We start from the raw sequence: 60,948 nt of genomic DNA, 5'->3' as shown, positions 1-60,948 counted from the left end.
TGTGCTGTGTGTGTGTGCACAGGGCTGGGTGTGCACAGGGCTGCGCGGGGCGGGTGCCCAGTGTCGGAGTGTGCACAGGGCTGGGGGTGTGCCGGTGTTGGGGTGTGTGCTGTGTATGTGCACAGGGCTGGGTGTGCACAGGGCTGCGCGGGGCGGGTGCCCAGTGTCGGTGTGTGCACAGGGCTGGGGGTGTGCCGGTGTTGGGGTGTGTGCTGTGTGTGTGCACAGGGCTGGGTGTGCACAGGGCTGCGCGGGGGGGTGCCCAGTGTCGGAGTGTGCACAGGGCTGGGGGTGTGCCGGTGTTGGGGTGTGTGCTGTGTGTGTGTGCACAGGGCTGGGTGTGCACAGGGCTGCGCGGGGGGGGGCCCAGTGTCGGAGTGTGCACAGGGCTGGGGGTGTGCCGGTGTTGGGGTGTGTGCTGTGTGTGTGTGCACAGGGCTGGGTGTGCACAGGGCTGCGCGGGGGGGTGCCCAGTGTCGGAGTGTGCACAGGGCTGGGGGTGTGCCGGTGTTGGGGTGTGTGCTGTGTGTGTGTGCACAGGGCTGGGTGTGCACAGGGCTGCGCGGGGGGGTGCCCAGTGTCGGAGTGTGCACAGGGCTGGGTGTGCGGGGGGGTGTGCCGGGGGTGGGGCGCGGGGCGGGGCGCGGGCTGAGCCGAGGCGGGGAGCGGGGCCGGGGCGCTCGGCAGCCAGTCGCAGGCACCGGCGGGGACCGAGCGGCGGCGGCGCGGGAGGCGGAGGTTGGGCTGCTCCGCGCCGGTTGCAGGCCGGGGTTGCTGCGGGCGGCGGGTCCCTCCCGGGGCCCCGGCACACGGTGAGCGCGCGCGGGGGGGGGCGATCGAGTGACCCCCAAGGACGAGAGGGCGATTCCTCCCCGGCATCGCAGGGGTAGGGGCCGGGACCGGGGCGGCCGGGGCTCGGCTCGGGGCGATGTGGAATGGGGGTGGCCGGGGCAGGGCAGGACAGGTGGGCGGCGGGGGCTCGGGTGCACCCACAGCCCGTTCTTGGTATTTCCTGCACGTTCAAGACAGTCATTGCAAAGGGGGGGGCGTGTGTGAGGGTGAATGTGCACGCGAGTGTGCGTGTGTGTGCACAAGTGTGTGTGTGTGAGTGGAGCGGTGTGTGCACGAGCAAACGTCTCAATGAGCCGGTATGTGCATGTAAGACTAAGAGAGGCTTGAGGGTCAGCAGCCGAGGGGGGAGAGAGGAGAGGGTGAGAAAACCAACACATAGCCACACACACACACACACACATACGCTCAGTGTCACACAGACACGCTCACAGCCACTAACACACACGGTCAGTCACACACACACAGAGACACAGTCACAGATGCACACACACAGAGTCAGAGTCACAGAGAGATGCTCAGAGCCACAACCACACACACACGCACACACACGCACAGAGGCATAGTCACACACAGAGAATCACAGACGCTCACACACACACACAGCTGGGCACCTCAGGACTGTGGGGAGCCGAGGGGACCTTCAGCACAGAGCCAGCCTGGAGCCTTGGATGGACTCAGAGCTCTGACCTGACCCCCATCCTCCATCCTGGGGTGGGGGCCAGGGCTGCCCTTGGGGCAAGTGTCCTCCGGCCTGTCCCTTTGCCGAGGGATGTGGGTCTGGGTGCTCCGCGCGCTCCCAGCTGGCCAGTTCGAGGAGCTCGGGATCGTCTCCCACGGCCCGTGGTTTTGGACCTCACCAGTGGCAGTGCTGAGCTGAGCGGGGTCCGTGTTAGCTCCAGCCCTGGGGTCCCCCTTGAGTAACGCAGGGGAGGGGAGCAGGGAATAGGGCTGGCCAGGCACCACTGTCCACACACCTTGGGAAAGTGTGTGACCCTGTGTGTGTGGGAGAGTGACATTGTGTGTGGGAGGGGTAACATGATGCTCTCTGTGTATGTGTGGGATACTGTGTGTGGGGAGGTGTGACATGGTGTGGGTGTGATGCTGTGTGGTGTCACTACTGCTTTGTGACTGGGGGTGTTATGCTGTGTGTGTGTTATGGGGGGTGTGCTCTGTGTGTATGTTATGGGGCAGGTGTGACTGGGGGTGTTATGCTGTGGTGTGTGTGTCACGGGGGTGCATTGTGTGAGGGGTTTACAGTGTGTGTTATGGGGCGGGTGTGACTGTGGGTGTTGAGCTGTGGTGTGTGGGTTACAGGGGATGCGCTGTGTGTGGGGTTTACGGTATGTGTGTGTTATGGGGTGGGTGTGACAGGGGTGTTACGTTGTGTGTGGGTTACAGGGGATGTGCTGTGTGTGGGGTTTACAGTGTGTGTGTGTGTTATGGGGTGGGTGTGACAGGGGTGTTACGTTGTGGTGTGTGGGTTACAGGGGATGCGCTGTGTGTGGGGTGTACGGTGTGTGTGTGTGTTATGGGGTAGGTGTGATTGAGGGGGTGTTATGTTGTGGGGTGTGGGTTACAGGGAATGCGCTGTGTGTGGGGTTTATGGTGTGTGTGTGTGTTATGGGGTGGGTGTGACAGGGGTGTTACGTTGTGGTGTGTGGGTTACGGGGGATGCACTGTGTGTGGGGTTTACGGTGTGTGTGTGTTATGTGCTGGGTGTGACTGGGGTGCTATGCTGTGGTGTGTGTGTCACGGGGGTGCGCTGTGTGGGGGGTTTACAGTGTGTGTGTGTGTTATGGGGTAGGTGTGACTGAGGGGGTGTTATGTTGTGGGGTGTGTGTTACAGGGAGTGCACTGTGTGTGTGGTTTACGGGGTGTGTGCGTGTGTGTTATGGGGTAGGTGTGACGGAGGTGTGCACACGGGGAGAGTGCTTGTGTGCCAGCACGTGCAGGTGCGCAGCACGGCATGGTGTCAGGCACAGGGTGTGTGTAAATGCCCCCCCCCGTCATGGTGGTTCGGTGCCCGGGGACACGCAGGGGCTCGCAGGGGCTCCTGGCTCTTCCCCAGGTGCTGCTGGGCCCTGACACTGGGGCAGGGAGAAGCTGGGGGCCCGGCGCCAGGCAGGAGGGGCCGCGGGCTGGGCCGGAGGGGGTATCAGTGGCGCTGCCCTGCGCACTGGGGGGAGCCTGCATGGCTCTTTGGTGGCTTCCTGCCGGGGCGTCGCTGTCACGACCATGGACCAGCTGTGCCACCGTGAGCGAGCGAGTGATGGTCCCTTGCGGCTCAGGCGGGTGGGGCCAGCCCCCTCCACGCTGCCCTTGGCGTGTGAGCCCCTGGGTGCCGGGTCCATTTGCTGTCGCTGTCCTGTCCCCCGCCACTCCCTGGTGTCTGGGTCCCGTCCCTGGCTCTGCTGTGTCCCAGTGGCTGTGCGTCCCGCTCTCTGGGCTCAGGCATGGGGGGGGCTCTGTGTCCCAGTTCCCCCCTGGTTTGGGCTGCTGCTGCTGTCTGGTTGTGCAGGGTTGCAGTGGGGACGGCTGCAGGCAGGGATGTGTCTGATTTCTTGCACCCGGAGGCTGGTCTGTTGAAGCTTTAGGGGCTGCTCCCCGAGCACCGCTGGGCTCGGATTTCCTGCTCCACTGGTTGGGGTGTGGACGCGGGTGGAGCATCCTGTGGCTCGGGGCCCCGCTGTTGCAGTCGATGCCAATGGGCCGTGGCCCAGGGGTGTGGCCCTGAGGTCTTGCACATCTGCCCCGATCTCCAGCCCAACACAGAGACGGGGCCAAAGGCGGGTGTGAGGGGCACCTGTGTGCATATCTCCAGGTGTGCCCCCCCGGCTCCCTGCTGGCTCCTGCTTCTCCCTTTGGGCCCCTGTCCTCACCTGGTTTCCCAGCAGCCCCTGGGGTTCTCACCAGAGCATCAGACGCGGCTTCTCGCGGCCCTACTGGCAGTGACTCCCCCATCCTCGGCATGGAGTCACCAGGCCAGGGCGCGGGGGCAGCAGGCGGCCCGGGGTGGGCTAGGCTGGGAGCTGGGGGCCTGAGGGAGCCAGAGGGTCTGTCTGTGTCCTGCAGCCTCCGTGAGGCATCTCCCCTGCATGTCACACAGTGGCACCCCCTGAACTCGGCTGGTTCCCAGGGCCGAGCCGCGGAATCAGGCCCAGGCACTGCCCTGGAAGGACCAGCCACTCCAGTTGAGCTCACAGGGAGCCTGGGGTCCCCACAGCACAGCGTGCTTTGTTCCTGGCCCTCTGAGACCTTGCCCCCCCCCCAAGGGGTCACCAGCATGCACGCCTGTTGCACGTCTGTCACACACTCTGCTTGCGCACAATGGTGCATCGAGCACGCCGTGTAACCAGCAGCGTGTCAGAGGGGACCATCAATCGGGCCTTGGGGGATTTGGCTGCAGCAGGCAGACTCTGCCCCCTACCTCTGACCTACCACGCCCCAACCAAGCATTCCCTCTGCTCCCCACTGTGTCCGCAGCATCCTCTCCCCACGATGCCCTGCCGCAGCTGGGGAGCTGGGCAGTTCACCGCGGCAAGTCCTGGGCTGACAGGGTGCCAGGTGCCAGAACCGAGTGGGCTGCTCACGTGTCGCAAGGCAGAGCTGGACCTGACCCGGCTGGGCTGGCAGTACTGCACAAGGCCCCGAAAGACAGTGCCAGCCACAGAGATGTGGACAAGGCCACGGCCAGTGCTGGCAGGACTGGCGTGCGGGCATGGCTGCCAGGCCAGTCTTCCTGCCCCTCTGCTCATTTGATGCCACTCACTGGCTGTAGCACAAGGAGGGACAGGGATGGGGGAAGTCCCATAGGGCAGCAGAGAGGAGCTGGGGCTTGGGAGGAGTCTGTGCAGTACAGGGGAGCTGAGGTTTGGGGGGGGGGGTCCTGAGGGGCACAGGGAATGGCTGGCATTTGGGGGGAATTGGTGGGGTATGAGGGGGTCTGTGGAGCACTGGGGGGCTGGGTCTTGTCCCGCACTGTTCACTGTCAGGACTCCGTTTCCTGCCCGTGGGCTGCCATCATTCTTCGACCCTACCCTGACTGCGGGGCAGCGTCTCGCAGGGCTGCGTCAGTGCCCATGCCCCCCCAGATGGGTTGCAGCCCAGCCTAGTGTCCCAGCGTGTTGTGTGCCCGGTGGGTCCCGGCGGCCGGCCGGGATGGCAGGCTGACCGTCCCCACTGCGCTGCACCCCGAGTCGCTGCCCATAGAGGGGATGGGCTGCGCTGGGCCCTGTCATGTCCCATCTGTCCTCGCCAAGGCGCCGGGAGGCAGCTGCCGTCTGACTGCTCCTGATGGGACGCTGCTGAGACAGGACCTGTCACAAAGATTGGGGCCGCACCCCTGCGTGCTGATCCCGTCGGAGAGGAGAGCGGCAGCCTGGGTGCGGTGCCAGGAGCGAACATATCCCCCCGTGGGGTAGAGGCACCTGCTGACCCCCAGCCTGGCGGGCCCTAGACTTGGAAGAGCCAGGCAAACGGGCGCTTCGTGGCTCTGTCTGGGGCAGGTCTGCCCCCGCCCCCCCGGATGGGGTCGCACATTGCGTTGAGGGTTGAACCCCTGGCACCAGTCTCCGTCTCGCTGCCACTGTGTTCGGGCAGAGCCTGGCTCGGCTGGGCAGGGCCATGGGGGGAGGTCCCCGTGGGTGGCTGTTGCTGATTTCTCTTCCTCTGCGCCCCCCAGCTGCGGGGTTCCTTGGGCGCCGGCTCGAGCACGGCTGGGGCTGAGGGAGGCACCGGCTGTGTTGGCGGGGAGGTCGGTTTTGGGGGACAGACAGCAGCCCCAAGGGGTCTGGTGCACCTGGCTCACCACGCACTGGGCAACACAGACACCAGAACGTGGAGACCCCAGGACTGCTGGGCTGCAGCCCCCCTCTGAGTGCTGGGGGCCCCTCGCAAGGTCAACCTCGCTTGCCACCACCCCATTCGCTCTCTGCAGAGGATGCCGGGCTGGAGGAGCCCAGAGGGGCAGGGCTGGGTTCCACCCTGGGCAGTCGGCTCCAGGCAAGGCCGGAGGCTCGGCTCCATGGAGCTCCAGTGAGACCCACCAGTGGAGGGCGGGTGCAGGGGGAGGGCGTCCATTGCAAGCAGGAGGCTAAGAGGGCTGGGTGAGTGTAAGGCAGACACGCGTGTGCATACACCATGTACCCACGCAGACACGTCCACTGCATGCACTCACCCACACAGACACACCCACCATGTGGACACGCCCACCACATGCATGCACACCCACACAAACATACCCATCATGTGCACACCCACACAGACATGCCCACCGCGTGCACGCACCCACAGACACACCCACCACATGCATGCACACACACGCAGACACACCCACCATGCATCCGATGAAGTGAGCTGTAGCTCACGAAAGCTTATGCTCAAATAAATTTGTTAGTCTCTAAGGTGCCACAAGTACTCCTTTTCTTTTGGCGAATACAGACTAAAACGGCTGCTACTCTGAAACACATGCACACACATGCAGACACACCCACTGTGTGCTCACACACACACATGCACATGTAAGGTGACTGTTGCCCCCTTACTAACATTCAGTGGGGATGTTTTGGTTGGCTAGCTCCCAGTACTAAAAGGGGAAGGGTCTATGGGAAATCAGGACCCTGAGACTGATTGTTCCCAGGAACAATGGGGAGAGGCCAATGCTCCAGGTCAGCCTGAATGACAGGGTGTGATGAAGTGGGACTGTTTTTAATGTTTTCTCTGAATATTGTGGGGGTGCCTCAGTTTCCCCTATTCAGTTCTTAAGTCTCTAGGTGGTGGGATAAGAGTGTATGATCGTTGCAGAGCCCTAGAGGGCAGGTGTGTGCAGGGGTCTGGACACAGAGAATGGCCAACACCCTGTTTCCTGGCACCTGATGGCCTGGGCCCTTCCCCCCTGCAAGGTGAGAGCTAAAGGGCTGGAGAACAAAGGAATCCTGTGACCTCCTGGCCCGGGAAAGGGACAAAGCCCAGAGGAGGAGGGACTGGAGAGAGTTTCAGTTTGGGCTGGTTGGGGACGAGGAGTGAAGTGCAGACGTGGTTGTCTGGCTCACTGCCCCCCAAAATGGACCCAGCTGAGGGGTCCTGTTCTCTGCACCTACAAGCTCTGTCCTAGACTGTGTTCCTGTCATCTAATAAACCTCTGTTTTCCTGGCTGGCTGAGAGTCACGTCTGACTGTGGAGTTGGGGGGCAGGACCCTCTGGTTTCCCCAGGACCCCGCCTGGGCAGACTCGCTGTGGGAGGCACACGTTGGGGCAGAGGATGCTGAATGCTCCGAGATCAGACCCAGGAAGGGGGAAGCCGGGGGAGCTGTGGGTCCTGCAGACAGGCTGCTCCCAGAGAGGAGACTTCCCCAGAGTCCTGCCTGGCTTGGTAGGGAGCAGCTCCAGAGCATCGCCCGGGGACTCCATGACACAGGGCGAGCAGGCTAATCAGGGAGTCAGGAGGCCAGGGAGGTCCCATCTGCTGTGTGAGCTGGAATTGCCTGGGTCAGACAGAGTGGGGCCAAGCTAAGGAGAAAGCAGGGGCCCGAGCTGAGCTAGGGGGGAGCAGAGCTGTGCCAGATCCAGAGAGCCGACTTGCCCTGGGAGCTGAGCTGCAGCAACCAGAGCCAGAGGGGCCAGAGATGCAGCCCAGGGAGCTGGAGGTAGAGCAGCAGCCGTGCTGAGGCAGAGTGGGGCTGGGGCTGGGCTGGGGCTGGGGCTGGAGCAGTCCGGAGCTGGGTGCAGTGAGCAGCTGGGGGAGCGAGGTGGACCCTGGGCAGTGGGCCCAGCACAGGGAGACGCTTCAGCCAAGAGGCTCTGCAGGCCAGGCTTGGATCATAACCCCGACAGGGCGGGGGCCACGCTGGGAAGAAGGGTCCTACCCCTTAGAGCCTGAGAGCATGTGGCCACCACCGGAGCAAGTGTCCAATCTGCAGCATCCCTGCAGCACAGCCAGGGCCGGAGAAGGCGGCCTGGGACCTACAGGGAACAGACTGTGAACTGCCCGGTCGTTCCAGAGACACTGGTTGTGATGTTCCCTGCCACAGAGCGGGGTGATGTGTTTCCTTTAATCTTTCCCATTTTTCCTTATTCTTTTTAAAATTAATTGTTGATTAAATAACTTGCATTTGCTTTAACTTGTATGTAATGGTCAGTGGATCAGAGAAGTGCCCAGCGCAGAGAGAGCCCCCCGTAGTGGGGATACCCTAGCCCCTGTCCTAGGTGACCACAGCAGGGTTGGGGGTCGAGCCCCCCAGGAATCCTGGGCCAGACAGGAGAGGGGAAGGGGAGTCCTCAGGGACAGGGAGGCCACTGGGTAAAGGAAGTGGGAGCGAGGACTCAGATCCTTTCACTAGCCCACTTCACCGGGGTCCTGCAGAAGCCAGGAAAGTTCCCCACAATAGCAGGACTAGTCCCCCGCTTACATAATTGGCATCACAAACAGGATCCTATCCACAGGGTCCGCCCCATTGGTTTACTCGTTGCGTTCTGGTAGCACTGTCCTGGTCCAGAATCCTACCATGGCTGGAATTGAAGAACTACGGGCCCAGTTTGCTGAACTTCAGCACGGACTGTCAGGCCAAGCGGAGGCATTACAACCAGCTAGAACAGAACAGAGACGCCCTAGCACTGGCTAAGGCGGTAATAGACCAACAGGCAGCAGGAGCTAAGAAACCCCCTTACACACACACAGCGTGAGCCAGCTCTGCTCAGAGGTGCAGAGATCGTGCTGGGCGGGTTTGCTCTCGACCCTTCTCTGTTTGCTGAGGTGACCTGTCACATCCCCCTGCATCAAGAGTGAGTTCGGGGCGCCCTGAGGGGCAGTTGCTGTTCTAGGCCTTGTGACAAACTTGTCAACACACTTGGATCCGGACTTGCAGCTTCCCTGCTATTCCTGTCCCTCCCCACAGCGCTCCGCTACCTCCAATCCCCATCAACACCCCCACCCCCCACAGCTATCGCAGCCCAGGGCTCCCCACCCAGCTCTGCCAGTGCCCCTCACACCCCACCTGCAGCCCCTGCACCCCACCAATGCACTTCATTGTTCTGCCTTGCCCTTGAGCCACGCTGGCTCTAGGATTACCACCTGGCCGGTATTTGCCCGGTCTGGCCGGTTTTTTTTTTATGGATTTGCCAGTTGCCTGAAAAAAAAATTTATCTGCCAGATTTTTTTCTGTGGATCTAAAGATTTGCGTTACGCTCACAATACATTGGGGCCGCGAACGGTGAAAGTTTCTGCGAACGGCGAAAGATGATGTGATGTTGCCGTTAAAAGTAAGAACTGGCTGGAAAGGGCAAAATCAAACGGCAGATACGAATTCAGGAACTAGACTCCGTGGATTTTCTTTGGGAGCATTTTGGAAATTTGTACGTATTCACGTCTCTAGTTAAAACACGGAGTCAGTGCAGGTTGGGAAAAGAGACTCTCCGTGCAGACAGACACAAACAAAGCTGCTTGGAGAAGCAACCGAGGTAAGAGAATGGCGTTATCGATCGTATCTGTGTATCTCCGTGTGTTCTCTCTCCCGAGACTCTAGAAGTGGCTGTTGAAGGGTGGGAGGCCTGAAGAGTTGCCTTGTGGTTGGGGTTGTGGTGGGCTCACCTGGGCGGGGATGCTGGTTTATTTGCATTTCAAAGGTGGTAACTCTAGCTAGCTCTGGTTCCTTTGGCTTCCCTCAGTGTGGGGGCTGCCACAGAGGGGTACAGACCCTGGCTGGTGCTGGCAGCCACCCCACCCCACACCCATAGCTTGGCTGGAGACACAGCTTCCTCTGTGCCAAGAACAGCATCTTGGTTTGCGTTTATTTCCCTGTGATTCTGCACTATCCCGTGATAAACAATGGTGGAGCGCAGGGGGAGTGAATGAGAGCACAGAGCCTCCGGGCCCACCTGTTGCCCACCATCACAGCCGCTGGGCACGGGGAGTCCTGGGGCTGGCCTAGTTGGAGAGGCCAGGGTGGGGGGCCCTGCTGTGTTCGAGCTGCCTTGTTCCTCTGGACCAACCCATCGTGAGCAGGACTGTCCCACCCAGGACTGTTCTCCCAGGATGGCTGGAGGACACACAAGCTTCCCCATCCCCCAGAAACCCAGTGAATGCTGAACGCCCCAGCACGCGGCTTGCAGGCCAGGGGGCCCCCAGGCCAGGGGGCCGTTGGAGCCTGACTCAGCTGCACCAGGGTCTCTCCCACACTGGCGTTGGGCTCCGCGCCCCCAGCTTCTGCTGTTCGTGGAGAGCCTCGCAATGTTTGGTCTCCCATAAACCCCAGTTCCCTGAGTCAGGGCATTTGTGAGACTCTTGGCTCCCAGTCTGGGAGATAAGCTGGAACGTGGGACCCCAGTCCCAGCATTTCAGGGTCTGGGGCAAAGGGGAGACTCAGCATTGCCCCTGGTTTCTGGGCATGGGGGGCTGGCAAGGCAGAGATTCATTAAAGTCAACCTTGGAATTTAAGGCTTGAACCTGGGAGACTGGCAGGTGCCCTGGAAATCAGGGCATGTCCAGAGTTGCTCAGAGCTGCTGCAGTGCAACAAGCTCAGGGGGTTCTTCATCCCAGCTCCCCCCTCTGGAGACCTGCAAGGGGCTGGGGGGAGCCCAGGAGTCAGTGTCCAGCGCCTGGCACATGGGACTGCTGGGATAATCCCCATGCCCCCAGTGCCAGGGTGAGTGCACTACCAGGGCTGGCCTCTGATGAGGTTCCGTGTAATGAAATGGGCTGGCTTGTGCATGTGCATGCCTGTGCATGCATGCGTGTGTGTGTGTGCACACATGCACACACGCCCACCCTGCTGCCCTCAGCTGGGTGGAACAGCCTCTGAGCTGTTCAGGGCTGCCCCAGCCTGCTGTTAGGGTGACCCTATTTTCCAAAAGGGAAAATGGGACACTTCACGGGGCCGGCCTGCGCCTCCCTGTGCGAGCCCCACCTCCCTGCTGCCTGCCTGCACATGGGGCCAGCCTGAAGCCCCCCTCTACACTCCCCCACTGGCCACACATGGCTGTCCCAGCCCAAGCCACTCTGCCTAGCCCTCCCTCCCACGCAGGGCAGATGTTGCCGCTTGCCTCCCTCCCCGGCACGTTCCCATGAGGGGTTTTTTGGCAAAACTGATGATCAGCTGGCAAGAGAAAATGGGACAAATGCCCAGCTTTGCCAAAAAAAGTCGGGACGCCCTGGACAGGGCTTAGAAAAGGGACTATCCCAGCCAAAACGGCACGTATGGTTACCCTACCCGCTGTGCTTTGCACCCGTTCGCAGGAGCCAGCCCCCTTCTCTGGTGAAGCAGCTGCTGTCACTCCCTGGCTCCTCTGGGCCCTGCACCCCAGCGCCAGGGGCTGGTTGCCTGGTGGCCAGGCTCTGTTGCCCGCCCGTGGCTGTGGGCACAGATGCTCGGGGGAACAGCAGTGGGCTGTCGTGTGTAGGGGTCACAGACCTGCAGGGCAGGGAGGCTGCATTCCTGGATATGTCCTCTCTGCTGTCTGTGTGTGGGGAGGGCCAGGCCAGGCCATGGGGCAGGATCGGGGAAGGGAGGCAGGCGGGTTCCCTGCTGCTGGAAGGGTCTCTCTGCTGCGGGAGTGACCAAGGCAGGGGGAAGGGGGGATCACACTGGCCCCCTGTGGGGCCTTGGTTTCCCCTTAGCTCCTGCTCTGGGTGAGCTCATGTGACAGCTGCTGTCCCCTCCCCAGGGACTCAGGAACGGCCCAGCACTTTACAGCTTTCCCCTCGGGCACCGCAGCCCTGCTGCAGAGACCGGGCACCACCTCGGGGCAGGAAGGGTGGCGGCTGCAGAGCTTGGGGGCAGGGAATGCTGTGGGCATGGGCTGTGTGCCATGGGGTAGCCCTGCTGGTCCCTGACTGAGAGAGACAAGGTGGGGGAGGTGATGGCTAACGAGCGAGAGGAGGCTGGGAGCTGCACAGAGCTGCTCTTCGGCTCTGGGCTATTCTCAGCAGAAGGGGTGGGCACTTCCCCAGGGCTCTGCTCTCTGCGGCCACGCACATGGACAGACACACGGGCGGACACGGACGGATGGACACTCTGTGAAGGACTCTGTCATCATCTGACTCGATCTGCGAAATGGAGCGGCTCTGGTTTGGATGCCTGGCAGCAGTCCAGCCCCCCGCAGGCTTGGAGCCGCTTGGCAGAGCTGGGTGAATGCCGGGATCAGGGTGGCATGATGATGGGCAGCACTTGCGGAGCTGCTAAGAAGGTGGCGGAGGGGTGCAGGAGGCAGATTCTGGGGTTAGACACAGGGGCGGGGGTTAGGCTGCGAGGCCTGGAGCTGTAGGCTAGTGACACTTGCCGCCGTGTTTCTGCTGAAAGCTGAATTTTTTTATGTTCTGTAACATCCGCCTGTGTCCTCTGATCAGCCTGAAAATCGGTGGAGCAGCTCAGGGGCTGCTGGGGAGCTTGTGGTGAAAATTTGGGGTTGTTTGGTCAAGGAATTCCTAAGATGCAGCCCCCATGAGTGAAAATCTCCAACTTGACTGTAATGCTTTGTTAGTAGATTCATAGCAGTTAAGGCCAGAAGGGAGCATTGGATCCCCTAGTCTGAGCTGCGTGTCACAGGCCGTCCTGTTCCATCCTGGTAGCCCTGCGCTGAGCCCAACCATTCGTGTTGGGCTAATGCATCGTCCGAAAGGCACGGTTTGGATTTGAAGAACTGAGGGGATGGAGATGCTACCTCTTCTGAACTTGGCTGGCTTCAGCTTCCAGTTGCTGGTTCTTGTTGGGCCCTTCTCCGCTAGCTTACAGAGCCCCGTTGGGGCTGGGCATCTTGTCCCCGGGGAGAGACTCGTGCACCACGTCATCAGCTCGCCTCTCTATCCCTTTTGTATTGAGCTCTGTTGGTCTCGCCCTGTCTGGCATTTTCTCCAGCCCGCAGCTCGTTATTGTGGCTCTTTTCTGCACCCTTTGCAATTATCCTTTAAAAATGTCCTGCTCCCCAGAACCGGACACAGGATCCTGCGGCGGCTTCACCAGTGCCGCGTAGAGAGAGAAAATCGCCTGCCTGCTCCTCCTCACCCCTCCCAGGTACAGGTGTCCTTGGGCCACATTTGCCCTTTTTGCCACTGCTTTGCTCTGGGGGCTCATGTTGAATTGTCTGTCCGCTGTGACCCCTAAATCCTCTTCGGAGACTCTGCTCTCCACGACACAGCCCCCCATGCTGTGGGTGTGGCCAGCAGCCCTGGGTCCTAGATTTACGAGTTTGCATTTGGCTGTATTAAAACCCATTTTGTTTAAATGGGGCCAGCCTATGAAGTGATCCAGACTATTCTGTGTGACTGCCCTGGCCTTCTCATTTACACTCTGTGAATGTCTGGGTTGTCTGCGCTTTGTATCAGCAGCAATTCTGTATTTCCTGCCAGATCACCGATGCAGGTGTTGACCAGTGCCAGAAACACCCCCATTCACTGGCGAGTCTCCTTTGACAACCACTTTCTGAGATCTGTCAGTTAGCCAAGTCTTCATCCATTTCAGATGCGCTCTATCGATCCTATGCCATGCTCATTGTGTGATCAGAATGCTGTGCGGTTCTCACCCACACCTCGGTGTGCATTACAGCTACACAAGTTGCCTTTATCGACCAGACTTGTCAGCTCATCAGAGATTGAGATCAGGTTTGTTTGACAAGACCTGATTTCCATAACACCATGCTGAATGGCAGTAAATAGGTTAAGAACATAACGTATGAACAGCCAAGCTGGGTCAGAGCAATGGTCCACCTAGCCCAGTCTCCTGTCGTCTGACAGCAGCCAGGGCCAGGTGCCCCAGAGGGAATGAATGGCACAGGCAAAGTGTTCTGTTTTTATTCTTTAGTAATTGAATCCTGTATCTGGATTCCAGGATTTTGCCTGCGATTGCTCGTACTGCCTGTCGGGGTACGTCTGCACGGCAATAAAACCCCTGCGGGCTGCTGGCCAGCCGGTGCCCACTGACTCAGGCTTGGGCTCTTCAACTGCAGTGTAGACGTTTCGGCTCAGGCTGCAGCCTGGGATCTCGGGATCCTGGGATCACGGTGGGAGGGTCCCAGAGCTCGGGCTGCCACTCAAGCCCAAAAGTCAGCAGTGCAATGGAACATCCCCGCTGCCCGAGTCCCACGAGCCCAAGTCCGCGGGCACGGGCCCACCGCGGGGGTTTTACTGCAGTGTAGACGAACCCGTAGTTACCCATTGCCGTTTCTGACTATTGGCCCCATATTCGCACACTTTTTCTGGCTGTTCCCCAGGGTTACGAGACGTATTAAAAATGAACAGCAGCACAGACAGAGTGTGACTCAGTGGGCAGGGTCTCCGTGAAACGTGTCCCCCAGTTTCTTGTGTCGGGCCAGAGTGAGGGATGTGTTTCGGGAGGGAGGGCTGGATAGCTGGGAGCACCCGGGACCTGCTGTCTCTCTGGGGGCTGGGAATACCATGGTGCAGCTGGCGTGTTTGTGCCACCCAGTAGGACACAGACCCACACCGCTCCTGGCCTCAGCTCTGCTGAGCAGGTGGCCTCAGACCGTGGGAGGGACGGCCGGGGGCAGTGCCAAGAGCGGGGGCTGGTCAGTAAATGGGGGGGGACAAGGGGCAGCTCTGCTGGGCGAGAGAGGGTTAAGCTTGCCTGGATTCCCACCCCTGTGTTTGGTGGGCACACAGCCAATGTTTGAATGGCTTGGCCCAGAGCCCACCATGGCCCAGTGCCTCCCTTTAACAGTGGCCAGCACCCACTGCTCCAGAGGATAGGGCAGGAATTCCCCGCCTCCCAAGCAATAGTGGGATGATTTACCCCAGGGCAGGCTCCTCTTGAGCACTGGGCTTCTGCCGGGGGCAGGCGGGCTCTCACCCTCCCTCCCCCGCACTGGGCGCTGGGGTTTTCAGTGCTGTCTATAGTGGTGCCTCAGGATGGCCTTGTTCTCCAGATTGACACCCAGGCCTCTGTGAGTCCTGCCGAGCATCAGCCTCAGGGAGATCTTGTGGCAGGGAGTCCCGCAGGTCAATCATGGGTTGGCTGGAAGTACATTTCCTTATCTCAATGGGCAATGGGGTGGGGACACAGTGGGTCCATGGTCTGGCCGGCTGCCGTGGGGTGGGGACACGCCGGGCTCGGGGTCGGGCTGGCTGCTGTGGGGTGGGGACACGCCGGGCCCGGGGTCCCTTGGTCCAGGCTCTCTGGCCTTTCCTGGGGTGACACTAACGCTCAACCTGCCACCTCTCCCCAGGCCCATTCTGACGTCCTTCCTGCTGCCGCTCGCTGACACCGGGGCCATGTGGGCCCTGCTGGCGCTCCTCTGCCTGATGCCACCGGGCTCCTCGGCCACTGGGGCCCTGGCTGAGATGCGACAGACCCCGCTGCCTGCCGGAGCCAGTGCCAGGGCCCAGCTCCCCTCCGCCGCCCAGGGAGCCCTGCCGAAAGCCCCTCTGATGGCGTCGGAGCTGCCGGCCAGGGGCGCGGACCCTCTGCTCTCCCTCAACCTGGGCCTGAACTTCAAGATCAAGGTGCGGAGCCAGGGCAGCTTCCGGCTGGCAGATCCCAGCACCGAGCCAGCCCTCGCAGACCTTCCCCCGGCCGACACGGCGGACCCAATCTCCTCCGCCAATTTCCTGACGCCGGCAAACCGCTTCCTGGCCGAGCTGCCGCCTGGCGAAGCCCTGGCCGGCTCCTCCTCCACGCCCGGCTCGGGGTGGCTCGTGACCGGCTCCGCAGACGAGCCGTCGCCAGATGCTTCCCACGGCCCCGGGAGCTGGGGCGAGACTGCTGGAGGCTGGGACGGCTCCCCGGTTCCCCAGTTTCGCAGCAGCCCTGGGGGCCACCCGCCGAGCACCACCCCCTTCGAGTCGCAGTTCCTGGAGCCAGTGCCCACGGCCCGGCTCTCCTTGTTCCGGCCTGTGCTGGGCTCCCAGCCCGATGTGATGCTGCCAGCTGCCAGACAGCCCACCCCTGCCAGCTCCCACCGAGGGCGCAGCAAGGGGCTGGAGTTCAAGATCAACATTGACCTGACGGCTGGGCTGGACCAGGAGGTGGGCGCGCCCCCCACCCACATCCTGCCTGCCAGGGGGGGCAAGGGCCAGGGCACCAGGTGGAAGTACCCGCTGCTCCCCAGCCTGAAAGCAGGGATCTCGGAGATCGCCAGCAAGCTGGGCACCTCCAGTGAGTACGGGGAGGGGCTTGTCTGTCTGCTCTGCTCCCCCCATGGCCCTGGCCTCCCGGCCGCTCTAGATGTGCACTCGCACAAGGAGCCCGGGGCACAGTGCTCGCTCCACACAGATTAATGTACCGGCAGTGTCGGGCCATTGTGATCATCTAGTCCGGCCTCCCGGGCACCGCAGGGCAGTGACCCACCCTAAAACCTTTCCTGGAGCGGAGCTTTGAGCAAACCATCGCACCTGGCTTTTAAACCAAGCTGGGGGTGAGGGTCTGCATGTCTGCGAGATTGTGTGTGTGTGCGTCTGTGAGACTGTGCCATGTGCGCATCGAGGGGGTGCATGTGAGCTGTGGGGGGGGGTCTGCATGTGTGCGAGGTTGTGCTGTGTGTGCATCGGGGGTGCATGTGAGGTATATGTGTGGGTCTGCATATGTGCAACATTGTGTGTGTATCGGGAGGTGTGTGTGAGGTGTGTGTGTCGGTCTGTGTGTGTGTTGTGTAGAGTGCGGACACGTGTGTGCACAGATATGATCCGTGCTTCTCGTGGGGGAACTGGCTGCAGCTGGCCCTTCCTCTGGGGGTCCAAGCGCAGAAGCCCCTGCCCTGGGGAGGGATTTAATTCCGTCTCTGTGGTGCGGAAGGGGCTGGATTAGCATCTGGGGGACTGACTCCAGAGCAGGCCCCCATGGCCCAGTCGGGCCCCGTCTGCGGGCAGGGCAGATCGTCCCTCATGGCCCGTCCAGCCCTCGAAGGAGCCCGTGGTGCCATCAGCACCAGTCATGGGGAGGTTGCGGTGCAGATGCCTGACCCAGACCCATCTCAAGAAGGGCAACCTCCCCAGAAAGCACACACTGAGCCCCCCTGCTGCATGGCCACCAGCAGCCCCTGCCCAGAGTCAGGGGCCTGGGTGCGAGTAAGGCTGCTAACTTTCTAATCACACAAAACGGAACACCCTAGCCCCGCCCTTTCCCCGAGGCCCCGCCCCTTCCCTGAGGCCCCACCCCCCTACTCACTACATTCTCCCTCCCTCAGTGGCTCGCTCTCCCCCACCCTCACTCACTTTCACTGGGCTGGGGTGCAGGAGGGGGCTCCAGGCTGGGGAGGGGGGCTGAGTGATTTGGAGTGTGGGGCTGCGGGTTGAGGTGCAGGATGGGCTGAGGGCTCTGGGGTGGAGCCAAGGTTTAGGGTGTGGGAGGGGCCTCTGGGCTGGGGTGGGGGTTGGGGTGCAGGGGGGGTGAGGGCTCTGGGCTGGGGATGTGGACGGTGGGGTGCAGGAGGGGCTCCAGGTTTGGGGATTGGGGTGCAGGGGGGGTGAGGGCTCTGGGCTGGGGGTGCGGGTTCTGGGGTGGGGCTGGGGATGAGGGGTTTGGAGTGCAGCAGGGGGGTCTCAGGGCTGGGGCAGGAGGTTGGGGCTTGGGGCTGGGGTGTGGGCTTACCTCAGGCAGCTCCCGGTCAGCAGTGCAGTGGGGCTAAGGCAGGCTGCCTGCCTGTCTGTCCTGGCTCCGGGCTGCGCCCAGGAAGCAGCCAGCAGTTCCAGCTCCTGACCTAGGCTGGGGGGCCAGGAGGGGGCAGGAGGCTCCACGGCCACAGGCACCACCTCCCGGCCAATGGGAGTGCAGAGCTGGTGCTTGGGGCGGGGCAGCACGCAGAGGATCCCTGTGGCCTCCCTGCCTAGGAGCTGGACCTGCGGCTGGCCATTACCGGGGCACAGCGCGCTGCCAGGACAGGTAGGGACTAGCCTGCTTTAGTGCCACAGCACCACTGACCGGACCTTTAGTGGCCTGGTTGGCAGTTCTGGCTGGAGCCGCCAGGGTCCCTTTTCGACCAAGTGTTCCAGTCGAAAACCAGAGGGCTGGGGTGGGGGTTGGACCTATGTGTGTATGGGGGGACTGGGGCCATTTTCGTCCTTTCCCTGCTGTACGGCCCCATCCTGGAGAAGGGCGTGGCCCCTGCGCGCGGGGCAAGTGGGAGATGCCATGGGCAGCGGCAGAGCCAGACAGGACCCACTCTGGGGCTCCTGAAGATCTCAGTGCCTGGCCTCTCTGCAAGGGGCACCACGTGGGGGGAGGTTTGTGGGCCATAGCCCCTCTCCCAGACATGGGTCACATATGTCTGGGCTGAATTAGAGCCAGGCCTGGCTGCAACAGACCCCGGAAACCCTCCCCTACCCGCTGGGCACCTGCTGCTGACGGCTCTGTCCCGAGCAGGCCCTGAGCACCCCTATGTGTGTGTGGGTGGGTCTCCAACTCTTGTCAGACTCGAGCCGTCCCCCTTTCCGTGCATGTGGGGGGTCCTTGGCCCCCTGTGCTGACCAGGCCTGGCCTTTACTGTCTCCCTGCAGGTTTCTTTGGCCCTACGCTTCCCCCAGACTGGCACCAAGAGAGGAGGGGACCACAGGAGAGGAACAGCACAGATGGCGTCTGGGACCAGCCCCAGGACACCAGCCCCTCCCTACCCCGTGCCACGGAGCCAGGTGAGCCACTGGGCTGACCCGCCTGTCCTGTGGGGCTGGGGCAGCCCCCAAACCAGGTCCTCCTTCTCCGAGTCCCTCCCACTGCCTGTCCCCAGCACACAGAGCCTGAGCAGACGCCAGGGCACCCAGAATCCCCGCCACATACGGAAGGACACCCACCACCCAGCCCTGTGCCCCCACCCACCGCGCAGAATGGGCCCCCTCGTACAGCCCACGATACTCTCACACTGAGGCACCCCACCATGATACACATCCCAGTGCACCCCGATACACACCCCCAATGCACCCCAGCCCTGATACACACTCCAATACTTACCCAGTGCATACCTGATACACAGCCCAGTGCACCCCCAATACATCCCGATACACACACCCTAATGCACCCCAGCCCTGATACACACCCCAATACGCACCCCAGTGAACTCCGAGACAATCCTGATATGCACACACACTAATGCACCCCATCTTGATATGCACCCCAGGGCACCCCCGACCCCCCCAACATACACTCCCCATGCACCCCTCTGATACCCCTAATGCTGCACTGATACACACTCCAGCAAACACACACACAGCACACAGACTGGCCAGCATGCTATACCCCCCGGTATACACCCCAGCACTCCCCCAGTGTGCCCCCGATACCTCAATGCCCTGATCCCCCAACACACACACTCCCATGCCCTGATACCCTGGTATACACTGGTGCACGTACGGCTCGAGTACTGGTAGCTGAGCCCCAGGGCGTCCCCCCTCACCCTCTGTGCCCCACATGCTGCCTTATTCACACAGCAGGAAACACGGGGACTGTCAGGTCCAAACAAGGACCCCCAGCCAGGGCCCGGCCTCCCGCCTGGCTGCAGGACTCCCCCTGGCTCTTTCTGGCCGTAGAGCGCCCAGGGCCTTGTCCTTTTGCCTGGGCCCACGGCTCACACCCTCCTGTGGCTCAGGCCCCTCCCGTGGCAAGGGGGCCTTTGCGTCCTCGCCCTAGTCCCCAGCCCTGGGGGCACGATGCTGAGAGCAGGGGATGCAAAGGGTTAACGCTGCCGGGGCTGGACTCTGCTGAGGGGCTGAGCTGGCCTGGAGCACCCAGCCAGGGTGCGGTGGCAAGTCCCTGAGCCGCAGCGGGGCATGTGCAGGGTCCTCGGCCATGCCTGGCTTTGCACAGAGCTCGGTGCTATCTCGGCATCTCCCTGACATGGGGGAGGGGAGCTCAGACCTTTGCCCAGGAGCTGGCTCGACAGGTCTGGGGGTGGGGGGCCTGCAGGGGGCCTACAGCCGGTGGGGTGTTGCACAAGGCCCAGGTGCACGTGGGGATGTTTTTACCTGCCTATGTAGCCTGGGTGGGGTTCCCAGCAGTGTAGGGAAGGGCCTGTGGGGCTGGCCCGGGGAGCGGGGGTTGGGACGAGGCACAGGGGGACTGGCTGGGGCACTGCTCCGGGCTGGGCTGGCACTTGGAACCGGGCGCCCGGACTGCCCTTGCTGGGCAGCCACCTGGTGCATCCTGTCCCAGGCCAGGGGTGCAGAGTCAGTGGCCCGGAGGGAGGAATGCAGCTGGGTCTGCAAACCTGCCTGGCCTTGGAGGGGCCCCACGCTGTGACCAAGGCCTCTGGATAAGCTGGCTCCTTTTGCCAGTTGCTGGAGAGGCTGGTCTGACAAGGCCAGGGAGAGAACCCCGGTGTCCTGGCCAGCCTCCCCGCCTGGGGGGCCATGCTGGGCCATTGCTGAATGCAGAGGGATCAGCCCCCTGGTGCTGCGTGAAACCCAGCACGTCTCAGAGCAGGGAGAGATTTTTGAGGGTTCAAGCCACCCTTGCACCCCCCGGGGTGGCTCCTGGCCGCACACCCCTCGCTGCCAGCCCTGGGGGAGCTTTCCATGACTGGATCTAGCAGCAGCAGGAAAGTCACTGGGGCCGGGCCGGGCCGGGCTGGCGGGAACCGTTCTGCCTCTGGAGGGTTATGCAATGAAGTGTGGTCAGAGCCCACAGAATATGCTCCCCTGCTACCCAGCTCCCCGTCCTGCTGCCCTCAGCCCCTCCTAACCCCACTGTCTCCTTCAGCCCACTCCCCCCATCCCCTCTCCTGTTCCCCACATTGCCTCCTCCTGGGGTGCCCCTGCTGTGCCCCAACCCCCTTTCTGCACTCCCCCCCAGCCCCATTAGCCTGTGGCCGGTGGGGCCAGGACAGTGTCTGGCGATAGCCTTCAGTGGGCTCTGGTTGGGCCCGGAGAAGCTGCGCCCCTGAAGGTCACTCGGCTCCATGCCCAGGGGCCGGGGCCGCCTGTCACATCCCATGGGGAGATGGAGCGAGAGCTGCCATCCCCTGCATGCCCAGGCTGACGGGTGCCAGGCAGCATTAGCCTCCATCCGGCAGGCTCCTTTCCGGGTGCAGGGGCATGCGGCGCCCCGGGCGCAGCGAGCAGACAAATGCTTGGTGGCAGCCCGTCAGCCCAGGTAAGAGCCGCCTGCATGGAGGTGACAGATGGATCTGGACAGGGGTGAGAGCTGGCGACAGGCCCGTCACCTCTGCAGTCTCACCGTGTCCCTGGCTCAGCCTGCTGGGAAGGGCAGCACAGCCGCTCAGAGACGACCTCCCGCTGGTCTGGCATGGCGTGGGCAACCGTGCTGCCGCTGCTCCTTCCATCATCCCCTGCCTGGCACTGCCACCCTCTGATTTCCAACCCCCGCTGTGGCTGCGTGGTCTCCAATCTCGGGTGGGAGCAGCGAGCGCCTCTTCCCCCACCGGTATCCCTGCTCCAGTGGGCTCGACTCAGCCAACCCTTTGCTAGCCGGCCTGGCCATTGGGAGCAGGTCCAGCACACCACTCGCCGTACCCTGCAGGAGCCCAGCCTGTCTCCATGCACCCATGGGCGATTCGGGATTGCTGCTCGCTGCAGGGAGCCACGTTCCACCCGCCTCTCCTGTGCTCTGTGATGTCAAAGGCCACTGCTGGGCAACCCTGGAACCCAGGGCCGGGTTTGGAATCCCACCGAGGAGTCGCTCGGAGCAGCTGGAGAGAGATGGACATCGCTGTCAAGCCCCACATACCCCCCACCATGGCCCTGTATGCCGAGAAGCACAGCGTCTTCCAGCTGATGCAAAGCATGGTGGAGGCACTGGTCATCCACCAGCCTGAGGACCCCGTCTCCTTCATGATAGACCACCTGAAGCAGGACAGCGACCACGTGCCCAGGGTGTTTGTGCTGGGCCCCCCGGCCGCTGGGAAAACCACCATTGCCATGTTGCTCTGCAAGCACCTCAACGCCTCGTACCTCAGCCAGCAGAAGCTGCTGTCCAACAAGACGCTGGTGCTGGCCAAGGAGGTGCAGAGGTACCAGCAGCAGCAGGAGCAGATCCCAGACGAGCTCTGGGTCGGCCTGCTCCAGGACCGCCTCTCGGACGTGGACTGCATCAGGGAGGGCTGGGTCTTGGATGGGTTCCCCCAGACCCGCGAGCAGGCCTTACTGCTGCAGACCTCCGGCATCATGCCGCGGCACGTGGTGGCGCTTTATGCGCCGGACACCGTGCTGGTGGAGAGGAACCTAGGCAAGCGCCTGGACCCCATCAGCACGGGGGTGTACCACACCACCTTTGACTGGCCGACCGACCCCACTGTGGAGCAGCGCCTGGTGCAGCCCGACGGCTGCTCGGAGCAGGCCACAGCCAGGCGGTTGCTGGAGTATCACCGCAACATCCAGAGCATCTTCCAGAGCTACCGGGGGAACTTCCGAACTGTCAACGCCGACCAGCCCTGCACCGATGTCTTCTCCCAGGTGCTGACGTTCGTGGAGAGCCAGCCCCGCTCGGCTGCCCCCTTCACCCCCCGGGTCCTGCTCTGCGGGCCCCCTGGCAGCGGGAAGAGCCTGCAGGCCGCCCTGCTGGCCCAGAAATACGGCCTGGTCAACGTGGGCTGCAGGCAGCTGCTGAAGGAGGCCGTGGCGGAGAAGTCGAAGATCGGGGAGCTCATCAAGCCATATTTTGAGAGCAGGTGCCCGGTGGCGGACAACCTGGTCCTGAAGGTGCTGCGGGAGCGGCTGGGCAAGCTGGACTGCGTGTCCTGCGGCTGGGTGCTGCATGACTTCCCGCGTGACGCGGACCAGGCCGAGCTGCTGAGTAACACCAGCTTCATCCCCAACCGGGTGGTCTTCCTCACCCTGCCCGTGGACGCCATCCTGGAGCGGGTCTCTCAGCGGGCCACAGACCCCGTCACTGGCGAGCGCTACCATCACCTGTACAAGCCGGCCCCGAGCCTGGAGCTGTGCCAGCGCCTTCGGCAGAACCCCCAGGACGCGGTGGAGCAGCTGGAGCTGCAGGTGGATCTGTACGGCCGGCACGCCGCGGACCTGGAGGAGTTCTACGAGGATGCCATCTACGTCAACGCCGACCAAGACCCTTACGCTGTCTTCGAGTCCATAGAGAGCTGCCTCACCCGGCCTCTGCCCCTCCGCACCGTCTAGCACCTGCCGGGCAGGGAAATACAGGTTGTTTTCAGAATGGGATTTGGGGTCATCTTCTTTAACAGTGCCAAGTGTTCTGGGGGGGCAAGTAAGCCCCGCTGGGCTCCCTTCACCCCCACTTCCCTGCCCAGCCCCCAGCCCAGCAAAATAACTGGGGTAAAATATTGAATGGCTCCCCAGTGGCATCAATGAGGAGCCAGCAGCGCCCAGCCAGATCTCCAAGCACTTGGCTTGGGACCCTCTGCCACCCAGTCCATCTTTCCTGGCCTCCTTCCCTCTTCCCCTTCCCCCCGCCCTCGATTTTGAAACCCCTGCAAGTTTGCAGAACCCCACCTCTCGGCTGCAAGAGCAGGGGGTCCCTGTTGCCTTGGGGGTCTCTGGAGAAGGTGCTGGACCCCAGGGCCGCTCTCTGGGGAAAGCTGCCCGATGTTCTTTTACAAGTCTTCTCCCAGATTGTCTGATGAGAGCTTCCCAGGCTGGGCTCTGCGGCTCCCTGGGGCACGAGGGGACCCTCCGGAGCTTTGAGAAGCTGGGTTGGAGGAATCTCTGCTCATCCCAGGCCTGGCATGGGGAGGGGCCCTTCCCCTCTGCAGGCGGAGGCAGGGGTCTCAGCAGAGTGGAGCTGTGCCCACCGGAGATGCTCGCGCGCTCCTCCGCGCTGGGTCTCGGCCCCATCCTGCTCTCCCGTCCCGCGTAGCTCATAGCCTCATGTTGGTGTTTGACTCTAAGGAGTCTTTCTCCTCAATCATGTTACAAAGGGCACATCTCTGCTGCCCCCCATCCTGCAGGCTGACCCCCTCAGATGCCCCTGGGGTGCCAAGTGTGGACTGGCTGCCAGCTCTGCACTGCCTTCACCTCCCCAAGGCAGCTGGTCCAGGCAGCTTTGCAGAAGGGCCTTTGATCTCCGAGCAATGGGGAGCCCGGCAGGAGAAACGTGGCTCAGCGAGCTGCATGGCAGGACCACCAGCTCCGGGTGGCAGCGCCAGGGCTGGGTGGAGAAACAGAGGGGCCATCATCTCTGGGGCCGTCGCCTGAGCACACCTGCGCAGAACCCCACTCGGCCAGTCCTGCCGCGGGTGCATCGAGGGCGGCGTTCTGTCTCCCTCTGTAACGGAGCCGTTCTCTGGCCCAGCACCCAGCCTGCTGCCACCCTGGCACACACCCAGCGTCCATCCAGCCCTATTGGTGCATATGTAATGGGGGCCTTGCCCCTGGAGCGCCCTCTGGCGGGGCAGTGCTGCAATTAAGTCCCTGCCTCAGTTTCCCCTAGTGGGCTTTTAAGAAGTCGTATGAGGCTTATGTATATTGAACAGTGCCCCTTCCGGGCTCCAGCTTATTTAACCAACACATCACCCAGATCAGCCTCCACTGCAGCCGCCTGGCTGGAGGGGGCAGGGGGTGAGCTGCCTCCAGGTCCCTCAGCAGCCAGGCCCTTTTGCCAGCAGTGGGGGAAGGGTCTCTCCTCTAGGGCAGATCGCCAGAGGTTGAACCGCGCCGGCCCTTCCTCCAAACGGCGTCTAATTCCTCGGCTCTGGGGCTGCAGCTTCTCCCGCCATCAGGACCAGATTCTGGAGAGCCTGAGCATTGGCAGCTCCTCCCTGCCCCAGCACCTGCCCCCTCGCTACATCTTCCCTGGGACGCCCCCTCCCCAGCCCCCTGAGGAGCCCTCCCCAGGAGCCTCTGTTCCGTAGGGGGACCCCCCTGGGAGGAGCTCCGTAGCCAACCCTCCCAAGGAGCTCCCCCCGCGTTTCCTCCCTGTGCCGGGGCCCGCATGGCGCTGCCCAGCCCCTGAGGCTGTCAGGTTGCCCGGCGGGATCTGGCTGGTCACTCTCTTTAGCAGATTTCAGAGTAGCAGCCGTGTTAGTCTGTATTCACAAAAAGAAAAGGAGGACTTGTGGCACCTTAGAGACTAACAAATTTATTTGAGCATAAGCTTTGCATCCGATGAAGTGAGCTGTGGCTCACGAAAGCTTATGCTCAAATAAATTTGTTAGTCTCTAAGGTGCCACAAGTTCTCCTCCTCTTTAGCAGAGTGTGTCGCAGGGTGGCTGAGGGCCGAGTGCCCCCGGGACACCAGAGCAGTAGGCTCCATGCAGGGGATGGGGCTGCCACGCGGCTGGGGCCAGTGGGTCCCCGATTGACGATAATACTGAGCCCAACCTGTGCTTCTCGTCCCTACATCTCAGCGCATTAGGAATGAGGATGGGACCATTCTCAGGGACAGAGGGCTGGGGAGGAGCAGGTCCCACCGACTCAGTGGCATGGCCAGGCATAGCCCTCCAGACCCCCGGTCCTGAGCTCTGCCCCTTGGGTCATGGCGCTGGCCGGGCACGGGCAGGACGATCCTGCGTATAGCAGGGCACACGGCCCTGACAGCAGCACGGCCCAGGGGCCAGGCAGCCGGCTCCATGGCAAATTCCTCTGCGGTGATGCAAACGTGCGGGTGGACTGAGAGATGCCAGAACTAATCCAGCGAAGAGGGGGCTGCAAAGGCACTTGGTGCTGATCCGAACCTGGCTAAAGCCCTGGATTAGACTCGAGAGGGATAAACAAGGCGGGGTGCAGGGCCGGGTCCAGATCCCCTGCGCTGCTGGAGCCCTGTCCCCGAGTGGGGCCATCAAGGAGGGGGAAGCGGGGCTGGGCTGAGCTCCGGGGGGCACCTCGGGCAGCCCCAGTTCAGGCTGCCCGGGGGGGGGAGGCTGTGTCGGCGTTGGGGTGAACGCTGATTGGCATCTGCCCTGCCGCTTCCTGCCAGGCCCCATGGAGCCTTTGTGCCCCGCTGGAGCCGGCCATTGTGTGAGCCGCTGTGTTTGGAGAAGCCCCTGGCTACGCAAACAGCCCGAGAGGCAGCCCATTGCGGCTGCCACCAAGGCTTCCGAGCCCGCCAGCCTCCCCTCCCCCACGCCAGCGCCCACGGGGCCGGCCAGCGGGCGCTGGGCTTGCTCCAAAGCAGTTGCAACGCAGAGGCTTTTCTCAGCCCCCATCGGACACAGAGGGGCCCCTAGGATGTGCCCATGGATCACGGCACCCTGCGTTTGCCTGGGTGGTCTCCTGCCCGTACCCAGAACCAGACTGGCGCTGCTTGTCCGCCCTGTCCGTCTCAGCCCCCGTGCCCTGGCCCTGCTCACTCCCTGGCCTCAAGCTCAGGTGGCCTCTCCCAGCAGGGAGAAGGGTGCACCCGGCTCTCCTCGCGGCAGGGATGAGGGGTGCATAGCAGTGCCCCCTCCTGCTTGGGGCAGGACCCGAGTCAGCTGTCACTGAGGAGCCCTGGCACGCTCTGCTCTTGGAGTGAGCATGGGGTTCCCTGGGGTCCCCCTCCAGCGCCATGTGCCACCCGTGCATGGTGGGCATCCGTCCCTGCCGTGCTGGCCCAGCGGCACGGGGGGCTCCGCACAGGGCATCTGCCTGAGCTGACAGTCGGCACCGCCTCACCCCTGAGGTCACAGGGGGCTTGGCCAGCCGGCTCCCCACAAGCAGCAGCAGCCCGGCACGTTCTGCCAGCAGCTCTGTGGCCCCAGGGCCCCCGGATTAGGGGCTGTTTGCTTTCATGTTTTATCTCCAGAACAGAGTCCCTGGCTGTCTGCTTTCCAGCCGCGGGCGCAGATAGCGCAGGGATGTGTGTGGCTGTGTGTTCTGCGGTCACGCGGGGGGAGCTCAGGGGATGTGCGCTTGTGCATGGCGGGTGTTTGCATGGCTGGACCTGAGTGCCTGAATACAGCAGTCACCACACCCTGATCTGGGGCCTTTTCACTCTAAGGCCTGTGTGTGTTTCAAAGCCCCCCCTTTGCCCTCCCCCCATGGGCACATAGTCAAGTGCAAAATGCACACGCACAAAGTTGTGTCTGCATGTGTGTTTCGTGAGTGTCTCAAGTGGGAGCGTCTCCTAGGTGATGGTATATTGGTATGCGTGTGTGTGTACGCACTGGGACACGTGTGTGCTCTGTGTGTGTGTGTGTGTTCACACTGGGGCACCTGGGCGGGAGGGTTGCGTTCTGGGGCCGGCACTTGCTCTGTGTATGTGTGTGCGTGGGCTATGCAGCCAGTTCAGTGCATGCTCTGTGAGTGTGCGTGTGCACTCTGGGGCTGGTGCATGCTCTGTGCATGTGTGCTCTGGGGCCAGTACATACTCTGGATGCGTGTACGCTTTGGGGCCAGTGAATATTGTTTATGTGTGTGCACATGCTCTTTGGCCAGTGCGTGCTCTGTGTGTCTGTGTGAGCACATTCTGGGACTGGTGTGTGTTCTGTGTGTGTGTTTCTGTATGTATACACTCTGTGGCCGGTGCCTGCTATGTGTGTGCGTGATCTGGAGCCGGTGCATGTTCTGTTTGTGCATGTGCGTGCTCTGGATGGGGGGGTGTCATTGAGTCCCCGGGCGATGCCCTGGAGCTGCTCCCTACGAAGCCAGGCAAGTCTCTGGGGAAGTCTCCTCTCTGGGAGCAGCCTGTCTGCAGGACCCACAGCTCACCCGGCTCCCCCCTTCCTGGGTCTGACCTCGGAGCATCCAGCATCCTCTGCCCCTCCTTGCGCTTCCCACAGCGAGTCCACCCAGGCGGGGTTCTGGGGGGGCCAGAGGGTCCTGCCCCCCAACTCTGCAGTCAGACGCGACTCTCAGCCAGCCAGTGAAACAGAAGGTTTATTGGACAACAGGAACATGGTCTAACACAGAGCTTGTAGGTGCAGAGACCAGGACCCCTCAGCTGAGTCCATTTTGGGGGGCAGTGAGCCAGACAACCCCATCTGCACTTCACTTCACATCCCCAGCCAGCCCCAACTGACTCCCCGTCCAGCCCCCTCCTCCTCTGGGCTTTGTCCCTTTCCCGGGCCAAGAGGTCACCGGATTCCTTTGTTCTCCAACCCTTTAGCTCTCACCTTGCAGGGGGGAAGGGCCCAGGCCATCAGTGGCCAGGAGACAGAGTGTCGGCCATTTATGTACCCTGGCCCTTTGCTCTGCAACAATTACACCCCCTTATCCCACCACCTAGAGACTTAAGAAATGCCTAGGGGAAACTGAGGCACCCCTACAGTATTCAGAGGAAATATTAAGAACAGTCCCACTTTGTTATGGGGGGGGTGCACCTCCTGGGGCTGGTGCATGCTCTGTGGGGGGTTGTGCGTGCTCTGGGGCTGGTGCATGTTCTGTGTGGGGGAGGTGTGTGTGCTCTGGGGCCGGTGCATGCTCTGTGGGGGGTTGTGCTTGCTCTGGGGCCGGTGCATGCTCTGTGTGTGTGTGGGGGGGTGTGCTCTGTGGGGGTGGGAGGGGTGCATGTGCTCTGGGGCCGGTGTGTGCTCTGTGGGGGGGGGTGTGCTCTGGGGCCGGTGCATGCTCTGTGGGGGTGGGGGGGTGCGTGTGCTCTGGGGCTGGTGCATGCTCCTTGGGGGTGGGGGGGGGCATGTGCTCTGGGGCCGGAGTGTGCTCTATGTGGGGGGGGGCGCTCTGGGGCCGGAGTGTGCTCTATGTGGGGGAGGGTGCTCTGGGGCCGGTGCATGCTCTGTGGGGGTGGGGGGGTGAGTGTGCTCTGGGGCCGGTGCATGCTCTGGGGGTGGCGGAGAGACAGGGCAGCCTGTTTCCATCACCCCTACCTTGCCCCTGGTGCCCCCTGGTGGTCCCCACCCCCTGGGGCCAGGCCCCAGGTGCTGCCCAGCTCCATGGGGTACCAGGCTTGCGTTTCCCGGCCCCGGAGAGGTAGGAGGGGGTGGGCTTTGTGGGCATCCCCACGATGATGACAGGCCATGAAGACCCACTGGGCCCTGGCGCTGGGTCTGCCTCCGCGCCCTGCTAACGGCCTCTCCGTCTCCTTCGTCCCCAGGCCCGGCCCCTGGCCCCTCTCCCGCCAGCGGGGGGGCACTGGCCACCTGGCCCAGATGCACGCCAGAGGAGTGCGGCTCCCCCAGCCCTGAGCCCGAGGACCCCCCGGTGCCACACCTGCTGCCCTCCCGGCCCCTCTTCGTCACGCTGCACGCGGACTGGAACACGGCCATGGCCAACTGGGGCCTGGCCTGGGAAGCCCACGTCTACGGGGCCGGCTCCCTCTTCAGCCTGCTGGCCCTGCTCTCCCTGCTGAGCCTGGCCTGCCTCCCCTTCCGCTGCCCGGCTGGCTGCACCTTCCTGGCCGCCCTCGACCTGCTGCTGCTGGTGGCTGGCGCCGCCCGGGCCTTCCTGCTCTTCTACGACGCCTACGGGCAGCAGGAGCGGCTGCCGGCCCTCGCCTCGCTGCTGCTGCACGACCTGCCCTTCCCTTGCTTCTCTTCCGCGCTGGCCGTCGCCTTCCTGCTGCTCTCCACCCGCTCCCGCGTCCAGCTCTCGCGCGCCCGCTTCCGGCACCCCGGCTGCCTGGCCGCCCTGGTGCTGCTGCACTTCTCCGTGGCCGTGGGCGCCGTCCTGGCCGCCGACCTGCTGCGCCAGTTCCCCTTCCTGCTGCTGGTCTCGCGGGGGGCCTTCGCCCTGCTGGCCGCCCTCCTCTCCCTCGCCTTCCTCGCCTTCTACTGCCTGGGGCGGGCGGACGCCATGCAGATCTACCACCTCCAGAGCTCCACGCCGCCCACCGAGCCCCTCAGCCGCTGCCCCTTCGCCGATGCTGGCGACTGGAGCCGGGCAGCGCGCACCACCCTGCTTGCCGCCTGCTTCGCCCTGCTGAGCGCTGCCCTGCAGGCCTACGCCATCCTCCACGCCCTGGGCTATGGCCTGCCGCCGGGCTTCTTCGGGCCCTGGCCCTGGTGGTCGCTGCAGCTGGGCTGCCGGCTCTGCGAGGTGGGCACCGGGCTGCCCCTGGCCCTGGTAGGCCTGTACCCCGTGTTCTGCTCCCATGAGCCCCCCTGCCTGCATTGCTGCGGCGCGCTCTTCCGCGGCCCCGTGAAGGCCCCCATCCTGGCCAACAACTTCCAGTGGGCCGTGGCGCAGCACGAGAAGCTGGTGATGTGCGACACCATCACCCGCAGCGACTCCGAGTTCCTGCCGCTCTACGCCCTGGCCGGGAGCCGCCCGAGTGCGGACGGGGCTGCGGGCTACTGCGGCGCCCACAGTCTGGGGGCTGCCAGGACCTCAGAGACGCGCCTCGAGGGCGGCTACGGCTCGAAAAGCTCCTCCGTCATCAGCGTGGCCATGGATAGCGACCCCACCGCCGACTTCCAGCCCCCGTCGCCCATCAACCTGCGGCGCAGCATCGACGAGGCCCTGTTCAGCGAGGCCCTCATCCCCGCCAGCTTCTTCCAGCCCGCCAGCGCCCTAGCCCAGTCCAGCACCCTGGCGCTCAGCCTCCAGAGCCCCGGCCTGCAGGAGCGCCAGGGGCTCCGGGAGACGCCGGCCAGCCGTGGCCTGTACCGGACGGCCTCCTGCACGGACCTGGAGGCGGCCCTGCCCCAGGGAGGGGATGGGGTGGCGTCCCCAGAGGCGGGCGCTCCTGATGCCGCCCTCTGCTCCCCGGGCAGGTGGAGGGGCAGCAGCTGCTGCTCCAGCTCCCGCTACGGACTCTCCCTGGACGGCTCCTCCCTGGTCCTGTGCCCCAGCCCGGAGCCAACCACCCACGCGTCTTCCTTTGCCTACGAGCCAAAGCTGCCCCGGGGCCAGAGCGAGAGCAGCCCCCGCCGGTCCCCCCCGCCGCCCGGGGGGCCGTACCTGCCCCTGGGCCAGCCCTCCCAGGAGTTGTTGGACTCTCTGGTCCTGCAGCCGCCGGCGGGCGACGTGGCTCTGCTACAGGAGGAGTTCCTGGACGTGTGCCGGCAGATCGACGCACTCAGCATCAGCAGCGACACCATCGACCTGTAGGGAGAGGGGCCGCCCTGGCCCTGCTGCGGCCACCTACCCAGTGGGCCCGGCCTCGCAGGAGGAGCCAGGGCGGCCCTGAAACCCACATCTCCCCCCATGGTGCTAGGCGGGACGGGCCCTTCCCGCCTCCGGAGGGGGGTCCCCTCTGGTCAGAGCCAATGCATGGCCCATGCACCCCAGCAGTGGGCGCTCACACCACACCAATGTCCCGGGGGTCCCGCAATGTCGTCCCCCCACCCGCGCAGTGCCCACACTGCATTGCCCATGTCCTCCCCCACGCCGGAGAGGGGGTGGGGGAGCCAGTGGCCGGCCATAGGGGCCTGCAGCTCTATGACGAGGAGAGGGCGCTTCCTGCTGGGCGAGAGAAGGGACTGCGGGCTCCCAACAGCCAGGGCCCACAGCTCCTTGGGAAGGGGGCCCAGCTCTTGCCCTGGCCCCCGGAAGTGGCTCAGTAGAGATGCCCCATGCCCGCTCCCCCCATACACCTGCTGCTTAACACCCTCCTCCCCGGCTTCCTCCGGGTGGGCCTGGGCCCAGACTTTGACCCCTGTATTAGCAATGAGGTAGGCTCGTGGTTTGTACTCCAGACTCCAAAGCCCCCAGTGGCAGTGACAGGCCCCCGGGCGCGGGGGCCGGAAACTCCTCCCTCCTTTGCATTAATAAAGTATTTTATCAACAGGAGCAGCTGGGTCCTCGTCGGGCAGGAGCAGGGGGCGTTACATGGATAAACCTGCAAAGCCCCAGCCCCGTCCCGTTCCGAGTGTCTGAGTGAAACACAAGTGCCGCCAGGGAGAAAGGCAGGGAGCAGAGCTGGCCCAGGGACCCTGTCTGAATGCCGTGGGCTGGGGACTGGCACAGGCAAGGGACACTGGCACAATGCCTCGGGCCACACCCTCGGCAGGCGGCCGGTGTCGCTCCCCTGAAGCCAGCAGAGGCAGTGGAGGACGGGCCCTTAGCAACTCTTCGGCCAGCCCCAGCAGGGTCCTGCCAGCCCTGCGCCAGCCCTGCACCGCCCAGCCAGGACATGCGCGTTGGGCAACCTTTGGAGCAGGAACTAGTGTGTTTGTTGGGCGGGGGGAGCAGTGTGGAGACACTGCAGCCCCCTACTTGTCCTCCCCCGTGCTCCCCTGGGCTGCCAGTAGGAAGTGGGGGGCCTTCCCAGGCCTCCAAAGCACCCAGCTGCGCCAAGTCACCCCCCTCCCACTCAGGGGCCCTCTCTCCAGGGAAGGCAGGGCCAGCAGCTGTGATGGGGGGCTCCTGGGGCCAAGGCTGGGCTCCAGCTGGGGGGCTGTGAGAGGCAGGGTGCAGTAACCCCGGTGGCAGCTGTGGGCAAATGCCTGCTGCCTTTGGAGATCCAGGGGTGACACTGGGGGGTAGGGTGCCCTGGGAGCAGCCCAGCGCTTGGCCCTCCTGCGTGAGTCACGCTGGCTACCAGCCCCGTTGCTGGCACAGCCGAGTGTCCCTGTGCGGCGCCGCATGGGGCAGGCTGAGGGTCTGGGAGGAGAGGAACACGCAGGGCGAGTGTGTCCACCCCGCCCCACCGCTGCTGGCAGACAGGACGCTGGGCTAGCTGGGATCGGGTCTTCTCCCAGCGCTTCAGTCTGGAGGGCTGCAATTCGGGCTCTCTTGGTTAAGAGCCCCCATCTTGACCTGGGCCACAGACTGTTCACTTACAGAACTTGCATGGAGACATCCCTTTCTCAACAACCTTGTCCCCCCAACAAGCTGGCCAAACACAGCCACTTGGTTAGAGGACGGTTTAATTTTCTTAACAGCTTTCACTCCATCTGAGACCTTCTCAAAGCCTACACAATCCCCTTTCAGGCAAACTTTAGACTTCCTAGAGAAAAGGTTGGAAGCCTTCTCCTTCCCTTTGCCACACACAAGTTCAGGAATCTTTTCCTTCTTGCTACAGGTTTCCACATCCTCAGTAGGTAACAGGATCAAATCCCCTTTCTGCTCTCCTTGTGCCCTGGCTAGGATCTCACCCTGATTAGACAGAGTTGTGACACCCTTTCCCAGCCACACACGAGCAACAAGCAAAATACAAGCACCAGAATTGTCTGGTCTCTGGGATTTTACATAGACACTAACTGGATGCGACCTAGTTACAGGGCCATTCTCCCGAACAGACACAAACTGAGGACCATTCCCTTCCTGGGCTTTAGCTGACTCCAGAACCAGCTCCGAGACAACTGCACTATTCTCACCATCACCGGCTGAAAGGCCCCTTCTGTCTGCTCCACAGACAAAGAAGAGCCGGAGACACTTTCTCCTTTCCCAGACACACAGCTCGGGATCTCATGCCCCTGGTCCCAGCACACAGGGCTGTTCACAGACAACTGCTTGGAGACCAGGGTAGCTCCCTCCATAGGCGAGTCAATACCCCTGACAGACACAGGCACGTTTCCTTCCCTGTCCCAATTCTCCACCCAGCTAACAGGTAAGGTCCAGGGACACTCATCTTCCGCTCTCCTGGCCTTCCCACCCTGCTGACTAGACACAGCCATCAGCTCACAGGGCTGCCTAGGCTCATCCAGACTTTCCTTACCAAGCACTTTGCCACTCGCAACAGATCCCCGGCCCTGCCTGTGTCTCCCCCCACTCAGCTGGGGTCTCAGCTCCCACTGTGCTCAGCGCTGCCCTTGCTGTCCCAGTGGGGGTAGGCAGCGAGCTCCCTGCTTTCCTCACTGCATCAGAGCCAGAGCGAGCCCCCTCTCTAGTGTGCAAGGGGGTGGGGAGCATCTCTCTGTCCCACCCAGCCCCAGGGGGCTGGTTACAGGCAGGTATCCTGAGCCTAGCAGCTCCTCCCTGCTGCCAGCCAGGTCAGCTGTATTTTCACTGACCATTTCCCTCTCCACGGATTTGTTCCCTGGATTCAAATTCAAACCCTCGACCGTTACAGGAGCAGGGCCTGGATCCTGTCCCAAAGAGACACAGTCACCCCCCAACAGGGTCTTGCAGCTGGTATCCTGGAGAACCCCAACGACCAGCCAGCCCCACCCCTCCTGGGTCTGCACAGGGATCTGGGCCATAGGCCAGGTGAGGGGCTTCATCCCTGGGACCCTCACCCAGCTCACACAGCCCCCCAGCATCTGAGGCTGCACCACCAGGGGCCTGACACCAGTTTTCTCTGCCCCAGGATCTCGACACCCCAGGAATGTCTCCCCATTGACCATCACCTTCCGCTCCCACTGGGGGTCCGAGAAGCCTGAGCTCAGGAGACTCCACAGAGACGCATAGGTTGGGGTCAGGAGTGGGAGCCTGTCCACCTCCCCACCCATCTGGCTGATGGAGTCTATGGCCTTGGGACCCAGCAAGGGAGCTAGGCACCGGGGCTTTTCCGTAGGGTCCCCCTGGTTCAAATCGCCAGCCTACTCAAAGGCATCCACATCCCCCCTCCTTAACCAGGGGCAGCAATTTAGTCTCGAGGTTCCCTGCGGAACTGGCCCCCCGGGGTCTACCCCCGCTCACCCCTGGGAGGTCCCTTCTGCCTCTCCGCTCCACCATCGCCAGTTCATGCTGCTGCTGTGTCTGCAGCTCTTTCTCGGGCTCTCGCTGCCTCTCACAGTCCTCTTGCTCTCTCGGACTCAGCTCCAATCCCGTCCGTCTCCGATCCCCCGATGGGGAACCCGATCGTGAAGGCCCCCGTCTGGTCGGGGACAGGAGTCTTGGGGGAGCCTGGCTACTACTCCAGCTGCTCCCAGATCCGGCTATAGCCCCATTTGGGTCAGGAATCTGCTCCTTAGAGTGATCAACCTCCTCCAGCTGCACGATTAACTGGGCTTTGGGGAACTTTCCAATGTGCAACCCTCTTTTTTTGCACAGGGTTACAACGTCCTTCTTAAGGAGACGGTGACAGGCCCTCACTCCGCTGTCCTCAAGTTGTTGTGGACTCACAGGCCTGTGTGCTCTCAGCTCCCCACAGTTTCCAGGGAGAACCCCTCGTGTGCCAGCCCTTCTCGAGGTCACCATCTCTTTGCCAGGGTCGAGCTGCAGACTCCTCCGCCCCTGGGACCGCTCGCTGCAATCCCCCGGGGAACCCTGTTACTGCAAAAGTCCTTCTCTCTCCCAGGGCCAAGCCACAGGCTCCTCCACCCCTGAGACTGCTCACTGCAGTACCCAGGGGGACCCCATTACTGCACAGTCCTTCTCACTGGTCACACACTCCCAGGGTTTAACCGCCCCCAAAACTGCTCCTCTCTGAGCCTTCAGCACGCCAGGTCCTTGTCAATCCCCTTTCGTTTTACTGCTCCTCAGTTACTTACTGCAGGAAGTGCCATCCACGGGGTGCAGTACATCCCACCGCTGCCACCAGTTGTCACGGAGTCCCCGGGCAATGCTCTGGAACTGCTCCCTATGAAGCCAGTCAGGACTCTGGGGAAGTCTCCTCTCTGGGAGCAGCCTGTCTGCAGGACCCACAGCTCCCCCGGCTCCCCCCTTCCTGGGTCTGACCTCGGAGCATCCAGCATCCTCTGCCCCTCCGTGCGCTTCCCGCAGCAAGTCCGCCCAGGTGGGGTCCTGGGGAAGCCAGAGGGTCCTACCCCCCAACTCCGCAGTCAGACGTGACTCTCAGCCAGCCAGTAAAACAGAAGGTTTATTAGATGACACGAACATGGTCTAACACAGAGCTTGTAGGTACAGAGAAGAGGACCCCTCAACTGGGTCCATTTTGGGGGGCAGTGAGCCAGACAACCCCGTCTGCACTTCACTCCATGTCCCCAGCCAGCCCCAAACTGAAACTCCCTCCAGCCCTTCCTCCTCTGGGCCTTGTCCCTTTCTCGGGCCAGGAGGTCACCGGATTCCTTTGTTCTCCAACCCTTTAGCTCTCACCTTGCAGGGGGAAGGGCCCAGGCCATCAGGTGCCAGGAAACAGGGTGTCGGCCATTCTCTGTGTCCAGACCCCTGCCCACACCTTCCCTCTAGGGCTCTGCAACGATCATACACCCTTATCCCACCACCTAGATACTTAAGAACTGCATAGGGGAAACTGAGCGACCCCCACAATATTCAGAGAAAACATTAAGAACAGTCCCGCTTCATCACATCCACGCAGCCCCAGGCCACAGCACCTGGTGCACTGCCCAGGCCTGCCCCAGCTCTGCCAATACCCTGTCCCACCCAGCCCCAAAGCACGGCACCCCGTGCACTGCCCAGCCCTGGCTAAGAGACAGAAGCAGTCCTCAAACATCACTGTGACACCCTGTGGTCCCTGGGTCTCCATCCAGGGACACACCCAGCCAAAAGCCCTGCTTGACTCCAGAGCCAGCCCATGATCCTGAAGCCAGGCCAGCAGAGACAGCCTGGGGCAGCCCACTACCTGGCTGCTCCAACAGCAGGCTGACCCGGGCACAGCACTGAGCCAAGACCCCAAAGAGTGAGACATACACAAGAGATGGCTTCGAAATCTCCTCTCCCGACCCGTCCCAGGATAGAGGCCGAAATCAGCTACCACTAGGGGGAGCCACATGCTGCAAGTTTGCAGGGTCCAGCATTTCGAAATCAAGGAAATGGGCACAGAGGGAAAGAGAGACAATGGAATGGGTGTGTGGGGCGATGGACGGAGCGTTGGTGGGGGTTTACGGGATGGATGGAGGGATGTGTGTCTATGGGGAGGGATGCTGGGTGTGTATTGGATGGATGGTGGGTGTGGATGGGGATGAAGGGAGGGATGATGGGGGTGGATGGGAGGATGATGGGGGTGTACGGGATGGATGGAGGGACGCTGGGTGTCTATGGGGAGCGATGGAGGAACACTGGGTGCATATGGGATGGTTGGTGTGTACAGGCTGGGCGGATCGATGGGGCAGGATGGAGGGACGATGGGAGGGTGGATGCTGGGTATGGATGGAGGAGGTTGGAGGGATGGTCCGTGGGGATGGAGTGACTATGGGGATGGATGGGGGGAGGACGGACGTCAGGGTACACTACAACGAAGGCAAGGAGGGTGCTGTGAAGTCATTTCCCCTCCCCCCACCTACCGAAGTGGGAAATAGCATTTCTGCTGCCCTTACTTCCCGGGCTCCAGCCCAGCCTCCCTGCGCATCCTTCCCAGGCACCCGGGGCGGGGGGCAGCTCGCTGCGACCTGCCCTTTGCACCAGGGAGCCATGTCTGGGCCTGCCAGGGGTCAGCCTGCACTCCGCCAGCCACCGGCAACACAAGCTCTCCCCTCCCAGCCTGCGCAGCCCCCTGTCCCTTTGCAGGTCGTGTCAGGCACACTCCATCCCCCGAGGCCGCCGAGCGCACCCCCCAAGTGTCCCAAGCTCAGGGAGAAAATCCATCCAAGGGCTGACAGGGCGCGATGGGACAGGCGGCCGGGGAGGAGGGTGATGGGGACGGGTGGCCGGGGGCTGGGGAGAATAGGGGAGGAGGCCAGATAAATGGCCTCTGAGTCCTAGAGAGCGATGCCAGGACTTCTCTGCAATCTGGAGGCAGGACCTAGGTCTGCAGGTGGAAGGGCCTGTGGCCTCCCCTGGGAGGGATGGGGAGGCAGGTGTACGAGCCACTCATCCCGTGCCCACAAGCTCCACAAACTCACCCGGGGCCAGGATGCCCTGCTGGGAGCTGGCTCTGTTCCAGTGCCAAGGCCCCGGAGCTGCTGGGACTTCTGCCATCAGGGTCGGGGTGGGGACTATGGTTCCCCTTCCAACCCAATGATGCTTCAGGGCAATGAGTTTGCTGGGTCTCAGCTCAGCAGGTGTCACATCCACTAGCCCCCAGGAGAGGCCGAGGCAGGGCTCCCTCAGGCTGAGGCCAGTTCTTTCCCCTCTCTGACCCCTGGCGGGTGGATGAACCCTGGGCTGGTCCAGGATCCCCCCATTCCAACTGGGCGCCGTGCGCTGGGTCAGGACTCTACGTCTGGGGCTGGGATTTGCCTGGGCTGGTGCCGAGAGGCCAGGGGGGCGCTAGCGACAACCTGTGGGGGAAGCTGCTTCCAGGGTGCAAAGGGCTATGGGTGCTCTGCTCACTCCTACAGCTGCACACCCCTGGCTGGGGCCGTGCTGGCCTCTACCGGGCACAGCAGCCATTGCCCTCAGCGACCAGGGGAGACCCTTCCTCCGTCCAGACAGGGCAGCTCCGTTTTCTGCTGCCAGCACGTCTGAGCAGCTGGTCTCAGCTCCCAGGGTCTCCGAGCCTTGTCCCCAGCGGGGAGGTTGAGATCAGGGGCTGGGCCAACCCGACCCCCTGTGCAGCCCCAGTCACTCCACGAGGGGCCCCAGCCCGGGAGCTGCGCATGCCCTCGGCCACATCACGGGAGCAGGCAGGGGTCCCCAGCCCCAGCCCTAGCCCCTTGCCCCTCCCGCACCCCCGGCCCCCAGGGGTCCCCAGTCCCAGCCCCTTGCCCCTCCCGCAACCCTGGCCTCGTGCCCCCAGGGGTCCCCAGTCCCAGCCCCTTGCCCCTCCCGCACCCCCGGCCCCGGGCCCCCAGGGGTCCCCAGTCCCAGCCCCTTCCCCCTCCCGCACCCCCGGCCCCGTGCCCCCAGGGGTCCCCAGTCCCAGCCCCTTGCCCCTCCCGCACCCCCGGCCCCGTGCCCCCAGGGGTCCCCAGTCCCAGCCCCTTGCCCCTCCCGCACCCCCGGCCCCGGGCCCCCCAGGGGTCCCCAGTCCCAGCCCCTTGCCCCTCCCGCACCCCCGGCCCCGTGCCCCCAGGGGTCCCCAGTCCCAGCCCCTTGCCCCTCCCGCACCCCCGGCCCCGTGCCCCCACGGGTCCCCAGTCCCAGCCCCTTGCCCCTGCCGCACCCCCGGCCCCGTGCCCCCAGGGGTCCCCAGTCCCAGCCCCTTGCCCCCCCCGCCCCCCCGCCCCGGAACCCCGCGGCGGCCCCGCGTTGCAGGCCGGAGCCGTTTCGCTGCCGGACTCGGCCAAGATGGCGGCGCCCAGCGGGCAGCGCGTGCGGGGCGGGCGCTGAGCGCGCGGAGCCCGGGCCATGGCCGGCCTGACCCTGCTGGTGCGCGGCCTGCCCGCCTCGGCCCGCGGCCCCCGCCTGGAGCAGCTCTTCGGCCAGCTCGGCCCGCTCAAGCGCTGCTTCGTGGTGACCCACAAAGGTGGGGCGGGGGGGGAGCGGGAGCCGAGGGGCGGGGGGCCTGGAGGGGCGGGGGGGGGAGCGGGAGCGGGAGCCGAGGGGCGGGGGGCCTGGAGGGGCGGGGGGGAGCGGGAGCCGAGGGGCGGGGGGCCTGGAGGGGCGGCGGGGGGAGCGGGAGCCGAGGGGCGGGGGGGCCTGGAGGGGCGGCGGGGGGAGCGGGAGCCGAGGGGCGGGGGGCTGGAGGGGCGGGGGGGGAGCGGGAGCGGGAGCCGAGGGGCGGGGGGCCTGGAGGGGCGGGGGGGGAGCGGGAGCTGAGGGGCGGGGGGGGAGCGGGAGCCGAGGGGCGGGGGGCCTGGAGGGGCGGCGGGGGGAGCGGGAGCCGAGGGGCGGGGGCCTGGAGGGGCGGGGGGGGGAGCGGGAGCCGAGGGGCGGGGGGCTGGAGGGGCGGGGGGGAGCGGGAGCCGAGGGGCGGGGGGCCTGGAGGGGCGGGGGGGGAGCGGGAGCCGAGGGGCGGGGGGCCTGGAGGGGCGGGGGGGGAGCGGGAGCGGGAGCCGAGGGGCGGGGGGCCTGGAGGGGCGGGGGGGAGCGGGAGCCGAGGGGGCGGGGGGCCTGGAGGGGCGGGGGGGGGAGCGGGAGCGGGAGCGAGGGGCAGGGGGCCTGGAGGGCGGGGGGGGAGCGGGAGCCGAGGGGCGGGGGGCCTGGAGGGGCGGGGGGGGGAGCGGGAGCCGAGGGGCGGGGGGCCTGGAGGGGCGGCGGGGGGAGCGGGAGCCGAGGGGCGGGGGGCCTGGAGGGGCAGGGGGGGAGCGGGAGCCGAGGGGCGGGGGGCCTGGAGGGGCGGGGGGGGGAGCGGGAGCGGGAGCCGAGGGGCAGGGGGCCTGGAGGGGCGGGGGGGGAGCGGGAGCCGAGGGGGGGGGGGCCTGGGGAGGCGGGGGGGGGAGCGGGAGCGGGGGGCGGGGGGCCTGGAGGGGCGGGGGGGGAGCGGGAGCCGAGGGGCGGGGGGCCTGGAGGGGCGGGGGGGGAGCGGGAGCCGAGGGGCGGGGGGCCTGGAGGGGCGGGGGGGAGCGGGAGCCGAGGGGCGGGGGGCCTGGAGGGGCGGGGGGGGAGCGGGAGCGGGAGCCGAGGGGCGGGGGGCCTGGAGGGGCGGGGGGGGGAGCGGGAGCCGAGGGGCGGGGGCCTGGAGGGGCGGGGGGGGAGCGGGAGCCGAGGGGCGGGGGGCCTGGAGGGGCGGGGGGGGAGCGGTAGCCGAGGGGCGGGGGGCCTGGAGGGGCGGCGGGGGGAGCGGGAGCCGAGGGGCGGGGGGCCTGGAGGGGCGGGGGGGAGCGGGAGCCGAGGGGCGGGGGGCCTGGAGGGGCGGGGGGGGGAGCGGGAGTGGGAGCCGAGGGGCGGGGGCCTGGAGGGGCGGGGGGGGAGCGGGAGCCGAGGGGCGGGGGGCCTGGAGGGGCGGCGGGGGGAGCGGGAGCCGAGGGGCGGGGGGCCTGGAGGGGCGGGGGGGGAGCGGGAGCGGGAGCCGAGGGGCGGGGGGGAGCGGGAGCCGAGGGGCGGGGGGCCTGGAGGGGCGGGGGGGGAGCGGGAGCGGGAGCCGAGGGGCAGGGGGCCTGGAGGGGCGGGGGGGGAGCGGGAGCCGAGGGGCGGGGGGCCTGGAGGGGCGGGGGGGGAGCGGGAGCCGAGGGGCGGGGGGCCTGGAGGGGCGGCGGGGGGAGCGGGAGCCGAGGGGCGGGGGGCCTGGAGGGGCGGGGGGGGAGCGGGAGCGGGAGCCGAGGGGCGGGGGGCCTGGAGGGGCGGCGGGGGGAGCGGGAGCCGAGGGGCGGGGGGCCTGGAGGGGCGGTGGGGGGAGCGGGAGCCATGGGGCGGGGGGCCTGGAGGGGCGGGGGGGGGCAGCTGGTGCTATGGTTTGAGGGCTGTGGCAAGCAGGAGCCATGTGCTCCCTGGGGGTGGGAGGGGGGAGGGAAGCGAGCAGGCTGAGCTCGGGGCAGGAGAGCTGGGGTCCCCAGGGAGCAAGGCAGGGGACCGGGTCTTGGGGCCCCCAGTTGTGGCAGGGAAAGAGCCCAGTTCCCCTGATGGGGAAGCGGGAGCTTGTCCTGGTGGGGCGGGTGGGGGAGGCCTGGAGTTGTGGGGGGTGCAGGGGGCTGCACCTGGAAGATTTCAGGGGAGGGGGGAGAAGGCGAGTCTCTGGATCTCATCACCTGGAGTCTCCGGGAGTTGTTTTGGGCGGATCGGATCCTTGGCCCTAGGGAGACCCTGTCCCAGCCCCCACACCCCATGCCTTCCCTTTTGTTCCTCTGTGGCCACTAGGCAGCATGCCCTGGCCAGCCCTAAGGGTAGGGGCTGGGGGGTTCAGGAAGTAGCTTGGACATAGAATCATAGAATCATAGACTATCAGGGTTGGAAGGGACCCCAGAAGGTCATCTAGTCCAACCCCCTGCTCAAAGCAGGACCAAGTCCCAGTTAAATCATCCTAGCCAGGGCTTTGTCAAGCCTGACCTTAAAAACCTCTAAGGAAGGAGATTCTACCACCTCCCTAGGTAACGCATTCCAGTGTTTCACCACCCTCTTAGTGAAAAAGTTTTTCCTAATATCCAATCTAAACCTCCCCCATTGCAACATGTCCTAGCAGAAAAGGGCTTTCAGCAGCTTTCCTGCTAAGGGGTCTCCCCACTGCGAAGCCTGGTGCCCTAGAACACCCAGAGGCCCCACCCGCCCCCAGGGGCCCTTGGCAGAGCCTGGTCGGGTGCCGGTCACACTGCTCTTCTCTTGCAGGCAGTGAGACCTGCCGTGGGTTTGGCTACGTCACGTTCTCCCTGCTGGAGGATGCCCAGCGAGCCCTCAGGGAGGTCACCACCTTCGAAGGCCATGAGATCAAGGTGGCTGTTGCGAAGAAGAAGCTGAGAGAGAAGCAGCAGCAGCAGCCACCGGGTGAGTTGGGAACAGCCTGGCTCTGTCGTTGTGATGGCAGCGCGGACCCTGGCGTTGCAAAGCAAACTGCTGTCTGGGAGCTTGGCACCTGTTGGCATGGGTGCTGGCTCCACGGTGCTGGAGACGGACTCTTCTCTCTGCCCACGGTGTGGGGGTGCTGCCGGCAGTGTCTGTGCGAGCCCCCCACGCTATGTGTCTCAGCTCTGCCCTGGAGGGGAACGGAGCTCAGCCCCCACACGGGGCCAGTTAGTCCCCCTTGTGCTGGTGTCCTTTGTGACGTGGGCACCTGTCTGTGGAGAGCTCCTCTCCAGCTCCCATGGCGTGCAGGCCAGCCAAGGGCAGCCTGACTGCCATAGTGCAACTGGGGAAGAAACCCTTCATCCCACGGCTGCTGTGTCATTCGTTGTGATCTCTGACCGGTACGTGGCTGGGGGAAGAGTGGGGTGGATGTTGGTCAGGGCACAGGGTTCTCCCCCTGCTATGTCCACAGACTGCCCTGGGTTCTGTAACTCGTGTCTGCAGATACACGTGGTTGAAGGGAGCTGCGTGACAACGCAGCCCGTAGCAGGCAGGCCTTGCGCGATCGTGCTCACTTGTGGTGTTCTCTGTTCATTAGACGCCTCGGAGACCCCTCCAGAAGAGCAGAAGCCGAAAAAGCCAAAAGGGGCCCCTAAGAAAGCCAGGCTGATCATCCGCAACCTGAGCTTTAAGGTAGGAGCGGTGAGCGGGATCACTGGCCCTACAGCGTGCCAAGGGACTCTGCGAGGCGAGATCGCAGCCCAGGGCTCGGACTCGGACATGCGGCATCTCTGGTGCTGTCTGTGTCTAGCACATAGCTACAGCAGGGCGATGAAATGAGGCGGGAGGTGGCACGTGCTGGGAGTTGCTTCTGGAGGGTTCTGGGGTTTATAACCTGTCGCTGTCTTTCTACTGGCGTCGGGTGGAACTGGCTTCAGAGCCCAGCCGAGCTGTTCATGTATAATCCTTGTCGTGGAGTCCCCGGGCGATGCCCTGGAGCTGCTCCCTACAAAGCCAGGCAGGACTCTGGGGAGTCTCCTCTCTGGGAGCAGCCTGTCTGCAGGACCCACAGCTCACCCGGCTCCCCCTTCCTGGGTCTGACCTCGGAGCATCCAGCATCCCCTGCCCCTCCGTGCGCTTCCCACAGCGAGTCCGCCCAGGCGGGGTCCTGGGGAAACCAGAGGGTCCTGCCCCCCAACTCCGCAGTCAGACGAGACTCTCAGCCAGCAAAACAGAAGGTTTATTGGACAACAGGAACATGGTCTAACACAGAGCTTGTAGGTGCAGAGAACAGGACCCCTCAGCTGGGTCCATTTTGGGGGGCAATGAGCCAGACAACCCCGTCTGCACTACACTCCTCCCAACTGACTCCCCCTCCAGTCCCCCTCCTCTGGGCTTTGTCCCTTTCCCTGGCCAGGAGTTCCTTTGTTCTCCAACCCTTTAGCTCTCACCTTGCAGGGGGGAAGGACCAGGCCATCAGTTGCCAGGAGACAGAGTGTCGGCCATTTATGTACCCTGGCCCTTTGCTCTGCAACATTCACACCCCCTTATCCCACCCCCTAGAGACTTAAGAAATGCCTAGGGGAAACTGAGGCATCCCTACAGTATTTAGAGGAAACATTAAGAACAGTCCCACTTTGTCACACCTCCAGTGGGCACTAAGGGCACTGTCCATTCCTAGAGGGCTGCCCACAGTGCTGCTTGGCCCTCCCAGCCCATCACCCCACGGAGTGAGGCTCAAAGCTGGCAGTGCAGAGCACTACTCCGGCCTCTGTTCATGGTGAGCTCAGAAGTTTTATTTACCTGGCAGGAGGAGGCTTTTAACCCCCCTCGCTCAGCCCAGCTGCCCGTGTTTGGGGTGAAGCCTCCAGCTGCGTTGCTCCTGCTTCCTCATCGGTCTGACCCCTCCTTGTTCTCCCCAGTGCTCAGATGATGACCTGAAGGCTCTGTTCTCTCCCTTTGGAGCTGTGCTGGAGGTTAACATTCCCAGGAAAGCAGGTAGGGCTTAGCTGGCTGCCAGCGACAGGGAAGCCCATGTGCTCCACGTGGGGAAAGTCAGAGCCATCGGCCAAGCTGCCTTTGCTGGGGGCCACTGGGGGCTCAGGTCACTCGTTTGGGTGCCAAACGTCAGAGCCGGCGTGTGATCATCCTGGCCATTGGTATCTTAGACGCCGGGCCTGTTGGTAAAGCCCTTTCCAAGTGAGACCCCCATGTTACAGATGGGGAGCGCCTCGCTCCGGGACACCTCAAGGTAGCAGGAAGAGACCCCAGCTCTCGGATTTCCAGCACAGCATCCTGGCTGCTTGACCACGCTGCCTTCTTGTTAGTTCCTGTGTCATCCACGGCTTGGTGAGGGCTGTTCCCCGGGGCTTGTGTCTGTTTCCCAAGCAGCAGTGTTTCTACCACCGGATCCTTGCACGTGCTAAACAAGAAGCAGGAATGGGGAGGAAGGGGGTTGGGACATGCCAGTTTGGGGGCTGCTAGGCTGGACTCTGTCTGTGCCCTCCCAGCACCCCTGGGGTTTAGTCCTGGAGTAGACCGAGCTTCTGGGGCACCCCCTGAGCATGTCCTGGAGGGGATAGCTGAGCCCTGGGTTCCCCGACCTCCTGGGCCCGGTGCGCTCTGAGCCCTGAGCCTTAGAATCATAGAATATCAGGGTTGGAAGGGACCTCAGGAGGTCATCTAGTCCAACCCTTGCTCAAAGCAGGACCAATCTCCTTGGTCTCTTGCAGACGGGAAGATGCGGGGCTTTGCCTTTGTTCAGTTCAAGAACATCCTGCAAGCGGGGAAGGCCCTGAAAGGGATGAATATGAAGGAGATCAAAGGTGAGCACCTCCTTGTCCCCGGCCTGCCCTGCTGTGCAAGACCTGGGCACTGGGCACTTCCAGAAATCACCTGCAGCATTGGGGTTCTGGGAAAGGCGCCTGCGGTTTGTCCCACTGCAGAGTCTTGCGCTGGCCTCCTGGGGTTCATCGGAGCCCAGATGTCATCAGCCTTGAGGGAAAGCCGAGGCAGCGGCTCTGTGGAACTGCCAAACCGCTCCCCTGCACTGGAGCTGCGGCTCGGTTCAGTGGGTACGTCCTGCGCTTGGCTCTGGCGGGCGAGTAGCGAAGGCTCCTCCTGGCACTGTCCCCTGGGCTCAGCTCTAGCTGCCCCCCCAGCGTAACCCTCTGGCTGGGTTAGCCCGTCTCAGTGCCGCTTGCCCAGCGAGCTGGGGCCTGGCTCTCCTGGCAGCTCTCCTTGTCTCCCGCAGGGCGCACAGTGGCCGTGGACTGGGCAGTGGCCAAGGATAAGTACCGAGCTACGCAGGCAGGACCTCCCTCCGGTCAGTGACCTGCTGTCTGGGCGTTGGCAGCACAGCTGCCCTGGCTGGGTGGGAGCGCTGGGATGGGCCGCTGTCAGGGTGGCTGCTTTTCACAGACATGTGGAACTCCCTGCTGCATGACATGGCTGTGGGGTGCTGGCTGGTTGGTTACTGTCATGGACTCTCAGGCCCCAGGCTCTCTCATCTCCATATGGTCCCTAGGAGGAACCCCCTTCAGTGTGACAGCCTTCCGTGAAGGTTGGACTCTCCAGGGTTAGGCCCTTTGGGACCGTACCTCTGAGTCTTCACCACGCCTGTCTCACTATGGGCCCCCTCAGGGAGTCCACTCTCTCTGGCCCCCCGGGGCCTCCACACTCAGAGGGAGCAGTGCACCTGATCACCTCTGAAACACCCCTGAGGGTCCTGAGCCCAAAGCTGGGGCACTGAGTTGTCTTGCCTGGCTGACCCCACTTACTTGGGCCTCCCCTACCCCATCTCTCCACCAGTACCACGCCACGTGTGAGCCAGAACCCGGGGCTTGCAGGCTGTTCTGGTCTGCGGCTCAGAAAGAGGGTGGCCCAGTGGTTAGAGCGCTGGCCTGGGGCTCAGGAGAGCTGGGGTCTATTCCCAGCTCTGCCACAGCTGCCGGGTGACCCTGCCTCAGTTTCCCATCAGTACCACAGGGCAGTTACCCTTCCCTGCCACTTGTGTGTGTGGGAGGGTGTGTTGTGTCCCTGCGTGCGTGTGCAGCTGTGTGACGCGGGGAAAGAAGCGTCTCGTTCCTGGCTGGATTTCTCTCCCCTGCCACGCGTGGCTCTTCCTCTGCATTTGTTAGCCACAGCGGCTCTGTGACCGTCCTGAGGGAAGTGAGTGTAATGAAACCGGGGGGGGGGGGGGGAGGCTGCCTCTTCCGTGGGGCACTGGCTCATTGCCCTTGGCCATTCTCACCTCAGGGGGCAGGGAGGAGAAGCCCAGCCAAGCCCAACAGCAGGACTTGGGCTCCGAGAATGCCAGCGAGGAGGAGGATGAAGAGGAAGGTGAAGGGCTGGGATCGGACGAGCCATCCAGCTCGCAGGTGCCGGGACGGTGAGCGAGTGACAGACCTGTTCCCAGGCTGCAGAGGGTGCAGCTGGCTGGATCTTGGGGTGTCTCCATGGGGAGCCTCATCAGCACGGACATCACACCTATAAGTGTCCCATCAGCCACCTGTGTGACCAGGGCATGGCCCGCGGGCAGCGTGTCACGGCGCAGCACAGCTCTGGGAGCCAGGGCTGCTTTATGGCACTGTAGGCACGTCCCCGTTGGCAGCTCCTGGGAGGCTGCACCCTTGACTCCAGACCCTGTTGTTTGCAGAGCTGCTGGGGGCTCGCTTGTTGTGGTTCCCCCCCCCCCCATGCTCCTTCTAACTCTTTCCTCCAAGATGGTTTCCACTCATCACGTCTCCCCTTAAACTCTTTGATGGAGGCACTTGGACTCTGTGGTGCCGGGCGTGGTTCCCACGGCGAGGGCCGGGCTGACTAGCAGGGCCTGGCTCTCCCTGTGGTGTTGTCGTGTCCCCTCCATTTTTGTCCCTTGCCCCAGTTCTTTGCTCGGGGGTTTGCCACGTCGTAGGATCCTGGATGCTGCGCTAGCAGCAGCTGGGCCTCTGGGACCCCAGGCCCCCCTGGCATGGGGCTGTTCATCAGCTGTGCTCCCCAGCCAGCACGTCCTGCCCTCCCAGCTCTGTTCCTTCCCGGCCGGGCCGGTGGCTCTCCTGGCTGCTCAGCCCCTGGCTCTTGCTGTTGCAGGCTCGGGAAGGGCACAGCGGCCGCCCCTGCAGACAGCAGCGAGGAGGAGAGCGAGGTGGAGAGGGAAGAGCCCGAGGGCTCAGACAAGAGCACTGTGGGCTCAGAGGAGGACGATGAAGGTTTGTTCTGTTACCATGTTGGGGCGCTTTGCTCGGAACCAGCCCGGCTGCTGGCGAGGACAAAGGAGCTGGGGTCTCCTGGGTGCTGCCCCCCCCGGGAGTGGGCTGCACGCCAGCCCGGGCCCTGTGTGCATGCCCCATGGCTTGAACCCACACACCAGGAATTGCCCCAGTTGCGCAAGGATCCCGGACCCTCTGTGCAGTGAGTCGTAGCAGTGACGGGAACACGCACACGGGGGCAATGGGATGTAGGGTCCCAGCCAGCTCAGACTCGGAGGGGTGTCATGTGGGTCACAGAGCAGCTGCTGCATGGGAGCCACTGTTCCTCGAACTGCCTGGCCAGCGTTGAACTGGGCACCTGGAGGGCAACCCTGGGCAGGTAGGGCTCTGGACTGACCTCCGTGAGGTGTCCTGGGGGTACCCAGGGCTGGGAGGTGCCTCACTTCCCCCTGACCTTAGTGTGCGGGAGCTCCCGCTAGGCTCGCTGTCCCTCTGCGGCTTAGCCAAAGGCAGCCCCAATTCCCTGCAGCGCCCAGCCCCTGGTCTAGCCACTCGCAGCCTTCCCAGATCTGCTGCTCCCCAGGGACCAGGACAGCCCAGCGTTTGGCGTCCCTCGCGGCGCTTCGCTAGGATGATAGCGGAAACAGCCCAGAGGAGAGGGGCAAGCAGCTGCAGGCAGGAATATTGGGAACCAGCGGGAATATTGGGAACCTCACGTGTCAGATCAAATTATCCCAGGGGTTCTAGAGCCGGGACACTTGTGTGTCATACAGAGCACAGCTCCTCCCAAAGCCTGTCCAGCGCATTTCTCGACATAGGCCTCGTGTGCTGCCCTTTGGGGACTTGCTGTGCATGTATCTGGCCATGGGGTCCCTGTAAAACTCTGTGGGTCCCCTGTGCCCTCTGCTGGTGGCATCCAGGGGTCCCTGGGTCACAGACTGGGGCTCTGGGTTCTGTTCCTGGTTCTGCTGCTGGCTCCCTGGGTAACCCAGGGGGTAGTGCACAGGGCGCTTTGCCCTTGCCGTGGTTAATATCTTCTTCCCCTTTAACACCTCTGTCGTCGTCCCCCCCCCCTCCACAACAGGCTGTACCTGGTGCACCTGCCTAGCCCAGAGGGGTGAAAGGGCTGGGTCAGCCATGCCCAGTGCTTCCTGTTCCGGCCTGCAGCGCTGGCTGAGATGCTGCGTTAGTGAGTGGGAGGGTTTGGCCGGAACCCTCCCACGCTGTCACACCCCAGCGACTAGCAGGGGGTTGGAGAGCCCAGCCCGTCCCCCGCGCAGTCTGGGGCCCGAGTGCTGAGCTCATCAGGGGCGATTGTGTGCCCTGGGCAGTGACTGCGTGGCGGGTGGGAAGAAGCAGCTGCCCCGGGTGTCCTGTGCCCAGGACTCTGCCTGGCTTTCTTCTAGATGCCGATGTGGCCGGGAAGAGGAAGAAGGGCCCGAAGCGGCCGTCCGATGTCGCCGAGGGGAGGACTGTCTTTGTCAGGTGGGTAGTGACCCGACACGAGTGCCTCTGACTGCTGGAGCTCTGGGCAGGGGGTGCACAGGCCTCTGAGAGGCAGGGAAAGCTGTCTGCGGCTGGGAAGTGTGAGGATACCGGAGTGGGGAGATGGGGTGGGCACTGGCTAGCTTTGGGGGCGTGCTTTTTCCCAGAGATAGTGGGGTGCTTGGCCCAGAGCTCATGGCGGGGCGACCCTGCCACAGTTCCCCCTGCTCTTGGGCTGGCACCATGAGTCCCACCCGCCTCCCCGGAGCACTCTGCTTTACCCCGGGCTGGCTGACGGGAGCTGCCCTGCAGACTTCCTGCTCCATAGTGTGTAGATGGCGCCCCCACCCCACTCCGCTCCCTGCCTGTGGAGAGGAAGCAGCTGGGATTGTGGCCTTGACGCCGTTTCTCATTCCCCCATAGTGGCTGTTCTTTCCAGCCCTGATCACATTGGGGCGCTCGCCCCACGGGGCGTTTCCTTGGCCCTGTAGCAGGAGTGTGGAGTGAGCTGTGTGACTTGGGCTCTGCTGCCATCCTCCCTGCGCTGGGGCTGGGCACACTAACCCTGCCGCCCTGCCTGGGCTCCATCCCTGCCGCAGGACCCTCCATACCCCCTGCCACGGGACTCTCCTCTCTGAGCCAGGGGACCCCTCCAACACATCCCATGTGCTGCGGGACCCTCCCCTACCCCTGCTGTGCCACGGGACCCCCCTCTGCACCCTGCTGTTGGGAACAGTCAGTGGCTCCTGTCTCCTTAGGCGGTGTCTGTGGGATGGGGGGTGTCTGGAGAGCCCCTGGCAGAGGGCAGGGCTGGGCCTGGGTGTGCAGTGCAGTGCAGTTGGCTGCCACCATCTCCTCTGAGGCTACTGGGGGCCACGTGGGTGGCTGGGTCAGTGGTGGGCATTGGGTGCTGCTTGGGGAGCCGCAGGCAACGGCAAGCCTCACGGTGTGGTGCACCCGGCAGGAACTTGGCCTTCGACACGGAGGAGGAGGAGCTGGGCGAGATGCTGGAGCGGTTTGGGGACCTCAAGTACGTCCGCATTGTCCTGCACCCGGACACAGAGCATTCCAGAGGTAACACCTGCCTCGGGCCAGGGGAGACCCCGCCAGGGCCCCCGATCCCACAGCAATACTGAGTAGCCTGGAGTCAGCCCCAGGGAACAGCCACCCCACCCCCACAGTCGCTGCCTGGGCCCCAGCCAGGCGCGTAGCTGGGGTTAGCTGCTGCAGTGCCCCTGCCCAGGCTGCTGCTCGGCGTCATTCAGGCCTCTACTGTGGCCACGCTCCTGCTGGCCTTCCGTGTGCCCCAGGCGGGCAGGGAGCCAGCGGAAGGGACTGGGGAGGTGCATAATGGGAGGCAGGGGCTGTGCAATGCCAGGGAGTGGGGCAGGGGAGGTCTGGGGTATGGGGAGCAGGGGGGTGCAGCTTTCGGAGGGTAGTGGTGGGGGATGTGCTGGGGAGCAGGGGGGTACGCAGTGCCGGGGGGCATGCTGAGAAGCAGGAGGGTGTGCAGTGGTGGGGGATGAGGCAGGGGAGGTCTGGGGGGGTGGGGAGCAGGGGGGTGCAGCATTCGGAGGGTAGTGGTGGGGGTGTGCTGGGGAGCAGGGGGGCACGCAGTGCTGGGGGACACGCTGAGGATCAGGGGGGTGCGTAGTGGTGGCGGATGAGTCAGGGGAGGTCTGGGGGATGGGGAGCAGAGGGGTGCGCATTGCCAGGGGGCGCGTGCTGGAAAGCAGGGGAGCACGCAATGTTACCCGCACAAAATTCTGTTACTCACACACTCAACGGCATTACCCAGTTCCTAAAGCTCCGGGCGAAAATCACCTAACTTTACTCCTCCATGGGCTCTGGGCTCTACTTTGTGGGCTCTGGGCAAACACCCTTTCCCTGTGCGGTAGCAGGGAGCGGGGGGAGTGGCTGCTCCCCTTCTGAGCACAAGTGGTGCCTTTTTAATGTATAGGCACCTCTTAACATTTTTGCTCACCCAACGGCGCTCCGGCTCCTCACTGGCGCCCGGCAAGTACAAGCGGGTGGCACTTTTTAATGTCCACTGCCCCGTTCGCTCCACCTAGCTACGCCACTGTCCCTGTGGACTCCAGAGCTTAATCTTTTGCAGGTTTAGAGGGTTTTTCACCAGTGAAAGAGCCTTACACAATAATATCCTATGTAACCACTTTATTAACAATCACCAAAACCAGAGTGCACACGCTACACATACAGTCCTCACCACTCCCAATAAGACAGATGAACTTTTCTTGATGGCCAGTCAGGATCAGGTCCATCTAGGGGACTCCAGTTTCTGCACCGTGTGGTTGGCAGGGTGTTGAGGTTTGGCAGCTCTGATGTTGGGGCCATGTGCTGGAGTTGGTTCCAAAGAACTTCCTCATGGACCCAGTTTATATAGTGAAATTTGATTCCTGCTTCACCGTACCTTGACCGATAATTGTACTGAAATGTTACTAACCAATCCTAACATAGTGTAACAAAAATTCTTTAACCAATCCGATCCCACCACCTTAATTAATTTACACCTAGCAAAATTACTCACTCACCAGACAGGAACAATCAAAGAACCAGACAGAGACCATACAGATAAATGATAGGACCATAATGACAAAGCAATAAAGAAATGAGGATTTCATAACCACAGCTATTGATAAGTGAGTTCTTGACAGACAGACGCTATCCAACTAAGTTTTCTTTAACCATCTTAAGATCTGTTTCTTTATCTGGGGATAGTGGGGGCCATTAGGACGGGGTCTCCTTCTTACCAGCCGGATATTACATTGTTTTAATATAATTTAGATGCAATGTGCGGATGTGACTTCCTGCTTCTCAGCTAATGGTTTCTGTTTAGCTGCTCTTTTAATCTGGCTGCAGATGAAGGCCTTAGGCTTCACAATATGCTACAGACAAAGGCCTGATCCTTACAGCAGTGCCGGGGGGTGGGACCCGTAGGTCACTCCATGGAGGCGCTGGTGAGACAGGCTGCCTGGCACCGTTTCCCAGCTGCCCTGGTGCGCACACAGCCGGGATCTCACCCTCTTGTCTCTTTCCAGGCTGCGCCTTCGCCCAGTTCACCACCCAGGAAGCCACCCAGAAGTGCCTTGAGGCTGCTCAGGACGACAGCGAGGTGAGTGGGGCGCAGGGGAGTCATGAGACCATTGGCCCTCCAGCGGGCCCACATCTGACATGGCTGGGATTGGGGAGAGCCCTGCCCTCCCCTCCCCCCCAGTATCATCCGTAGGGGTGCCCATGGCTCTGAATGCCCCTCAGTGCATCCTCCATGGGGGTAGGAGGAAGACAGATTTCTCCCCTCCTCCCTGGCAGCCTTGGGGCCTGGCTGCCCCATGCTACCGCGTCCCCAGCATCTCATTCGCTGTCTGGCTCCCTCGCAGGGCGGGGGACTGCGGCTGGGCGGGCGCCAGCTGCACCTGGACCTGGCCGTGAGCCGCGACGAGGCCCAGAAGCTGCGAGCCCAGAAGGTGAAGAAGCCGACGGGCACCCGCAACCTGTACCTGGCTCGGGAAGGCTGTGAGTTACCCTTGCTCTGGGGTGACAGGCATTGCTGCCCGCTGGAGATGCCAGACAGGTCCCTTCTCCCTGCAGCTCCCCCTCTGCTGCCCGCCTCCCTGGGAAACCCTTTTTACTGCCTCCTAGTGCCAGGGCCCTGGGACCCCTCCCCATTCCTACCCCACTGCTGATCTCCCCCTCCCCAGCCTAGCTCCCTGTATCCCAATTGTGAACGCTCCCAGCACCCCACGGGGGACGCCTGCCCCTGAACTCCACCCCCCCCCCCCAGCACCCTGGCTGGCCGGGGCCAGTTCGTGCAGTGCTGCGGCTAACTGGCTGTCCCACGGTCTGGAGCGACTCAGGGCAGACTGTCAGAACCCAGGCCCAGTGCCCCAACTCTCAGCGTATTCTGTGATTAGATTTCACCCCGCAGGAACAAGCACTAGAACAGTCCAATCACGGGGTCCTAGACAGTCCCCCGGGGCCCTCCTGCTGGTCTGCCCCTCCGGGGAGCTGGGCTAGGTGATAGCAGGTCCCTTCCGCCAATCATCACAGCAATATTCAGCTTCCTCCCAGGCCCAAAGGGCCAGTCACTTCCCCCAGGCCAAAGACGGCGCCTGTAACACACTGACTGGAGGGTTAGTAGCTAGGGAAAGGGATTGACGAGGTTGAAAACAGGGAACACACATGCCCCAGTGAGTTCCCCTCTCCAATTTCAAAAGGTGCTAAGCAGCTCCCTGTGTCCTCTAGGGCTGACCCACGCCAAGCAGAGTGGGCATCTTCTAGGGGTCGGCATCTTTGCTCCTCAGAAGCCAGAGAGCAGAAAAGATCCAGTTTCTCCTTGTTGCCTCCCAGCTCCTAGCTAGCAGGAGTCTGCGTCCCTACCTCCGCTGCCTCTCTCTCCGTGGCACCCCCAGTGGGCCCCATCAGCACGCGTAACTCCTCGCTGTGGGGCAGGGGTGGCGCTGGCGCTGAGCGTGGGGCCCCGGTCGGTCCCTGGGGCAGCCCTAATGCCTCTCCCTCTCCTTGCAGTGATCCGGGCCGGCACCCAGGCCGCCGAGGGCGTGAGCACGACTGACATAGCCAAGAGAGCACGGGTGAGTGGGCGGGGGCATCCTTGCCAGTGGGCTCTGGGACCTATGCTAGGAAGGCTGCCTGCTCCCAGGGGAGATACAGCAGGCACAGGCTTTGCTTGGGAAGAGCCACTTGGCGGCAGGAGGGCACAGGGCCCCCACAGAGGGCGAGCCACCTGGCACGCTGGCTGGCGGCAGGAGGGCACAGGGCCCCCACAAGGTTCATGGGGCTGGCGTGCTGGGCTGGCATCAGGAGGGCTTGGGGCCCCCATAGCTTGCATGGGGCTGGGGCCCTGGGCCAGCGGGGTGTCTCAGGCAGAATACTGCAGTCTTGTGGGGGCGGCAGACCTGGCTGGGCTGGCTCTGTGGCATGGCTCACGCCATCGCCGCCTGTCCCTGGGGCCATCCCGGGTGGCACTCAGCCATGGGTGGGAGGGAGCCCAGGTCTCCCTTCCCCAGCCCATTGTGCCAGGACCCTCTGTCCCCTGGCTGCAGCGCTGCACCGCGGGGGCGCTGTGCTGGGCCCAGGCCGTAAACCCCTCACGGCGCCTGCCCCCTCCCAGTTTGAGGAACTGAAACGCCTGAAACTGAAGGACCAGAACATCTTCGTGTCGCGCACGCGGCTCTGCGTCCACAACCTGCCCAAGGCCCTGGATGACCAGCAGCTCCGGCAGCTTCTGCTGCGTGCCGCCGGCGGGGGACCGGGCCTGCGCATCAAGGAGGTGAGTCCCCGCTGGGGAGGATAGGGATGGGGGGGTGGCTGGAGGCAGCCAGCTGGGCTGGCTCCTGAGCTGGGGAATTATGGGGGGGCAGGGATCTGGTTTGGGAGGCTATCCGGGGTGGGTGGGAGATCTGGCTGGGGGTGTACGGGGGGTTGAGCCAGCTCCATGCAGTGGGGTGGGGCAGGGGTCTGTCCATCCTGCCCTTATCCTCCCGTGCCAGGCGGGTCACTGGTGACACCAGGTGTTCGCTGGGGGAACTGCAGTTAGCTGCTAGCTCAGCCCTCATCTGTCCGAACTGGAGCGGGGCCCTGGTGGGGTTCACGCCGAGGGACTGATTGGTTTGGGGGCTGCGCGTGCCGATCTGAGCCGCTTGGCAGGTGCGTCGTGGTGCCCACGCACAGACCCCCGTGTGCATCCACCAGCAGCGTTGATACCGGCGGGCGCCCTGGAGCAGAGAGGTGACCAGGCCAGGTGCGCCCCGCTGCAGCGGTGCTGGGGGGAGCCGAAAGCCTGGGTGCAGAGCTGTCGCTGCGGCGTGTTGAGGGCAGGTCGGTGGCCGTGGAGGCAGCAACAAGGGAAATGGGCACGTGGCAGTTGAGCCCAAGCACGGAAAGTGACACCATTGCATGTCCCTTCCCATGTGGACGAGGTTCGGAGGAGCCCCCAGGGGCCCTCATGCTGCAGGGCTGCGGCTGGGCTGAGCGTTCCACGCAGTGACGTGCTCCGAACTCCGGCCTCCTGTTTGGCCGAGGGGCTCCTGGGATCCTGGGGGGCCTGCTGGAGTGGGGCTGCTCTAGGGGTCCCAGTGTGAGGGGCTCCCCTGATCCGTTCAGCCCCCCAGGGTGGCCAGGTCAGATCAGAGCTCCAAAGGGGAGCTGGCGGGCCCATACAGGGTGGCGTTAGCGGAGGGCCTGGGGATGGGCCGTGTGCTGTGGGGGTTCCCAGCAGGTCCCAGATGCATCTCATGTCTCTGCAGTGCCGGGTGATGCGGAACCTGACAGCCCCGGCCGGGAAGGGCCGGGGCCAATCTCTGGGCTACGCCTTCGTGGAGTTCGAGAAGCATGAGCACGCGCTGGCCGCCCTGCGCCACGCCAACAACAACCCGCACCTCTTCGGGCCGCACAAGGTGGGTGCCGCATGGGCTGGCTGCTTGAGCTGGATTCCCCACTCCCAGAGAGCTGAGCCCTGGCAGTGCGGGCCAGGGGCCGGGGGTCTCACTGCCCAGAGAGCTGAGCAGGGCTGGGGTGGAATGCGCCACGTTTGGGGCGGTGAGATGCCCACACTGGATGCCAGGCGGAGCGGTTGGGGGGGTCCCGGCTGGAGGGGGGAGTGCTGGCTGTGGGGTGGGGCGGTGAGGTGAGGTGCCCACATTGGGTGCCTGGGGGGGTCCCAGCTGGAGGGGGGAGCGCTGCTGTGGGGTGGGGTGATGAGGTGCACACACTGGGTGCTAGGTGGGGCAGCTGGGGGGGGTCCCGGCTGGAGGGGGAAGCACTGGCTGTGGGGCGGTGAGGTGAGGTGCCCACACTGGGTGCCAGGCAGGGCGGCTGGGGGGGTCCTGGCTGGAGGGGGGAGTGCTGGCTGTGGGGTGGGGCGGTGAGGTGAGGTGCCCACACTGGGTGCCAGGCGGGGCGGTTGGGGGGTCCCGGCTGGAGGGGAAGCTAGCTCTGGCTCTGTGCCTGGGGCTCTGATCTGCCCCCTCTGCCCCACAGCGACCCATCGTGGAGTTCTCGCTGGAGGACCGCAGGAAGTTGAAGCTGAAGGAGCAGCGGGCGCAGCGCAGCCTGGTAGGTGTCACGACTCCTCCCCGCCAGCTGGGATCCTGCACATACCCTCCCCGGTTGGACTGGGGGCACGTTCCCTGCCACCCAGGGGCCAGGCAGGGTCTGTGCTGCCTTGGAAATGCGACTGACTGGAGGGCGCAGGGTGGGGGCTGGCATTATGGGGCCAGGTTGGGGGGAAGGGCAGTGTGGGGGGAGGGGCAGGGCTGCTGGCATCACAGGGTCAGGGTGTGGGGACCACACAGGCACTGGCCCATCTGTCCTGGTGTGACCAGTATCTGCTGCATTGGTGGCAGCTCACACCCACCCTGGGGCTAGCAGCCAGCCGTGCACGGGGGTGGGGGGCCTTGGGGCTCCTGGCAGCTGGTCCTGGCAGTGCTTCGGGCCAGAATCCCCCGACTGACCCATGAGCACCGGCAAGGGACACTGACCTTCTGTTTTTTGCAGCAAAAGTTGAGGCAGAAGCAAGCGGCAGAGGGGCAAGGACCTCCCCGAGGGACTGGGTCTACAGAGATGCCCCAGAAACTGCCCCTGGGGCCCAAGGGGCAGAAGAAACCCAGGAAGCGGGGCCCCAAGGGGCAGGGAGACATCCCAGGTCCCCAGGGGCAGAAGGACCCGAGGTGCCCCAGGACACAGGGTCCAAAGGGGCAGAAAGATGCCGCAGGTGCCCAGGGGCAGCAGAACCCCAGGAAACGGGGCGCCGAGGGGCAGGGGCCTGGCACCCCCTGGGCTGGCTTCCAGACCAAGGCAGAGGTGGAGCAGGTGGAGCTGCCGGACGGGAAGAAGCGTAGGAAGGTTCTGACTCTGCCGACTCACCGGGGGCCCAAGATCAGGTAGGGGGGGAGGGTGCGCGGGAGTGGGGGTGCACGTGGGAGTTGGTGTCTGTCTTTGTCTCTCCCCGGTCTGGGAACAGCAGGCTCTGGGGGGGGCCCAGCGCTCGCAGTGCGGCTCTGGTCCCCGCCCCGGCGCTCACACTCTCCGCTCTGACCCCAGGAAGCGCGACAGGGGCAAGCCAGCCGTGCCGAAGAAGCCGAAGGCCCAGGCCAGCCAGCGGCGGCAGGAGAAGCAGAGTGTGGCGCCCAAACAGGTGAGCGGGATTTGGGCTGGGCAGACCCAGGGTGCACGGTCCTGTTCATCTTGGGGGCGCTGCGGCAGCAGGAGTGGGGGGGAGTATCTGGCTGGGGTTGGATTCCTGCAGACGGCTGGGCCGGGTGCCGTGCAGGACTCGTGGGGGCAGCGCCCAAAGCCCCCTCCCCACCGGCACCAGCACGTCCCGTCGCAGCGAGTGCTGAGAGACGCTGGTTGGCCCAGGTTGTGCCTTGGCCTGGCTGCATCTCCCGCTGCACATCACCCCCCAGCACACCCCCCTGCCCACCTCCCCCTCCTGCCATCCCTTGTCCCAGCGCCCACCCAGGCCGTTCCTTGAGCAGTGCGCGCCCCGTCCATCCCCCTCCTTCCTCAAAACCTCGGGAGCCCCCTCCCCTTGCCCCACCTGCTCTGCTCCAGCCCTCTGCCCCCCACATCCCCAACACTCCTGGGGACCACTGCAGGATTCCTTCCTCCCCACCCCACTGACCCTTCTGGGCCTGTCCCTGGGATTCCCCCTTCCCCCCCCCCATGCACTACTCCCCAAGGGTGGGGGTGCAGAAACTCTCTATGCAAAGGGCACCCATTGCCCCACGGGCACCTCCTTTGCTGGGCGCAGGAACTGACCCTCCCGCAGCTGGCGGGGGACGTGGCCCTGAGGTGGCACCTGCGGCCCCTGGCGCTGGCTCCTCTGCCCCTGGTACGGGAGGCTGGCGCTCCTCTGCCGGCAGCGGGGCTGAGCCAGGCCTCGCCCTTTCTGTCTCTCGCAGGCACCAGGGAAGAGGCGGAGGCCGGCGGGGGGCCAGGCGGAGGCCCGCTTCGACCAGCTGGTGGAGCAGTACAAGCGGAAGATCTTGGGCAGCGCCCAGAGCGCCCCCGGGGCGAAGAGGAGCAAGTGGTTCGAGAGCTGAGCACTCAGGAGCCTCCAGGGGGGACTTGCCAGCACAGGGACTGTCACGTGGCAGAGCAGTGCCAGCCTGTGCCCCGCAAGGGGATCCACATGTGCCGGGCGGTGCCCGCGCCCTGCACCCTCCCCCATCCAGCTCTGCCACCCCACGGCTGGCGGGGCCCATCCTCTTCTGTTGGTTTCTCAGATTTTTATTAATTTAAATCTTTCTTTTTTTAACCTGGGAAGAACCAAGTCTCATCTTTGGTCATCTGGGGCACTGTGGTGTGGGGAGGGGAGCTGGCCCAGCCCCCTCCCATGGCAGGGACTCTAGCTAACCGGGTGTTTTTCTCCCCTGTGTGCGCCGGGCGTTGCCCTGGTTCTCCAGCTGGCCTTGGCCCCAGGGAGGGGTCTGTCGCAGGGACCAGTGACTGCACGGGCGGCTCGCATCTGGCAGCAGGATCCAGCGAATGCCCCTGCCCATGGGGAGCCAGTGGCTGCTGGCTTAACCCTTATTCCCTGGCCATGGACTGGCAGTACGTTCTGCCCCTGCTAGGCTGCCAGGCCCTGCAGCAGGGGAGTGCGAGCGGGCTGGGTGCACAGGGAAGTGCCCGTGGGAGCATGAGGGGAGGAATGGCCCCACCGGCCTGTGGCCTCCATCCCACTCCCTGCCCGGGACCCTTCGCCTGCTGCCGCCTGCTCTGAGTTTGAGCTGGAGGCTGCGGGGCAGCTCCCCGTCCTGGGCGTCCCGTCCCTATGCCATGGGGGCTGGCTCCTTCTGGGGAGCAGCCCTAGTCCTGCCACGGTCCCACCAGGCCTCAACCATGGCTGGGCTCCCTGCCACGCAGGATCAGGCCTGGCAGTACATGGCTGGGCCCAACCCGGGCTGTCTCTATAGACAAGGTCAGCTCCCAGACGGCTGCACTGGGCAGCGCAGCATGGGGAGGAGGTGAGCAGCCCTCTGTGGAGAAAGAAGTGGTTTGGGACTATTTAGAAAAGCTGGACAAGCACAAGTCCATGGGGCCGGATGCGCTGCATCCAAGAGTGCTAAAGGAGTTGGCAGATGTGATTGCAGAACCATTGGCCATTATCTTTGAAAACTTCTGGCAATCGAGGGAGGTCCCAGATGATTGGAAAAAGGCAAATATAGTGCCCATCTTTAAAAAAGGGAAGGAGGAGGACCCGGGGAACTACAGACCACTCAGCCTCATCTCTGATCCCGGAAAAATCATGGAGTAGGTCCTCAAGGAAACCATTTTGAAGCACTTGGAGGAGAGGAAGGTGATCAGGAACAGTCAACATGGATTCACCAAGGGCAAGTCAGGCCTGACCAACCTGATAGCCTTCTATGATGAGATAACTGGCTCTGTGGATATGGGGAAAGCAGTGAAAGTGATATATCTTGACTTTAGCAAAGCTTTTGACCCGGTCTCCCACAGTATAATGATCAGCAAGCTAAAGAAGTATGGGCTGGATGAATGGACTAAAAGGTGGATAGAAAGCTGGCTAGATTGTCGGGCTCAACGGGTAGTGATCAATGGCTCCATGTCTAGTTGGCAGCTGGTATCAAGCGGAGTGCCCTAACGGTCAGTGCTGGCGCCAGTTTTGTTCAACATTTTTGTTAATGATCTGGAGGATGGTGTGGATTGCACCCTCAGCAAGTTTGCAGATGACACTAAACTGGGAGGAGAGGTAGATAACTGGAGGGTAGGGATAGGATACAGAGGGCCCTAGACAAATTAAAGGATTGGGCCAAAAGAAATCTGATGAGGTTCAACAGGGACAAAGTGCAGAGTCCTGCACTTAGGACAGGAGAATCCCATGCACCGCTACAGACTAGGGACCGAATGGCTCGGCAGCAGTTCTGCAGAAAAGGACCTAGGGGTGACAGTGGACGAGAAGCTGGATGAGAGTCAGCAGGGTGCCCTTGTTGAGGAAAAAGGCTAACGGCATTTTGGGCTACATTAGTAGGAGCGTTGCCAGCAGATTGAGGGACGTGATTATTCCCCTCTGTTCAGCACTGGTGAGGCCACACCTGGAGTATTGCGTCCAGCTTTTGCCATCCCCCTGCACCCCCCCTCCCCTCCCCATACAGAAGGGATGTGGACAAATTGGAGAGAGTCCAGCGGAGGGCAACAAAAATGATTAGGGGGCTGGGGCACATGACTCATGAGGAGAGGCTGGGGGAACTGGGATTGTTTAGTCTGCATAAGAGAAGAGTGGGGGGTGGGATTTGATAGCAGCCTTCAACTACCTGAAAGGGGGGTTCCAAAGAGGATGGAGCTCGGCTGTTCTCAGTGGTAGCAGATGACAGAACAAGGAGCAATGGTCTCCAGTTGCAGTGGGGGTGGTCTAGGTTGGATATTAGGAAACACTATTTCACGAGGAGGGTGGTGAAGCACTGGAATGGGTTACCTAGGCAGGTGGTGGAATCTCCTTCCTTAGAGGTTTTTAAGGCCTGACTTGCCAAAGCCCTGGCTGGGATGATTTAGTTGGGGGTTGGTCCTGCTTTGAGCGGGGGGTTGGACTAGATACCTCCTGAGGGCTCTTCCAACTCTAATCTTCTAGGATTCTCTCCCACCCGGACATGTCGAGAGGCTGCTAGCAGCAGAGTCCCCGGTGCTGACTGAGTCCTGGCACCATCAGCCTTGTTGGGAATCTCAGTCTCGCTGCATGACCACGGGCGAGGATCTTGCTGAGGCTTTGAGTCAGGCAGGCTGAGCCCACCACAGCTCCACGGCTGTGAGGGGTTAACACGGTGCCCGTCTAGGCCAGCTAGTAGAGATCCCTGGGCATTTGCATTCAGCTTGCCCTGGGGGGAGCCACCCCCACCCTCCTCCTGCATGCAGCAGACTCTGCTGCTGGGGCCAGCCCAGAACCAAGGGGAGGTTGCTGATGATGAAGCAGGGCAGCCACCCCCTCCCTGGAGAAGCAGGATGTGCAAGGTCAGCCCTATAGGGCCCAGCAAGGCTCCAGATGCCGTCTGCCCTGTGCGTGGGGGCCCAGACTCTGCCAGTAAAGGATGGCTGCTGCGACCCCCACCCCCAGCAAGGTGAGGGGGTGAAATCCCAACAGCAGCTTCCATCTGGGGTCTGTCCAGCAGGCTGCCAGCTGTCCTGTCAGTCACAGATGGGGAAACTGAGGCACAGAGCATGCGTGGTTGTGCCCTAAAGTCACCCTGACCGAGCAGGAAATAGAGCCACTGAGTCCTGTGCTCATCAAACAGATACGCCAGGCTCCCGCCGCCTGCCCCTCACATGGGGAGCTCACACCATGGAGAGCCATGCACGCCCTAAGCACGCACACCCTTCGGCACTGCTGTGGCATTTCCCTCATCCCAGCAGGGACACTGTGTGTGTGTCTCGTGCACACGCTGGTGGTTGTGCAAGTTTTTTATTTTCACTGCTCTCTGTGTGGTGCTGCCTCCCACAGGCTGGGGGTAGGGTGTCTGGAGGGGCAGCGTGACCCAGGGGTGAGAGCTCCACATGGGGGTAGAAGACCGGCTTCTAGGCCTGATGCTTGGCCCTTCTCTCTCCGCAGGGTTCCCTGAGCTCACCAGGGGCTGCCAGTTCTCGGTGGCATGGGGGTATTTGAAAACTGCACC

The 60,948-nt window shown here is 63.5% G+C and overlaps 3 protein-coding genes across 4 annotated transcripts; all 3 read left to right on the top strand.

Annotated features, from left to right (window-relative positions):
- Positions 1-696: 696 nt before the first annotated feature.
- On the top strand, positions 697-31,592 carry PRRT4 (proline rich transmembrane protein 4). The gene is made up of 4 exons (XM_038411352.2): positions 697-812; positions 15,023-15,951; positions 18,288-18,419; positions 28,684-31,592. The coding sequence occupies exons 2-4, from the start codon at positions 15,069-15,071 to the stop codon at positions 30,636-30,638; spliced, it is 2,970 nt and encodes a 989-aa protein (XP_038267280.1). The 5' UTR covers positions 697-812; positions 15,023-15,068; the 3' UTR covers positions 30,639-31,592.
- On the top strand, positions 21,389-22,874 carry LOC119859382 (adenylate kinase 8-like). Its single transcript, XM_038411445.2, has one exon. It carries the CDS (start codon positions 21,438-21,440, stop codon positions 22,872-22,874), a length of 1,437 nt encoding a protein of 478 aa, XP_038267373.2. The 5' UTR covers positions 21,389-21,437.
- Positions 31,593-38,464: 6,872 nt separating the features above from the next.
- RBM28 (RNA binding motif protein 28) lies at positions 38,465-57,588 on the top strand. Of its 2 annotated transcripts, none has more exons than XM_043500199.1 (19): positions 38,465-38,682; positions 41,418-41,568; positions 42,188-42,284; positions 43,514-43,589; positions 44,324-44,416; positions 44,845-44,916; positions 45,849-45,981; positions 46,683-46,801; positions 48,208-48,286; positions 49,251-49,360; positions 51,346-51,419; positions 51,685-51,820; positions 52,832-52,896; positions 53,436-53,594; positions 54,571-54,720; positions 55,304-55,378; positions 55,820-56,205; positions 56,366-56,459; positions 57,229-57,588. In XM_043500199.1, exons 1-19 carry the CDS (start codon positions 38,565-38,567, stop codon positions 57,367-57,369), a joined length of 2,328 nt encoding a protein of 775 aa, XP_043356134.1. In that variant the 5' UTR covers positions 38,465-38,564; the 3' UTR covers positions 57,370-57,588. The 2 variants fall into 2 exon arrangements, with proteins under 2 accessions (XP_043356134.1, XP_038230157.1); XM_038374229.2 differs by having other exon boundaries at positions 41,418-41,573; positions 42,190-42,284.
- Positions 57,589-60,948: the final 3,360 nt, after the last annotated feature.

The sequence above is a fragment of the Dermochelys coriacea genome, chromosome 1, assembly GCF_009764565.3.
Source record: "Dermochelys coriacea isolate rDerCor1 chromosome 1, rDerCor1.pri.v4, whole genome shotgun sequence".
Taxonomy (NCBI): Eukaryota; Metazoa; Chordata; order Testudines; family Dermochelyidae; genus Dermochelys; species Dermochelys coriacea.
Note: the sequence above shows the minus strand (reverse complement) of the source record. Positions and strands in the feature narration are given on the sequence as shown.

Coding starts and splice junctions, on each gene's coding strand:
- PRRT4 (XM_038411352.2), top strand. CDS start 15,069: ATGTGGGCCCTGCTGGCGCTCCTCTGCCTGATGCCACCGGGCTCCTCG. Junction 15,952..18,287: donor CAGCAAGCTGGGCACCTCCA/GTGAGTACGGGG, acceptor GTCTCCCTGCAG/GTTTCTTTGGCCCTACGCTT. Junction 18,420..28,683: donor ACCCCGTGCCACGGAGCCAG/GTGAGCCACTGG, acceptor CTTCGTCCCCAG/GCCCGGCCCCTGGCCCCTCT.
- LOC119859382 (XM_038411445.2), top strand. CDS start 21,438: ATGGACATCGCTGTCAAGCCCCACATACCCCCCACCATGGCCCTGTAT.
- RBM28 (XM_038374229.2), top strand. CDS start 38,565: ATGGCCGGCCTGACCCTGCTGGTGCGCGGCCTGCCCGCCTCGGCCCGC. Junction 51,821..52,831: donor GTACCTGGCTCGGGAAGGCT/GTGAGTTACCCT, acceptor CTCTCCTTGCAG/TGATCCGGGCCGGCACCCAG. Junction 55,379..55,819: donor AGCGGGCGCAGCGCAGCCTG/GTAGGTGTCACG, acceptor TGTTTTTTGCAG/CAAAAGTTGAGGCAGAAGCA.